Here is a 71,212-nt window from a genome sequence, read left to right on the forward strand (position 1 = left end):
GGAGGAAAGCGCAAGTGCATGCCCGCATTCGAGACGAGGACTGACTCCCCTGGGAAGACGCCAGAAGTACCCCAAGATCCATGTCATCACTGTAGAGGAATCCTCAGGTTCCGGCCCCGACTCCACACAAGGTCTTAGGCCCCGGCATCGACGGGAGAGGAATCCCGAGAGGCCCCCGAGGAACTCGCATGGGGACTGGCCTTTCCTGAGGCCACCAGAGCGGGTCCCTGAGGTCCCCGTCGTAAGTCGAGAGCACCTGCCGCAACTCAAGAAAATCCAGGAGGTTTTGCCCTCCAGGCGAGATGAGGCCCATTTCCGCTGAGGCTTCTCGAGGCCAATCACATCTAACCACGGGAACTTCCAAAGGGTCCTTCACACCCTTGCTGCAACTCAAGAAGTTCCCCGACATGCCCGTCTCCACTCGAGAGGAAGCACGTGGTGTCCCGCACACATCCAGGGGAGCCCCGTTTCCGCCTCCTATCTCGAGATGAGGGATCCTTTCCCTGTTTCGTAGGGAAAGAATTCCCGGCGTTCCCGTCGCATCTCAAGAGGAGGCGCTCTCCACAGGAAAGGCGAGAGGAACTCCAGGGTCGTGCCACCATTCCAAGAGTCCCCCAGATGTGTCAGTCCATTCCAGAGGAACCTGTTTTCCCTGCACTGCCTTGACGTTCAAGCCGAGGATCGACTCCCACCACGTGTGCACGTGGGACAGCCCTGTGGGAAAGCCTCGTGGGAAAGCCTCGTGGGACAGACTCGAGGGAAAACCATAGATCCTTTGATCCACGCGGCGGACTGCGTGACACTGCTGCTACGGCTCTGGAGGAAAGAGCAAGTGCATGCCAGCATTCGAGACGAGGAATGACTCCCCTGGGATGACTCCAGAAGTACCCCAAGATCCATGTCAGCACTGGAGAGGAATCCCCAGGTTCCGGCCCCGACTCCACACAAGGTCTTAGGCCCCGGCATCGAGGGGAGAGGAATCCCGAGAGGCCCCCGAGGAACTCGCATGGGGACTGGCCTTTCCTGAGGCCACCAGAGCGGGTCCCTGAGGTCCCCGTCGTAAGTCGAGAGCAGCTGCCGCAACTAGAGAAAATCCAGGAGGTTTTGCCCTGCAGGCGAGATGAGGCCCATTTCCGCTGAGGCTTCTCAAGGCTAATCACACCTAAGCTCTGGAACTTCCAAAGGGTCCTTGACACCCTTGCTGCAACTCAAGAAGTTCCCCTATATACCCCTCTCCACTCGAAAGGAAGCACGCATGTCCCACCCACATCCAGAAGAGCTCCGTTTCCGCCTCGTAGGTCGAGATGAGGGATCCGTTCGCTGCTTGTTCAGGAGAGATTCCTTGGCGTTCCCATCGCATCTCAAGTGTAGGGGCTCTCCACAGGAAAGGTGAGAGCAACTCCAGCGTCGTGCCACCATTCCAAGAGTCCCCCAGATGTCTCAGTCCATTCCTGAGGATACTGTTTTCCCTGCACTGCCTTGACTTTAACGAGGAGGATCGACTCCCACCACGGTCTCACGTGGGACAGCCCTGTGGGAAAGCCTCGTGGGAAAGCCTCGAGGGAAAGCCACAGATCCCTTGATCCACGCGACAGGAATCGTGACGCTGGTGCTACAGCTCGGAGGAAAGCGCACGTGCATGCCCCCATTCGAGATGAAGACTGACTCCCCTGGGGAGACTCCAAAAGTACTCCAAGATCCATGTCAGTACTGGAGAGGAATCCTCAGGTTCCGGCCCCGACTCCACACAAGGACTTAGGCCCCGGCATCGACGGAAGATGAATCCCGAGAGGACCCCGAGCAATTCGAATGGGGACGGGCCAGTATTGAGGCCACCAGAGCGGGTCCCTAAAGTCCCCGTCGTAAGTCAAGAGCACCTGCCGCAACTCGAGAAAATCAAGGAGGTTTTGCACTCCAGCTGAGTGAGGCCCATTTCCGCTGAGGCTTCTGGAAGCTAATCACACCTAACCTCTGGAACTTCTAAAAGGTCCTTCACACCCTTGCTGCAACTCAAGAAGTTCCCTAACATACCCATCTCCACTCGAGAGGAAGCACGAGGGTCCCGCCCACATCCAGGGGAGCCCCGTGTTCGCCTCGTAGCTCAAGATGAGGGATCCTTTCACAGCTTTTTCGGGAAATAATTCTGGGAGTTCCCGTTGCATCTCAAGTGGAGGCGCTCCTCACAGGAAAGGCGAGAGGAACTCCAGGGTCGTGCCACCGTTCCCAGAGTCCCCCAGATATCTCAGTCCATTCCAGAGGAACCTGTTACCCTGCACTGCCTCGAGTTTCACGCCGAGCATCGACTCACACCACGGTGACACGTGGGACAGTCCTGTGGGAAAGCCTCGTGGGAAAGCCTCGTGGGAAAGCCACAGATCCCATGATCGGCGCGCCGGGAGGCATGACAGTGTTGTTACAGCTCTGGAGGAAAGCGCACGTGCATGCCCCCATTCGAGACGGGGACTTACTCCCCTGGGGAAACACCAGAAGTACTCCACGATCCATGTCAGCACTGGAGAGGAAACCTCATGTTCCAGACACGACTCCACACAAGGTCTTAGGCTCTGGCATCGAAGGGAGCGGAATCCCGAGAGGCTCCCGAGCCATTGGAATGGGGACTGGCCAGTCCTGAGGGCACCAGAGCGCGTCCCTTAGGTCACCGTCGTAAGTCGAGAGCACCTGCCGCAACTCGAGAAAATCCAGGAGGTTTTGCACTCCAGGCGAGATGAGGCCCATTTCCGCTGAGGCTTCTCGAGGCTAATCACATCTAAACACTGGAACTTCCAAAGGGTCCTTCACACCCTTGCTGCAACTCCAGAAGTTCCCCCACATACCCGTCTCCACTCGAGAGGAAGCACGAGGGTCCCGCACACATCCAGGGGACCCCGTTTCCGCCTCCTAGCTCGAGATGAGGGATCCTTTCCCTGTTTCGTAGGGAAAGAATTCGCGGCGTTCCCGTCGCATCTCAAGAGGAGGCGCTCTCCACAGGAAAGGCGAGAGGAACTCCAGGGTCGTGCCACCATTCCAAGAGTCCCCCAGATGTGTCAGTCCATTCCACAGGAACCTGTTTTCCCTGCACTGCCTTGACGTTCAAGCCGAGGATCGACTCCCACCACGTGTGCACGTGGGACAGCCCTGTGGGAAAGCCTCGTGGGAAAGCCTCGTGGGAAAGACTCGAGGGAAAACCATAGATCCTTTGATCCATGCGGCGGACTGCGTGACACTGCTGCTACCGCTCTGCAGGAAAGCGCAAGTGCATGCCCACATTCGAGACGAGGACTGACTCCCCTGGGGAGACTCCAGAAATACCCCAAGATCCATGTCAGCACTGGAGAGTAATCCTCAGGTTCCGGCCCCGACTCCACACAAGGTCTTAGGCCCCGGCATCGACGGGAGAGGAATCCCGAGAGGCCCCCGAGGAACTCGCATGGGGACTGGCCTTTCCTGAGGCCACCAGAGCGGGTCCCTGAGGTCCCCGAGGTCCCCGTCGTAAGTCGAGAGCACCTGCCGCAACTCGAGAAAATCCAGGAGGTTTTGCCCTCCAGGCGAGACGAGGCCCATTTCCGCTGAGGCTTCTCGAGGCTAATCACATCTAACCACTGGAACTTCCAAAGGTCCTTCACACCCTTGCTGCAACTCCAGAAGTTCCCCGACATACCCGTCTCCACTCGAGAGGAAACACAAAAGTCCCGCACACATCCAGGGGAGCCCCGATTCTGCCTCCTAGCTCGAGATGAGGGATCCTTTCCCTGTTTCATAGGGAAAGAATTCCCGGCGTTCCCGTCGCATCTCAAGAGGAGGCGCTCTCCACAGGAAAGGCGAGAGGAACTCCAGGGTCGTGCCACCATTCCAAGAGTCGCCCAGATGTGTCAGTCCTTTCCAGAGGAACCTGTTTTCCCTGCACTGCCTTGATGTTCAAGCCGAGGATCGACTCCCACCAGTGTGCACGTGGGATGCCCTGTGGGAAAGCCTCGTGGGAAAGCCTCGTGGGAAAGACTCGAGGGAAAAACATAGATCCTTTGATCCAGGCGGCGGACTGCGTGACACTGCTGCTACCGCTCTGGAGTAAAGCGCACGTGCATGCCCCCTCTCGAGACGAGGACTTACTCCCCTGGAGAGACTCCAGAAGTTCCCCCAAGATCCATGTCAGCACTGGGGAGGAATCCTCATGTTCCGCCCCGACTTCACACAAGATCTCAGGCCCCGGCATCGAAGGGAGAGGAATCCCGAGAGGCACCCGAGCAACTCGCATGGGGACTGGCATTGCCTGAGGCCACCAGAGCGAGTCCCTGAGGTCCCCGTCGTAAATCGAGAGCACCTGCCGCAACTCGAAAAAATCCAGGAGGTTTTGCCCTCCAGGCGAGAAGAGCCCATTTCCGCTGAGGCTTCTCGAAGCTAATCAAACCTAACTTCTGGAACTTCCAAAAGTTCCTTCACACCCTTGCTGTAACTCAAGAAGTTGCCTGACATACCCGTCTCCACTCTAGAGGAAGCACAAGGGTCCCGGCCACATCCAGAGGAGACCCGTTTCCGCCTCGCAGCTCGAGATGAGGGACATTTCGCTGCTTTGTGGGGAAAGAATTCCCGGCGTTCCACTCTCACCTCAAGAGGAGGTGCTCTCCACAGGAAAGGCAAGAGGAACTCCAGCGTCGTGCCACCATTCCAAGAGTCCCCCAGAAGTCTCAGTCCATTCCAGAGGAACCTGTTTTCCCTGCACTGCCTCGACTTTCACACCGATGATTGACTCCCACCACAGTGGCACGTGTGACAGCCCTGTGGGACAGCCTCGTAGGAAAGCCTCGAGGGAAAGCCACAGATCCCTTGTTCCAGGTGATGGAAAGCATGACACTGCTGCTACTGCTCTGGAGGAAAGCGCACGTGCATGCCCCCATTTGAGACGAGGACTTACTCCCCTGGGGAGACTCCAGAAGTACCCCAAGATCTATGTCAGCACTGGAGAGGAATCCTCAGGTTCCGGCCCCGCCTCCACACAAGGTATTAGGCCCTGGCATCGAAGGGAGAGGTATTCCGAGAGGCCCACGTGCAACTCGCATGGGGACTGGCCTTTCCTGAGGCAACCAGAGCGGGTCCCAGAGGTCCCCGTCGTATGTCGAGAGCACCTGCCGCAACTCGAGAAAATCCATTAGGATTTGCCCTCCAGGCGAGATGAGGACCATTTCCGCTGAGGCTTCTCAAGGCTAATCACACCTAAGCTCTGGAAATTCCAAAGGGTCCTTGACACCCTTGCTGCAACTCAAGAAGTTCCCCTATATACCCCTCTCCACTCGAGAGGAAGCACTCATGTCCCACCCACATCCAGAAGAGCTCCGTTTCCGCCTCGTAGGTCGAGATGAGGGATCCGTTCGCTGCTTGTTCAGGAGAGATTCCTTGGCGTTCCCATCGCATCTCAAGTGTAGGGGCTCTCCACAGGAAAGGTGAGAGCAACTCCAGTGTCGTGCCACCATTCCAAGAGTCCCCCAGATGTCTCAGTCCATTCCTGAGGATACTGTTTTCCCTGCACTGCCTTGACTTTAACGAGGAGGATCGACTCCCACCACGGTCTCACGTGGGACAGCCCTGTGGGAAAGCCTCGTGGGAAAGCCTCGAGGGAAAGCCACAGATCCCTTGATCCACGCGACAGGAATCGTGACGCTGGTGCTACAGCTCGGAGGAAAGCGCACGTGCATGCCCCCATTCGAGACGAAGACTGACTCCCCTGGGGAGACTCCAAAAGTACTCCAAGATCCATGTCAGTACTGGAGAGGAATCCTCAGGTTCCGGCCCCGACTCCACACAAGGACTTAGGCCCCGGCATCGACGGAAGATGAATCCCGAGAGGACCCCGAGCAATTCGAATGGGGACGGGCCAGTATTGAGGCCACCAGAGCGGGTCCCTAAAGTCCCCGTCGTAAGTCAAGAGCACCTGCCGCAACTCGAGAAAATCAAGGAGGTTTTGCACTCCAGCTGAGTGAGGCCCATTTCCGCTGAGGCTTCTGGAAGCTAATCACACCTAACCTCTGGAACTTCTAAAAGGTCCTTCACACCCTTGCTGCAACTCAAGAAGTTCCCTAACATACCCGTCTCCACTCGAGAGGAAGCACGAGGGTCCCGCCCACATCCAGGGGAGCCCCGTGTCCGCCTCGTAGCTCAAGATGAGGGATCCTTTCACAGCTTTTTCGGGAAATAATTCTGGGAGTTCCCGTTGCATCTCAAGTGGAGGCGCTCCTCACAGGAAAGGCGAGAGGAACTCCAGGGTCGTGCCACCGTTCCCAGAGTCCCCCAGATATCTCAGTCCATTCCAGAGGAACCTGTTATCCCTGCACTGCCTCGAGTTTCACGCCGAGCATCGACTCACACCACGGTGACACGTGGGACAGTCCTGTGGGAAAGCCTCGTGGGAAAGCCTCGTGGGAAAGCCACAGATCCCATGATCGGCGCGCCGGGAGGCATGACAGTGTTGTTACAGCTCTGGAGGAAAGCGCACGTGCATGCCCCCATTCGAGACGGGGACTTACTCCCCTGGGGAAACACCAGAAGTACTCCACGATCCATGTCAGCACTGGAGAGGAAACCTCATGTTCCAGACACGACTCCACACAAGGTCTTAGGCTCTGGCATCGAAGGGAGCGGAATCCCGAGAGGCTCCCGAGCCACTGGAATGGGGACTGGCCAGTCCTGAGGCCACCAGAGCGCGTCCCTTAGGTCACCGTCGTAAGTCGAGAGCACCTGCCGCAACTCGAGAAAATCCAGGAGGTTTTTCCCTCCAGGCGAGATGAGGCCCATTTCCGCTGAGGCTTCTCCAGGCTAATCACGTCTAGCCTCTGGAACTTCCAAAAGGTCCTTCACACCCTTGCTGCAACTCAAGAAGTTGCCTGACATACCCGTCTCCACTCTAGAAGAAGCACGAGGATCCCATCCACATCCAGAGGAGCCCCGTTTCCGCCTCGTAGCTCGAGATGAGGGACATTTCGCTGCTTTGTCCGGAAAGAAATCCCGACGTTTCCCTCTCACCTCAAGAGGAGGCGCTCTCCACAGGAAAGGCGAGAGGAACTCCAGCATCGTGCCACCATTCCAAGAGTCCCCCAGATGTCTCAGCCCATTCAGAGGAACCTGTTTGCCCTGCACTACCTCGGCTTTCACGCCGAGGATCGACTCCCACGCCGAGGATCGACTCCCACCACGCTGGCACGTGGGACAGCCCTGTGGGACAGCCCTGTGGGAAAGCCTCGTGGGAAAGCCTCATGGGATAGACTCGAGGGAAAACCATAGATCCTTTGATCCACGCGGCGGACAGAGTGACACTGCTGCTACCGCTCTGGAGGAAAGCGCAAGTGCATGCCCGCATTCGAGACGAGGACTGACTCCCCTGGGGAGACTCCAGAAGTACCCCAAGATCCATATCAGCACTGGAGAGGAATCCTCAGGTTCCGTTCCCGACTCCACACAACGTCTTAGGCCCCGGCATGGACGGGAGAGGAATCCCGAGAGGACCCCGAGGAACTCGCATGGGGACTGGCCTTTCCTGAGGCCACCAGAGCGGGTCCTGAGGTCCCCGTCGTAAGTCGAGAGCACCTGCCGCAACTCGAGAAAATCCAGGAGGTTTTGCACTCCAGGCGAGATGAGGCCCATTTCCGCTGAGGCTTCTCGAGGCTAATCACATCTAAACACTGGAACTTCCAAAGGGTCCTTCACACCCTTGCTGCAACTCAAGAAGTTCCCCCACATACCCGTCTCCACTCGAGAGGAAGCACGAGGGTCCCGCACACATCCAGGGGACCCCGTTTCCGCCTCCTAGCTCGAGATGAGGGATCCTTTCCCTGTTTCGTAGGGAAAGAATTCGCGGCGTTCCCGTCGCATCTCAAGAGGAGGCGCTCTCCACAGGAAAGGCGAGAGGAACTCCAGGGTCGTGCCACCATTCCAAGAGTCCCCCAGATGTGTCAGTCCATTCCAGAGGAACCTGTTTTCCCTGCACTGCCTTGACGTTCAAGCCGAGGATCGACTCCCACCACGTGTGCACGTGGGACAGACCTGTGGGAAAGCCTCGTGGGAAAGACTCGAGGGAAAACCATAGATCCTTTGATCCACGCGGCGGACTGCGTGACACTGCTGCTACGGCTCTGGAGGAAAGAGCAAGTGCATGCCAGCATTCCAGACGAGGAATGACTCCCCTGGGATGACTCCAGAAGTACCCCAAGATCCATGTCAGCACTGGAGAGGAATCCCCAGGTTCCGGCCCCGACTCCACACAAGGTCTTAGGCCCCGGCATCGAGGGGAGAGGAATCCCGAGAGGCCCCCGAGGAACTCGCATGGGGACTGGCCTTTCCTGAGGCCACCAGAGCGGGTCCCTGAGGTCCCCGTCGTAAGTCGAGAGCACCTGCCGCAACTAGAGAAAATCCAGGAGGTTTTGCCCTGCAGGCGAGATGAGGCCCATTTCCGCTGAGGCTTCTCAAGGCTAATCACACCTAAGCTCTGGAACTTCCAAAGGGTCCTTGACACCCTTGCTGCAACTCAAGAAGTTCCCCTATATACCCCTCTCCACTCGAGAGGAAGCACGCATGTCCCACCCACATCCAGAAGAGCTCCGTTTCCGCCTCGTAGGTCGAGATGAGGGATCCGTTCGCTGCTTGTTCAGGAGAGATTCCTTGGCGTTCCCATCGCATCTCAAGTGTAGGGGCTCTCCACAGGAAAGGTGAGAGCAACTCCAGCGTCGTGCCACCATTCCAAGAGTCCCCCAGATGTCTCAGTCCATTCCTGAGGATACTGTTTTCCCTGCACTGCCTTGACTTTAACGAGGAGGATCGACTCCCACCACGGTCTCACGTGGGACAGCCCTGTGGGAAAGCCTCGTGGGAAAGCCTCGAGGGAAAGCCACAGATCCCTTGATCCACGCGACAGGAATCGTGACGCTGGTGCTACAGCTCGGAGGAAAGCGCACGTGCATGCCCCCATTCGAGACGAAGACTGACTCCCCTGGGGAGACTCCAAAAGTACTCCAAGATCCATGTCAGTACTGGAGAGGAATCCTCAGGTTCCGGCCCCGACTCCACACAAGGACTTAGGCCCCGGCATCGACGGAAGATGAATCCCGAGAGGACCCCGAGCAATTCGAATGGGGACGGGCCAGTATTGAGGCCACCAGAGCGGGTCCCTAAAGTCCCCGTCGTAAGTCAAGAGCACCTGCCGCAACTCGAGAAAATCAAGGAGGTTTTGCACTCCAGCTGAGTGAGGCCCATTTCCGCTGAGGCTTCTGGAAGCTAATCACACCTAACCTCTGGAACTTCTAAAAGGTCCTTCACACCCTTGCTGCAACTCAAGAAGTTCCCTAACATACCCGTCTCCACTCGAGAGGAAGCACGAGGGTCCCGCCCACATCCAGGGGAGCCCCGTGTCCGCCTCGTAGCTCAAGATGAGGGATCCTTTCACAGCTTTTTCGGGAAATAATTCTGGGAGTTCCCGTTGCATCTCAAGTGGAGGCGCTCCTCACAGGAAAGGCGAGAGGAACTCCAGGGTCGTGCCACCGTTCCCAGAGTCCCCCAGATATCTCAGTCCATTCCAGAGGAACCTGTTATCCCTGCACTGCCTCGAGTTTCACGCCGAGCATCGACTCACACCACGGTGACACGTGGGACAGTCCTGTGGGAAAGCCTCGTGGGAAAGCCTCGTGGGAAAGCCACAGATCCCATGATCGGCGCGCCGGGAGGCATGACAGTGTTGTTACAGCTCTGGAGGAAAGCGCACGTGCATGCCCCCATTCGAGACGGGGACTTACTCCCCTGGGGAAACACCAGAAGTACTCCACGATCCATGTCAGCACTGGAGAGGAAACCTCATGTTCCAGACACGACTCCACACAAGGTCTTAGGCTCTGGCATCGAAGGGAGCGGAATCCCGAGAGGCTCCCGAGCCACTGGAATGGGGACTGGCCAGTCCTGAGGCCACCAGAGCGCGTCCCTTAGGTCACCGTCGTAAGTCGAGAGCACCTGCCGCAACTCGAGAAAATCCAGGAGGTTTTTCCCTCCAGGCGAGATGAGGCCCATTTCCGCTGAGGCTTCTCCAGGCTAATCACGTCTAGCCTCTGGAACTTCCAAAAGGTCCTTCACACCCTTGCTGCAACTCAAGAAGTTGCCTGACATACCCGTCTCCACTCTAGAAGAAGCACGAGGATCCCATCCACATCCAGAGGAGCCCCGTTTCCGCCTCGTAGCTCGAGATGAGGGACATTTCGCTGCTTTGTCCGGAAAGAAATCCCGACGTTTCCCTCTCACCTCAAGAGGAGGCGCTCTCCACAGGAAAGGCGAGAGGAACTCCAGCATCGTGCCACCATTCCAAGAGTCCCCCAGATGTCTCAGCCCATTCAGAGGAACCTGTTTGCCCTGCACTACCTCGGCTTTCACGCCGAGGATCGACTCCCACGCCGAGGATCGACTCCCACCACGCTGGCACGTGGGACAGCCCTGTGGGACAGCCCTGTGGGAAAGCCTCGTGGGAAAGCCTCATGGGATAGACTCGAGGGAAAACCATAGATCCTTTGATCCACGCGGCGGACAGAGTGACACTGCTGCTACCGCTCTGGAGGAAAGCGCAAGTGCATGCCCGCATTCGAGACGAGGACTGACTCCCCTGGGGAGACTCCAGAAGTACCCCAAGATCCATATCAGCACTGGAGAGGAATCCTCAGGTTCCGTTCCCGACTCCACACAACGTCTTAGGCCCCGGCATGGACGGGAGAGGAATCCCGAGAGGACCCCGAGGAACTCGCATGGGGACTGGCCTTTCCTGAGGCCACCAGAGCGGGTCCCTGAGGTCCCCGTCGTAAGTCGAGAGCACCTGCCGCAACTCGAGAAAATCCAGGAGGTTTTGCACTCCAGGCGAGATGAGGCCCATTTCCGCTGAGGCTTCTCGAGGCTAATCACATCTAAACACTGGAACTTCCAAAGGGTCCTTCACACCCTTGCTGCAACTCAAGAAGTTCCCCCACATACCCGTCTCCACTCGAGAGGAAGCACGAGGGTCCCGCACACATCCAGGGGACCCCGTTTCCGCCTCCTAGCTCGAGATGAGGGATCCTTTCCCTGTTTCGTAGGGAAAGAATTCGCGGCGTTCCCGTCGCATCTCAAGAGGAGGCGCTCTCCACAGGAAAGGCGAGAGGAACTCCAGGGTCGTGCCACCATTCCAAGAGTCCCCCAGATGTGTCAGTCCATTCCAGAGGAACCTGTTTTCCCTGCACTGCCTTGACGTTCAAGCCGAGGATCGACTCCCACCACGTGTGCACGTGGGACAGACCTGTGGGAAAGCCTCGTGGGAAAGACTCGAGGGAAAACCATAGATCCTTTGATCCACGCGGCGGACTGCGTGACACTGCTGCTACGGCTCTGGAGGAAAGAGCAAGTGCATGCCAGCATTCCAGACGAGGAATGACTCCCCTGGGATGACTCCAGAAGTACCCCAAGATCCATGTCAGCACTGGAGAGGAATCCCCAGGTTCCGGCCCCGACTCCACACAAGGTCTTAGGCCCCGGCATCGAGGGGAGAGGAATCCCGAGAGGCCCCCGAGGAACTCGCATGGGGACTGGCCTTTCCTGAGGCCACCAGAGCGGGTCCCTGAGGTCCCCGTCGTAAGTCGAGAGCACCTGCCGCAACTAGAGAAAATCCAGGAGGTTTTGCCCTGCAGGCGAGATGAGGCCCATTTCCGCTGAGGCTTCTCAAGGCTAATCACACCTAAGCTCTGGAACTTCCAAAGGGTCCTTGACACCCTTGCTGCAACTCAAGAAGTTCCCCTATATACCCCTCTCCACTCGAGAGGAAGCACGCATGTCCCACCCACATCCAGAAGAGCTCCGTTTCCGCCTCGTAGGTCGAGATGAGGGATCCGTTCGCTGCTTGTTCAGGAGAGATTCCTTGGCGTTCCCATCGCATCTCAAGTGTAGGGGCTCTCCACAGGAAAGGTGAGAGCAACTCCAGCGTCGTGCCACCATTCCAAGAGTCCCCCAGATGTCTCAGTCCATTCCTGAGGATACTGTTTTCCCTGCACTGCCTTGACTTTAACGAGGAGGATCGACTCCCACCACGGTCTCACGTGGGACAGCCCTGTGGGAAAGCCTCGTGGGAAAGCCTCGAGGGAAAGCCACAGATCCCTTGATCCACGCGACAGGAATCGTGACGCTGGTGCTACAGCTCGGAGGAAAGCGCACGTGCATGCCCCCATTCGAGACGAAGACTGACTCCCCTGGGGAGACTCCAAAAGTACTCCAAGATCCATGTCAGTACTGGAGAGGAATCCTCAGGTTCCGGCCCCGACTCCACACAAGGACTTAGGCCCCGGCATCGACGGAAGATGAATCCCGAGAGGACCCCGAGCAATTCGAATGGGGACGGGCCAGTATTGAGGCCACCAGAGCGGGTCCCTAAAGTCCCCGTCGTAAGTCAAGAGCACCTGCCGCAACTCGAGAAAATCAAGGAGGTTTTGCACTCCAGCTGAGTGAGGCCCATTTCCGCTGAGGCTTCTGGAAGCTAATCACACCTAACCTCTGGAACTTCTAAAAGGTCCTTCACACCCTTGCTGCAACTCAAGAAGTTCCCTAACATACCCGTCTCCACTCGAGAGGAAGCACGAGGGTCCCGCCCACATCCAGGGGAGCCCCGTGTTCGCCTCGTAGCTCAAGATGAGGGATCCTTTCACAGCTTTTTCGGGAAATAATTCTGGGAGTTCCCGTTGCATCTCAAGTGGAGGCACTCCTCACAGGAAAGGCGAGAGGAACTCCAGGGTCGTGCCACCGTTCCCAGAGTCCCCCAGATATCTCAGTCCATTCCAGAGGAACCTGTTATCCCTGCACTGCCTCGAGTTTCACGCCGAGCATCGACTCACACCACGGTGACACGTGGGACAGTCCTGTGGGAAAGCCTCGTGGGAAAGCCACAGATCCCATGATCGGCGCGCCGGGAGGCATGACAGTGTTGTTACAGCTCTGGAGGAAAGCGCACGTGCATGCCCCCATTCGAGACGGGGACTTACTCCCCTGGGGAAACACCAGAAGTACTCCACGATCCATGTCAGCACTGGAGAGGAAACCTCATGTTCCAGACACGACTCCACACAAGGTCTTAGGCTCTGGCATCGAAGGGAGCGGAATCCCGAGAGGCTCCCGAGCCACTGGAATGGGGACTGGCCAGTCCTGAGGCCACCAGAGCGCGTCCCTTAGGTCACCGTCGTAAGTCGAGAGCACCTGCCGCAACTCGAGAAAATCCAGGAGGTTTTGCACTCCAGGCGAGATGAGGCCCATTTCCGCTGAGGCTTCTCGAGGCTAATCACATCTAAACACTGGAACTTCCAAAGGGTCCTTCACACCCTTGCTGCAACTCAAGAAGTTCCCCCACATACCCGTCTCCACTCGAGAGGAAGCACGAGGGTCCCGCACACATCCAGGGGACCCCGTTTCCGCCTCCTAGCTCGAGATGAGGGATCCTTTCCCTGTTTCGTAGGGAAAGAATTCGCGGCGTCCCCGTCGCATCTCAAGAGGAGGCGCTCTCCACAGGAAAGGCGAGAGGAACTCCAGCATCGTGCCACCATTCCAAGAGTCCCCCAGATGTCTCAGTCCATTCAGAGGAACCTGTTTGCCCTGCACTACCTCGGCTTTCACGCCGAGGATCGACTCCCACGCCGAGGATCGACTCCCACCACGCTGGCACGTGGGACAGCCCTGTGGGACAGCCCTGTGGGAAAGCCTCGTGGGAAAGCCTCATGGGATAGACTCGAGGGAAAACCATAGATCCTTTGATCCACGCGGCGGACAGAGTGACACTGCTGCTACCGCTCTGGAGGAAAGCGCAAGTGCATGCCCGCATTCGAGACGAGGACTGACTCCCCTGGGGAGACTCCAGAAGTACCCCAAGATCCATATCAGCACTGGAGAGGAATCCTCAGGTTCCGTTCCCGACTCCACACAACGTCTTAGGCCCCGGCATGGACGGGAGAGGAATCCCGAGAGGACCCCGAGGAACTCGCATGGGGACTGACCTTTCCTGAGGCCACCAGAGCGGGTCCCTGAGGTCCCCGTCGTAAGTCGAGAGCGCCTGCCGCAACTCGAGAAAATCCAGGAGGTTTTGCACTCCAGGCGAGATGAGGCCCATTTCCGCTGAGGCTTCTCGAGGCTAATCACATCTAACCACTGGAACTTCCAAAGGGTCCTTCACACCCTTGCTGCAACTCAAGAAGTTCCCCCACATACCCGTCTCCACTCGAGAGGAAGCACGAGGGTCCCGCACACATCCAGGGGACCCCGTTTCCGCCTCCTAGCTCGAGATGAGGGATCCGTTCCCTGTTTCGTAGGGAAAGAATTCGCGGCGTTCCCGTCGCATCTCAAGAGGAGGCGCTCTCCACAGGAAAGGCGAGAGGAACTCCAGGGTCGTGCCACCATTCCAAGAGTCCCCCAGATGTGTCAGTCCATTCCAGAGGAACCTGTTTTCCCTGCACTGCCTTGACGTTCAAGCCGAGGATCGACTCCCACCACGTGTGCACGTGGGACAGACCTGTGGGAAAGCCTCGTGGGAAAGACTCGAGGGAAAACCATAGATCCTTTGATCCACGCGGCGGACTGCGTGACACTGCTGCTACGGCTCTGGAGGAAAGAGCAAGTGCATGCCAGCATTCCAGACGAGGAATGACTCCCCTGGGATGACTCCAGAAGTACCCCAAGATCCATGTCAGCACTGGAGAGGAATCCCCAGGTTCCGGCCCCGACTCCACACAAGGTCTTAGGCCCCGGCATCGAGGGGAGAGGAATCCCGAGAGGCCCCCGAGGAACTCGCATGGGGACTGGCCTTTCCTGAGGCCACCAGAGCGGGTCCCTGAGGTCCCCGTCGTAAGTCGAGAGCAGCTGCCGCAACTAGAGAAAATCCAGGAGGTTTTGCCCTGCAGGCGAGATGAGGCCCATTTCCGCTGAGGCTTCTCAAGGCTAATCACACCTAAGCTCTGGAACTTCCAAAGGGTCCTTGACACCCTTGCTGCAACTCAAGAACTTCCCCTATATACCCCTCTCCACTCGAGAGGAAGCACGCATGTCCCACCCACATCCAGAAGAGCTCCGTTTCCGCCTCGTAGTTTGAGATGAGGGATCCGTTCGCTGCTTGTTCAGGAGAGATTCCTTGGCGTTCCCATCGCATCTCAAGTGTAGGGGCTCTCCACAGGAAAGGTGAGAGCAACTCCAGCGTCGTGCCACCATTCCAAGAGTCCCCCAGATGTCTCAGTCCATTCCTGAGGATACTGTTTTCCCTGCACTGCCTTGACTTTAACGAGGAGGATCGACTCCCACCACGGTCTCACGTGGGACAGCCCTGTGGGAAAGCCTCGTGGGAAAGCCTCGAGGGAAAGCCACAGATCCCTTGATCCACGCGACAGGAATCGTGACGCTGGTGCTACAGCTCGGAGGAAAGCGCACGTGCATGCCCCCATTCGAGACGAAGACTGACTCCCCTGGGGAGACTCCAAAAGTACTCCAAGATCCATGTCAGTACTGGAGAGGAATCCTCAGGTTCCGGCCCCGACTCCACACAAGGACTTAGGCCCCGGCATCGACGGAAGATGAATCCCGAGAGGACCCCGAGCAATTCGAATGGGGACGGGCCAGTATTGAGGCCACCAGAGCGGGTCCCTAAAGTCCCCGTCGTAAGTCAAGAGCACCTGCCGCAACTCGAGAAAATCAAGGAGGTTTTGCACTCCAGCTGAGTGAGGCCCATTTCCGCTGAGGCTTCTGGAAGCTAATCACACCTAACCTCTGGAACTTCTAAAAGGTCCTTCACACCCTTGCTGCAACTCAAGAAGTTCCCTAACATACCCGTCTCCACTCGAGAGGAAGCACGAGGGTCCCGCCCACATCCAGGGGAGCCCCGTGTCCACCTCGTAGCTCAAGATGAGGGATCCTTTCACAGCTTTTTCGGGAAATAATTCTGGGAGTTCCCGTTGCATCTCAAGTGGAGGCGCTCCTCACAGGAAAGGCGAGAGGAACTCCAGGGTCGTGCCACCGTTCCCAGAGTCCCCCAGATATCTCAGTCCATTCCAGAGGAACCTGTTATCCCTGCACTGCCTCGAGTTTCACGCCGAGCATCGACTCACACCACGGTGACACGTGGGACAGTCCTGTGGGAAAGCCTCGTGGGAAAGCCTCGTGGGAAAGCCACAGATCCCATGATCGGCGCGCCGGGAGGCATGACAGTGTTGTTACAGCTCTGGAGGAAAGCGCACGTGCATGCCCCCATTCGAGACGGGGACTTACTCCCCTGGGGAAACACCAGAAGTACTCCACGATCCATGTCAGCACTGGAGAGGAAACCTCATGTTCCAGACACGACTCCACACAAGGTCTTAGGCTCTGGCATCGAAGGGAGCGGAATCCCGAGAGGCTCCCGAGCCATTGGAATGGGGACTGGCCAGTCCTGAGGGCACCAGAGCGCGTCCCTTAGGTCACCGTCGTAAGTCGAGAGCACCTGCCGCAACTCGAGAAAATCCAGGAGGTTTTGCACTCCAGGCGAGATGAGGCCCATTTCCGCTGAGGCTTCTCGAGGCTAATCACATCTAAACACTGGAACTTCCAAAGGGTCCTTCACACCCTTGCTGCAACTCAAGAAGTTCCCCCACATACCCGTCTCCACTCGAGAGGAAGCACGAGGGTCCCGCACACATCCAGGGGACCCCGTTTCCGCCTCCTAGCTCGAGATGAGGGATCATTTCCCTGTTTCGTAGGGAAAGAATTCGCGGCGTCCCCGTCGCATCTCAAGAGGAGGCGCTCTCCACAGGAAAGGCGAGAGGAACTCCAGGGTCGTGCCACCATTCCAAGAGTCCCCCAGATGTGTCAGTCCATTCCAGAGGAACCTGTTTTCCCTGCACTGCCTTGACGTTCAAGCCGAGGATCGACTCCCACCACGTGTGCACGTGGGACAGCCCTGTGGGAAAGCCTCGTGGGAAAGCCTCGTGGGAAAGACTCGAGGGAAAACCATAGATCCTTTGATCCATGCGGCGGACTGCGTGACACTGCTGCTACCGCTCTGCAGGAAAGCGCAAGTGCATGCCCACATTCGAGACGAGGACTGACTCCCCTGGGGAGACTCCAGAAATACCCCAAGATCCATGTCAGCACTGGAGAGTAATCCTCAGGTTCCGGCCCCGACTCCACACAAGGTCTTAGGCCCCGGCATCGACGGGAGAGGAATCCCGAGAGGCCCCCGAGGAACTCGCATGGGGACTGGCCTTTCCTGAGGCCACCAGAGCGGGTCCCTGAGGTCCCCGAGGTCCCCGTCGTAAGTCGAGAGCACCTGCCGCAACTCGAGAAAATCCAGGAGGTTTTGCCCTCCAGGCGAGACGAGGCCCATTTCCGCTGAGGCTTCTCGAGGCTAATCACATCTAACCACTGGAACTTCCAAAGGGTCTTTCACACCCTTGCTGCAACTCCAGAAGTTCCCCGACATACCCGTCTCCACTCGAGAGGAAACACAAAAGTCCCGCACACATCCAGGGGAGCCCCGATTCTGCCTCCTAGCTCGAGATGAGGGATCCTTTCCCTGTTTCATAGGGAAAGAATTCCCGGCGTTCCCGTCGCATCTCAAGAGGAGGCGCTCTCCACAGGAAAGGCGAGAGGAACTCCAGGGTCGTGCCACCATTCCAAGAGTCGCCCAGATGTGTCAGTCCTTTCCAGAGGAACCTGTTTTCCCTGCACTGCCTTGATGTTCAAGCCGAGGATCGACTCCCACCAGTGTGCACGTGGGATGCCCTGTGGGAAAGCCTCGTGGGAAAGCCTCGTGGGAAAGACTCGAGGGAAAAACATAGATCCTTTGATCCAGGCGGCGGACTGCGTGACACTGCTGCTACCGCTCTGGAGTAAAGCGCACGTGCATGCCCCCTCTCGAGACGAGGACTTACTCCCCTGGAGAGACTCCAGAAGTTCCCCCAAGATCCATGTCAGCACTGGGGAGGAATCCTCATGTTCCGCCCCGACTTCACACAAGATCTCAGGCCCCGGCATCGAAGGGAGAGGAATCCCGAGAGGCACCCGAGCAACTCGCATGGGGACTGGCATTGCCTGAGGCCACCAGAGCGAGTCCCTGAGGTCCCCGTCGTAAATCGAGAGCACCTGCCGCAACTCGAAAAAATCCAGGAGGTTTTGCCCTCCAGGCGAGAAGAGCCCATTTCCGCTGAGGCTTCTCGAAGCTAATCAAACCTAACTTCTGGAACTTCCAAAAGTTCCTTCACACCCTTGCTGTAACTCAAGAAGTTGCCTGACATACCCGTCTCCACTCTAGAGGAAGCACAAGGGTCCCGGCCACATCCAGAGGAGACCCGTTTCCGCCTCGCAGCTCGAGATGAGGGACATTTCGCTGCTTTGTGGGGAAAGAATTCCCGGCGTTCCACTCTCACCTCAAGAGGAGGTGCTCTCCACAGGAAAGGCAAGAGGAACTCCAGCGTCGTGCCACCATTCCAAGAGTCCCCCAGAAGTCTCAGTCCATTCCAGAGGAACCTGTTTTCCCTGCACTGCCTCGACTTTCACGATGATTGACTCCCACCACAGTGGCACGTGTGACAGCCCTGTGGGACAGCCTCGTAGGAAAGCCTCGAGGGAAAGCCACAGATCCCTTGTTCCAGGTGATGGAAAGCATGACACTGCTGCTACTGCTCTGGAGGAAAGCGCACGTGCATGCCCCCATTTGAGACGAGGACTTACTCCCCTGGGGAGACTCCAGAATTACCCCAAGATCTATGTCAGCACTGGAGAGGAATCCTCAGGTTCCGGCCCCGCCTCCACACAAGGTATTAGGCCCTGGCATCGAAGGGAGAGGTATTCCGAGAGGCCCACGTGCAACTCGCATGGGGACTGGCCTTTCCTGAGGCAACCAGAGCGGGTCCCAGAGGTCCCCGTCGTATGTCGAGAGCACCTGCCGCAACTCGAGAAAATCCATTAGGATTTGCCCTCCAGGCGAGATGAGGCCCATTTCCGCTGAGGCTTCTCAAGGCTAATCACACCTAAGCTCTGGAACTTCCAAAGGGTCCTTGACACCCTTGCTGCAACTCAAGAAGTTCCCCTATATACCCCTCTCCACTCGAGAGGAAGCACGCATGTCCCACCCACATCCAGAAGAGCTCCGTTTCCGCCTCGTAGGTCGAGATGAGGGATCCGTTCGCTGCTTGTTCAGGAGAGATTCCTTGGCGTTCCCATCGCATCTCAAGTGTAGGGGCTCTCCACAGGAAAGGTGAGAGCAACTCCAGCGTCGTGCCACCATTCCAAGAGTCCCCCAGATGTCTCAGTCCATTCCTGAGGATACTGTTTTCCCTGCACTGCCTTGACTTTAACGAGGAGGATCGACTCCCACCACGGTCTCACGTGGGACAGCCCTGTGGGAAAGCCTCGTGGGAAAGCCTCGAGGGAAAGCCACAGATCCCTTGATCCACGCGACAGGAATCGTGACGCTGGTGCTACAGCTCGGAGGAAAGCGCACGTGCATGCCCCCATTCGAGACGAAGACTGACTCCCCTGGGGAGACTCCAAAAGTACTCCAAGATCCATGTCAGTACTGGAGAGGAATCCTCAGGTTCCGGCCCCGACTCCACACAAGGACTTAGGCCCCGGCATCGACGGAAGATGAATCCCGAGAGGACCCCGAGCAATTCGAATGGGGACGGGCCAGTATTGAGGCCACCAGAGCGGGTCCCTAAAGTCCCCGTCGTAAGTCAAGAGCACCTGCCGCAACTCGAGAAAATCAAGGAGGTTTTGCACTCCAGCTGAGTGAGGCCCATTTCCGCTGAGGCTTCTGGAAGCTAATCACACCTAACCTCTGGAACTTCTAAAAGGTCCTTCACACCCTTGCTGCAACTCAAGAAGTTCCCTAACATACCCGTCTCCACTCGAGAGGAAGCACGAGGGTCCCGCCCACATCCAGGGGAGCCCCGTGTCCGCCTCGTAGCTCAAGATGAGGGATCCTTTCACAGCTTTTTCGGGAAATAATTCTGGGAGTTCCCGTTGCATCTCAAGTGGAGGCGCTCCTCACAGGAAAGGCGAGAGGAACTCCAGGGTCGTGCCACCGTTCCCAGAGTCCCCCAGATATCTCAGTCCATTCCAGAGGAACCTGTTATCCCTGCACTGCCTCGAGTTTCACGCCGAGCATCGACTCACACCACGGTGACACGTGGGACAGTCCTGTGGGAAAGCCTCGTGGGAAAGCCTCGTGGGAAAGCCACAGATCCCATGATCGGCGCGCCGGGAGGCATGACAGTGTTGTTACAGCTCTGGAGGAAAGCGCACGTGCATGCCCCCATTCGAGACGGGGACTTACTCCCCTGGGGAAACACCAGAAGTACTCCACGATCCATGTCAGCACTGGAGAGGAAACCTCATGTTCCAGACACGACTCCACACAAGGTCTTAGGCTCTGGCATCGAAGGGAGCGGAATCCCGAGAGGCTCCCGAGCCACTGGAATGGGGACTGGCCAGTCCTGAGGCCACCAGAGCGCGTCCCTTAGGTCACCGTCGTAAGTCGAGAGCACCTGCCGCAACTCGAGAAAATCCAGGAGGTTTTTCCCTCCAGGCGAGATGAGGCCCATTTCCGCTGAGGCTTCTCCAGGCTAATCACGTCTAGCCTCTGGAACTTCCAAAAGGTCCTTCACACCCTTGCTGCAACTCAAGAAGTTGCCTGACATACCCGTCTCCACTCTAGAAGAAGCACGAGGATCCCATCCACATCCAGAGGAGCCCCGTTTCCGCCTCGTAGCTCGAGATGAGGGACATTTCGCTGCTTTGTCCGGAAAGAAATCCCGACGTTTCCCTCTCACCTCAAGAGGAGGCGCTCTCCACAGGAAAGGCGAGAGGAACTCCAGCATCGTGCCACCATTCCAAGAGTCCCCCAGATGTCTCAGCCCATTCAGAGGAACCTGTTTGCCCTGCACTACCTCGGCTTTCACGCCGAGGATCGACTCCCACGCCGAGGATCGACTCCCACCACGCTGGCACGTGGGACAGCCCTGTGGGACAGCCCTGTGGGAAAGCCTCGTGGGAAAGCCTCATGGGATAGACTCGAGGGAAAACCATAGATCCTTTGATCCACGCGGCGGACAGAGTGACACTGCTGCTACCGCTCTGGAGGAAAGCGCAAGTGCATGCCCGCATTCGAGACGAGGACTGACTCCCCTGGGGAGACTCCAGAAGTACCCCAAGATCCATATCAGCACTGGAGAGGAATCCTCAGGTTCCGTTCCCGACTCCACACAACGTCTTAGGCCCCGGCATGGACGGGAGAGGAATCCCGAGAGGACCCCGAGGAACTCGCATGGGGACTGGCCTTTCCTGAGGCCACCAGAGCGGGTCCCTGAGGTCCCCGTCGTAAGTCGAGAGCACCTGCCGCAACTCGAGAAAATCCAGGAGGTTTTGCACTCCAGGCGAGATGAGGCCCATTTCCGCTGAGGCTTCTCGAGGCTAATCACATCTAACCACTGGAACTTCCAAAGGGTCCTTCACACCCTTGCTGCAACTCAAGAAGTTCCCCGACATACCCGTCTCCACTCGAGAGGAAGCACGAGGGTCCCGCACACATCCAGGGGACCCCGTTTCCGCCTCCTAGCTCGAGATGAGGGATCCTTTCCCTGTTTCGTAGGGAAAGAATTCGCGGCGTTCCCGTCGCATCTCAAGAGGAGGCGCTCTCCACAGGAAAGGCGAGAGGAACTCCAGGGTCGTGCCACCATTCCAAGAGTCCCCCAGATGTGTCAGTCCATTCCAGAGGAACCTGTTTTCCCTGCACTGCCTTGACGTTCAAGCCGAGGATCGACTCCCACCACGTGTGCACGTGGGACAGCCCTGTTGGAAAGCCTCGTGGGAAAGCCTCGTGGGAAAGACTCGAGGGAAAACCATAGATCCTTTGATCCACGCGGCGGACTGCGTGACACTGCTGCTACGGCTCTGGAGGAAAGAGCAAGTGCATGCCAGCATTCGAGACGAGGAATGACTCCCCTGGGATGACTCCAGAAGTACCCCAAGATCCATGTCAGCACTGGAGAGGAATCCCCAGGTTCCGGCCCCGACTCCACACAAGGTCTTAGGCCCCGGCATCGAGGGGAGAGGAATCCCGAGAGGCCCCCGAGGAACTCGCATGGGGACTGGCCTTTCCTGAGGCCACCAGAGCGGGTCCCTGAGGTCCCCGTCGTAAGTCGAGAGCAGCTGCCGCAACTAGAGAAAATCCAGGAGGTTTTGCCCTGCAGGCGAGATGAGGCCCATTTCCGCTGAGGCTTCTCAAGGCTAATCACACCTAAGCTCTGGAACTTCCAAAGGGTCCTTGACACCCTTGCTGCAACTCAAGAAGTTCCCCTATATACCCCTCTCCACTCGAGAGGAAGCACGCATGTCCCACCCACATCCAGAAGAGCTCCGTTTCCGCCTCGTAGGTCGAGATGAGGGATCCGTTCGCTGCTTGTTCAGGAGAGATTCCTTGGCGTTCCCATCGCATCTCAAGTGTAGGGGCTCTCCACAGGAAAGGTGAGAGCAACTCCAGCGTCGTGCCACCATTCCAAGAGTCCCCCAGATGTCTCAGTCCATTCCTGAGGATACTGTTTTCCCTGCACTGCCTTGACTTTAACGAGGAGGATCGACTCCCACCACGGTCTCACGTGGGACAGCCCTGTGGGAAAGCCTCGTGGGAAAGCCTCGAGGGAAAGCCACAGATCCCTTGATCCACGCGACAGGAATCGTGACGCTGGTGCTACAGCTCGGAGGAAAGCGCACGTGCATGCCCCCATTCGAGACGAAGACTGACTCCCCTGGGGAGACTCCAAAAGTACTCCAAGATCCATGTCAGTACTGGAGAGGAATCCTCAGGTTCCGGCCCCGACTCCACACAAGGACTTAGGCCCCGGCATCGACGGAAGATGAATCCCGAGAGGACGCCGAGCAATTCGAATGGGGACGGGCCAGTATTGAGGCCACCAGAGCGGGTCCCTAAAGTCCCCGTCGTAAGTCAAGAGCACCTGCCGCAACTCGAGAAAATCAAGGAGGTTTTGCACTCCAGCTGAGTGAGGCCCATTTCCGCTGAGGCTTCTGGAAGCTAATCACACCTAACCTCTGGAAATTCTAAAAGGTCCTTCACACCCTTGCTGCAACTCAAGAAGTTCCCTAACATACCCGTCTCCACTCGAGAGGAAGCACGAGGGTCCCGCCCACATCCAGGGGAGCCCCGTGTTCGCCTCGTAGCTCAAGATGAGGGATCCTTTCACAGCTTTTTCGGGAAATAATTCTGGGAGTTCCCGTTGCATCTCAAGTGGAGGCGCTCCTCACAGGAAAGGCGAGAGGAACTCCAGGGTCGTGCCACCGTTCCCAGAGTCCCCCAGATATCTCAGTCCATTCCAGAGGAACCTGTTATCCCTGCACTGCCTCGAGTTTCAAGCCGAGCATCGACTTACACCACGGTGACACGTGGGACAGTCCTGTGGGAAAGCCTCGTGGGAAAGCCTCGTGGGAAAGCCACAGATCCCATGATCGGCGCGCCGGGAGGGATGACAGTGTTGTTACAGCTCTGGAGGAAAGCGCACGTGCATGCCCCCATTAGAGACGGGGACTTACTCCCCTGGGGAAACACCAGAAGTACTCCACGATCCATGTCAGCACTGGAGAGGAAACCTCATGTTCCAGACACGACCCACACAAGGTCTTAGGCTCTGGCATCGAAGGGAGCGGAATCCCGAGAGGCTCCCGAGCCATTGGAATGGGGACTGGCCAGTCCTGAGGGCACCAGAGCGCGTCCCTTAGGTCACCGTCGTAAGTCGAGAGCACCTGCCGCAACTCGAGAAAATCCAGGAGGTTTTGCCCTCCAGGCGAGATGAGGCCCATTTCCGCTGAGGCTTCTCGAGGCTAATCACATCTAAACACTGGAACTTCCAAAGGGTCCTTCACACCCTTGCTGCAACTCAAGAAGTTCCCCCACATACCCGTCTCCACTCGAGAGGAAGCACGAGGGTCCCGCACACATCCAGGGGACCCCGTTTCCGCCTCCTAGCTCGAGATGAGGGATCCTTTCCCTGTTTCGTAGGGAAAGAATTCGCGGCGTCCCCGTCGCATCTCAAGAGGAGGCGCTCTCCACAGGAAAGGCGAGAGGAACTCCAGGGTCGTGCCACCATTCCAAGAGTCCCCCAGATGTGTCAGTCCATTCCAGAGGAACCTGTTTTCCCTGCACTGCCTTGACGTTCAAGCCGAGGATCGACTCCCACCACGTGTGCACGTGGGACAGCCCTGTGGGAAATCCTCGTGGGAAAGCCTCGTGGGAAAGACTCGAGGGAAAACCATAGATCCTTTGATCCATTGGGCGGACTGCGTGACACTGCTGCTACCGCTCTGCAGGAAAGCGCAAGTGCATGCCCACATTCGAGACGAGGACTGAGTCCCCTGGGGAGACTCCAGAAATACCCCAAGATCCATGTCAGCACTGGAGAGTAATCCTCAGGTTCCGGCCCCGACTCCACACAAGGTCTTAGGCCCCGGCATCGACGGGAGAGGAATCCCGAGAGGCCCCCGAGGAACTCGCATGGGGACTGGCCTTTCCTGAGGCCACCAGAGCGGGTCCCTGAGGTCCCCGAGGTCCCCGTCGTAAGTCGAGAGCACCTGCCGCAACTCGAGAAAATCCAGGAGGTTTTGCCCTCCAGGCGAGACGAGGCCCATTTCCGCTGAGGCTTCTCGAGGCTAATCACATCTAACCACTGGAACTTCCAAAGGGTCCTTCACACCCTTGCTGCATCTCAAGAAGTTCCCCGACATACCCGTCTCCACTCGAGAGGAAGCATGAGGGTCCGGCACACTTCCAGGGGAGCCCCGTTTCCGCCTCCTAGCTCGAGATGAGGGATCCTTTCCCTGTTTCGTAGGGAAAGAATTCCCGGCGTTCCCGTCGCATCTCAAGACGAGGCGCTCTCCACAGGAAAGGCGAGAGGAACTCCAGGGTCGTGCCACCATTCCAAGAGTCCCCCAGATGTGTCAGTCGATTCCAGAGGAACCTGTTTTCCATGCACTGCCTTGACGTTCAAGCCGAGGATCGACTCCCACCACGTGTGAACATGGGACAGCCCTGTGGGAAAGCCTCGTGGGAAAGCCTCGTGGGAAAGACTCGAGGGAAAACCATAGATCCTTTGATCCATGCGGCAGACTGCTTGACACTGCTGCTACCGCTCTGGAGGAAAGCGCAAGTGCATGCCCGCATCCGAGACGAGGACTGACTCCCCTGGGGAGACTCCAGAAGTACCCCAAGATCCATGTCAGCACTGGAGAGGAATCCTCAGGTTCCGGCCCCGACTCCACACAAGGTCTTAGGTCCCAGCACCGACGGGAGAGGAATCCCGAGAGGCCCCCGGGAACTCGCATGGGGACTGGCCTTTCCTGAGGCCACCAGAGCGGATCCCCGAGGTCCCCGTCGGAAGTCGAGAGCACCTGCCGCAACTCGAGAAAATCCAGGAGGTTTTGCCCTCCAGGCGAGATGAGGCCCATTCCCGCTGAGGCTTCTCGAGGCTAATCACATCTAACAACTGGAACTTCCAAAGGGTCCTTCACACCCTTGCTGCAACTCAAGAAGTTCCCCGACATACCCGTCTCCACTCGAGAGGAAGCACGAGGGTCCCGCACACATCCAGGGGAGCCCCGTTTCCATCTCCTAGCTCGAGATGAGGGATCCTTTCCCGGTTTCGTAGGGAAAGAATTCCCGTCGTTTCCGTCGCATCTCAAGAGGAGGCGCTCTCCACAGGAAAGGCGAGAGGAACTCCAGGGTCGTGCCACCATTCCAAGAGTCCCCCAGATGTGTCAGTCCATTCCAGAGGAACCTGTTTTCCCTGCACTGCCTTGACGTTCAAGCCGAGGATCGACTCCCAAAATGTGTGCACGTGGGACATCCCTGTGGGAAAGCCTCGTGGGAAAGCCTCGTGGTAAAGACTCGAGGGAAAAACATAGATCCTTTGATCCATGCCGCGGACTGCGTGACACTGCTGCTACCGCTCTGGAGGAAAGCGCAAGTGCATGCCCGCATTCGAGACGAGGACTGACTCCCCTGGGGAGACTCCAGAAGTACCCCAAGATCCATGTCAGCACTGGAGAGGAATCCTCAGGTTCCGGCCCCGACTCCACACAAGGTCTTAGGCCCAGGCATTGACGGGAGAGGAATCCCGAGAGGCCCCCGAGGAACTCGCATGGGGACTGGCCTTTCCTGAGGCCAGCAGAGAGTGTCCCTGAGGTCCCCGTCGTAAGTCGAGAGCACTTGCCGCAACTCGAGAAAATCCAGGAGGTTTTGCCCTCCAGGCGAGATGAGGCCCATTTCCACTGAGGCTTCCCGAGGCTAATCACATCTAACCACTGGAACTTCCAAAGGGTCCTTCACAACCTTGCTGCAACTCAAGAAGTTCCCCGACGTACCCGTCTCCACTCGAGAGGAAGCACGAGTGTACCGCACAAATCAAGGGGAGCCCCGTTTCCGCCTCCTAGCTCGAGATGAGGGATCCTTTCCCTGTTTCATAGGGAAAGAATTCAAGGCGTTCCCGTCACATCTCAAGAGGAGGCGCTCTCCACAGGAAAGGCGAGAGGAACTCCAGGGTCGTGCCACCATTCCAAGAGTCCCCCAGATGTGTCAGTCCATTCCATAGGAACCTGTTTTCCCTGCACTGCCTTGACGTTCAAGACGAGGATCGACTCCCACCACGTGTGCACGTGGGACAGCCCTGTGGGAAAGCCTCGGGGGAAAGCCTCGTGGGAAAGATTCGAGGGAAAACCATAGATCCTTTGATCCACGCGGCGTACTGCGTGACACTGCTGCTACCGCTCTGGAGGAAAGCGCAAGTGCATGCCCGCATTCGAGACGAGGACTGACTCCCCTGGGGAAACTCCAGAAGTACCCCAAGATCCATGTCAGCACTGGAAAGGAATCCTCAGGTTCCGGCCCCGACTCCACACAAGGTCTTAGGCCCCGGCATCGACGGGAGAAGAATCTCGAGAGGCCCCCGAGGAACTCGCATGGGGACTGGCCTTTCCTGAGGCCACCAGAGCGGGTCCCTGAGCTCCCCGTCGTAAGTCGAGAGCACCTGACGCAACTCGAGAAAATCCAGGAGGTTTTGCCCTCCAGGCGAGATGAGGCCAATTCCCGCTGAGGCTTCTCGAGGCTAATCACATCTAACCACTGGAACTTCCAAAGGGTCCTTCACACCCTTGCTGCAACTCAAGAAGTTCCCCGACATACCCCTCTCCACTTGAGAGGAAGCACGAGTGTCCCGCACACATCCAGGGGAGCCCCGTTTCCGCCTCCTTGCTCGAGATGAGGGATCCTTTCCCTGTTTCGTAGGGAAAGAATTCCTGGCGTTCGCGTCGCATCTCAAGAGGAAGCGCTCTCCACAGGAAAGGCGAGAGGAACTCCAGGGTCGTGCCACCATTCCAAGAGTCCCCCAGATATGTCAGTCCATTCCAGAGGAACCTGTTTTCCCTGCACTGCCTTGACGTTCAAGCCGAGGATCGACTACCACCACGTGTGCACGTGGGAAAGCCCTGTGGGAAAGCCTCGTGGGAAAGCCTCGTAGGAAAGACTTGAGGGAAAACCATAGATCCTTTGATCCACGTGGCGGCCTGCGTGATACTGCTGCTACCGCTCTGGAGGAAAGCGCAAGTGCATCCCGGCATTCGAGACGAGGACTGACTCCCCTGGGAGACTCCAGAAGTACCCCAAGATCCATGTCAGCACTGGAGAGGAATCCTCAGGTTCCGGCCCCGACTCCACACAAGGTCTTAGGCCCTGGCATCGCCGGGAGAGGAATCCCGAAAGGCTCCCGAGGAACTCGCATGGGGACTGGCCTTTCCTGAGGCCACCAGAGCTGGTCCCTGAAGTCCCCGTCGTAAGTCGAGAGCACCTGCCGCAACTCGGGAAAATCCAGGAGGTTTAGCCCTCCAGGCGAGATGAGGCCCATTTCCGCTGAGGCTTCTCGAGGCTAATCACATCTAACCACTCGAACTTCCAAAGGGTCCTTCACACCCTTGCTGCAACTCAAGAAGTTCCCCGACATACCCGTCTCCACTCGAGAGGAAACACGAGGGTCCCGCACACATCCAGGGGAGCTCCGTTTCCGCCTCCTAGCTCGAGATGAGGGATCCTTTCCCTGTTTCGTAGGGAAAGAATTCCCGGGGTTCCCGTTGAATCTTAAGAGGAGGAGCTCTCCACAGGAAAGGCGAGAGGAACTCCAGGGTCGTGCCACCATTCAAAGAGTCCCCCAGATGTGTCAGTCCATTCCAGAGGAACCTGTTTTCCCTGCACTGCCTTGACGTTCAAGCCGAGGATCGACTCCAACCACGTATGCACGTGGGACAGCCCTGTGGGAAAGCCTCGTGGGAAAACCTCGTGGGAAAGACTCGAGGGAAAAGCATAGATCCTTTGATCCACGCGTCGGACTGCGTGATACTGCTGCTATCGCTCTGGAGGAAAGCGCAAGTGCATGCCCGCATTCGAGACGAGGACTGACTCCCCTGGGGAGACTCCAGAAGTACCCCAAGATCCATGCCAGCACTTGAGAGGAATCCTCAGGTTCCGGCCCCGACTCCACACAAGGTCTTAGGCCCTGGCATCGACGGGAGAGGAATCCCGAGAGGCCCCCGAGGAACTCGCAAGGGACTGGCCTTTCCTGAGGCCACCAGAGCGGGTCCCTGAGGTCCCGTCGTAAGTCGAGAGCACCTGCCGCAACTCGAGAAAATCCAGGAGGTTTTGCCCTCCAGGCGAGATGAGGCCCATTTCCGCTGAGGCTTCTCGAGGCTAATCACATCTAACCACTGGAACTTCCAAAGGGTCCTTCACACCCTTGCTGCAACTCAAGAAGTTCCCCGACATACCCGTCTCCACTCGGGAGGAAGCACGAGGGTCGCGCACACATCCAGTGGAGCCCCGATTCCGCCTCCTAGCTCGAGATGAGGGATCCTTTCCCTGTTTCGTAGGGAAAGAATTCCCGGCGTTCCCGTCGCATCTCAAGACGAGGCGCTCTCCACAGGAAAGGCGAGAGGAACTCCAGGGTCGTGCCACCATTCCAAGAGTCCCACAGATGTGTCAGTCCATTCCAGAGGAACCTGTTTTCCCTGCACTTTCTTGACGTTCAAGCCGAGGATCGACTCCCACCACGTGTGCTCGTGGGACAGCCCTGTGGGAAAGCCTCGTGGGAAAGCCTCGTGGGAAAGAGTCGAGGGAAAACCATAGATCCTTTGATCCACGCGGCGGCCTGCGTGACACTGCTGCTCTCGCTCTGGAGGAAAGCGCAAGAGCATGCCCGCATTCGAGACGAGGACTGCCTCCCCTGGGGAGACTCCAGAATTACCCCAAGATCCATGTCAGCACTGGAGAGGAATCCTCAGGTTCCGGCCCCGACTCAACACAAGGTCTTAGGCCCCGGCATCGCCGGGAGAGGAATCCCGAGAGGCCCGCGAGAAACCTGCATGGGGACTGGCCTTTCTTGAGGCCACCAGATCGTGTCCCTGAGGTCCCCGTGGTAAGTCGAAAGCACCAGCCCCAACTCGAAAAAATCCAGGAGGTTTTGCCCTCCAGGCGAGATGAGTCCCATTTCCGCTGATGCTTCTCGAGGCTAATCACACCTAACCTCTGGAACTTCCAAAAGTTCCTTCACTCCCTTGTTGCCACTGAAGAAGTTCCCCGACTTACCCGTCTCCACTCAGGAGGAAGCACGAATGTCCCACCCACATCTAGAGGGGCCCCGTTTCCGTCTCGTACCTCAAGATGAGGGAATTTTTCCCTGCTTGGTCGGAAAAAAATTCCCGGCCTTCCCTTCACATTTCAAGAGGAGGCGCTCTCCACAGGAAAGGGAGAGGATCTCCAGCGTCGTTCCACCATTCCAAGAGTCCCCCAGATGTCTCAGTGCATTCCAGAGGAACCTGGTTTCCCTGCACTGCCTCGACTTTCACGCCGAGGATCGACTGCCACCAAGGTGGCACGTGGGACAGCCCTGTGCGAAAGCCTCGTGGGACAGCCCTGTGGGAAAGCCTCGTGGGAAAGCCTAGTGGAAAATCCTGGAGGGAAAGCCACAGATCCCATGACTCACGAGATGGGAAGCGTGACACTGCTGCTACAGATCAGGAGGAAAGCGCACCTGCATGCCCCCTCTCGAGACGAGGACTGACTCCCCTGGGGAGACTCCATAATTACCCCAAGATCTATGTCCGCATTGGTGAGGAATCCTCAGGTTCCGGCCCCGACTCCACACAACGTCTTAGGCCCCGGCACCGACGGGAGAGGAATCACGAGAGGCCCCCTAGCAACACGCATGATGACTGGCCTTTCCTGAGGCCGCCAGAGAGGGTCCCTGAAGTCCCCGTGGTAACTCGAGAGCACCTGCTGAAACTGGGGAATATCCAGAAGCCTCTCCATTCCAGGCGACATGAGGCCCATTTCTGCTGAGGCATCTCGAGACTAACCACACCTAACCTCTGGAACTTCGAAAGGGTCCTTCACACCTTTGCTGCAACTCAAGAAGTTCCCCGACATACGCTTTCCTCTTCCCATTCTGCCATAATGGTGGTGACATCTGCATATCTAAGTGTATTGATATTTCTTCCGGCAATCTTGATTCCAGCTCAGGTATCTTCCATCCCAGCATTTTTCATGATGTAGTCTGCATATAAGTTAAATAAACAGGGTGACAATATACAGCCTTGACATACTCCTTTTCCTTTTTGGAACCAGTATGTTGTTCCATGTCCTGCTCTAACTGTTGCTTCCTGACCTTCATACAGATTTCTCAAGAGGCAGGTTAGGTGGTCTAGTATTCCCTTCTCTTTCAGAATTGTGGCTAAAACAACAGTATAAGGACCTTTGCGATGTCAGGCCAAGGAATTGTGTTTCCAGTCATTGAGCCACACCTGATCACTGAGCACAAATTCATGAATCTGTTCCTCAAGGGGGAATGATATTTTTTTTTACACAAACTTAGTTACCTGATTTATTACCTTACCTAATTGTTCCAGCTGCTGTGAAATCCCACCTCCTTACTTGTGGCAAATCTGCTAACACCTGCCTCATTTGGGGTGGGGGGTTCTCCCATAGAAAATTTCATAAGGACAACAACAATGGGAACGTGCAGTTACCCGTAATATGAGTAAGTCTGCCAGAAGTAAGCCCATCCATGTACAGTCAGTCTCTATGATCCATTTTGAAAGAGTCTCTTCAAGAGTTTGGTTGTTTCTTTCCACCATTCCAGAACACTGGGGCCTATATGCTGTATGTAATTTCCACTGATATTTAGAGCTTCACATACCTGTTAATTAACGCGGCTACAAAGACAGGGCCATTGTCGGATTCTATCCTGGTTGGAAACCCAAGTCTGGGAATTATTTCTCAAATCAGCGAGCTACTTCATTTTCTTTTTCAGATCAGGTAGGGAAGGCCTCTGCCCAACCAGAGAAGGTACCTACTATTCTAGTAAGTAATGATAACAGGTGACTGCCTTTGCTTCCCCGAAGGGACACTCGCTTTCCCTGCATCCTGAGAACTCCACGTCTCAGCCAGTTGGAAAAGCGCTTCTTGGAGGTCATTATTCAGGGGCAATTTCCCCTGGAGCCCGGGGCCATAGGGAGTGGCTCCACACTCCCAGGGAAAGGCAGAGCCACAGCCACACATCTGTCCCATCCCCTTTGCTCTGTAGGAGAGCTCTAGTGAGCCTAGGTCTGTCAGGAAAATTCTTGGCTCCTATGGGGACACATTCTATGTGTGAAACTGCATACAGGACCGAGGGGCCACAGGGCGCCTGTTTCTCTCGGGGCCGGAGGGGTGGGGGGCCTGAAGCAGTGCGGCCCAGCAACAGCTTCCACATCCATCCAATTGCTCTTTTCTTACCTCTGATAGAACTAGCTTTGTTCCAGCCTTTGGCAATTTGGAGGCAAGCGGGCCCCACTTCCTCCCCAAGGAGGCATGGGACCTACTTTGAGTGGAAAGGCCCCTCACGGAGCTGAACCCAGGAAGGCACCCAGTCATGTCTGACACATTCCTGCATCCTGCTTCTTCATGAGCAATACCACTATAAGCTAGGAATGTCTTTCCAAGGCTCAGAAAGGACAGGGGAGATGCATGGTGCTGCCTCTGGAATTTCGGTCCTCTGAGCAGACCTGGAGGTCTCCCCTTGAAGAAGCAAACCAGTTTCTTCCAAATACAGGCTTGCAAACACACACTGGGTGGCTGCCTCTTCTTCCCTGAAGGACGATCACTTTCCCCACATCCTGTGAACTCTGCATCCCAGCCTGCTGGAAAAGCGCTTCTTGGAGGTCATTTTTCAGGGACAATTTTCCCTGGAGCCCGGGGCCGTAGGGAGGGCCCCATGCTCGCTGGGAAAGGCAGAGTCACATCCACAGTCTGTTCTATCCCTTTTGCCCTGTAGGAGAGCTCTAGTGAGCCTAGGTCTGTCAGGAAAATTCTTGGCTCCTATGGGGACACATCCTGTGTGTTAACCTGCATATGGGACCTAGGGGCCACAGGGCGCCTGCTCCTCTCGGGGGGAAACCTGAAGTGGTGCGGCCCAGCAACAGCCTGAACATCCATCTAATTGCTCTTTTCTTCCTTCTGATAGAGCTAGCTTTGCTTCTCGCTTTGGCATTTCGGAAGCCAGGGGGAGCCCCACCGCTGTTGTCCTGGGGTCTATTGGAGGTACCAGGTCTATTGGACCCCAGCATGGCACCCGACCCCCTCAGACACACTCCCGCAGCCTCCTTCCCCATGGGCAGGACTGTTCTGACCTAGGAATGTGTTCCCAAGGCTCAGAAAATGCAGGGAGACACACGGCCCTGACTCTGGAACTGAGGCCGTTGGAGCAGGCCTGGAGGTCTGACGTCTGAGACGGCAAACGCTTGCTGCGAGATACAGGTGTGAAAACACACTCTCTGGGGCTGCCTTTCCTTCCTCCAAGGAAGATAGCTTTTCCAGTCTCCTCCGTGCTGAGTCATACAAGGCTGGAAAGGTCTGGCTTAGAGGGCATTTCTCAGCGGCAATGGCCCCTGAGGCCCTGCACCCAGGGAGGGGTCCTACCCTCCCAGGGGAAGTCAAAGCAACCTCCAAACAGCTGTTCTATCATGTTTCCTCTGCAGGAGGGAGCTAGTGAGCCCAGGTCTGTCTGGAACGTTCTTGGATCCTGCGGGGAAATCATCCTGGGAGCCCACCTGGATACCAGTCGTAGGGGCTAACATCTGCATTTTTCTTCCTTGGAGCCCTAACGCAGTACAGCCTAGCAACTGCTTGAAAATCCATCCTGTTGCTGTTTTCTTCCCTCTGACAGAGCGAGCTTTGCTCCCCACTTTGGGATTTCAGAAGCAAGGTGGTGGCCTGCAACTCCTTGCCTGGGGTCCATTGGAGGTGCAAGGTGCCCTCGACCAGGTGACCCCAGCATGGCACCTGGCCCCCTTAGACACACTCCCGCAGCCTGCTTCCCCATGGGCAGGACTGCTCTCACCTAGGAATGTGTTTGCGAGGCCAGGAAACTGCAGGGAGACACAAGGCCCTGATTCTGGAATGGAGTCTGTTGGAGCAGGCCTGCAGGTCTTATGTCTAACAAGCCAAACACTTGCTGCAAGATACAGGCCTGAAAACACACTCTTGGGCTGCCTTTCCTTCCTCCAAGGAAGAGAGTTTTCTCAGCCTCCTGTGGGCTGAGAGTCACACAGGGCTGAAAAGCACTTACTGGGAGATTAGTTTTCATTGGCCATGGCCCCTGAGGCCCTGTGCTCAGGGAGGGCTCCCTCCCTCCCAGGGAAAGTCAAAGGAAGCTCCAAACGGCTGTTCAATCATGTTTCGGAGAGAGTCATTGCCAAGGCAGGTTTATAAGAAGTTCAAGGGTCCCCAAGGAGAGAGGGGTCTAGAATTCTCAAGGAGGAAGAAAGGGCACACTTTTTTTCCCTCTACATTCCTTAGGATTATATAACAATCATGCATCCTTCTTGAGGACGGTCTCTGGAAAAACCTTCTGGCTAATCCTGTTATCTTAAAATGTAAATGATGGGAGTAGGTCTAGTGAGTCTTTACAACCTCCAGACATTCTTTTGTTCATTGTAATAACTTATTGGAGAGTATATAACTCCATTACTAACACTAGCAAGGGGGTACGCTTTCTGCCCCTTGTGATGTCTCTGTCAGAAGCTTTCTCTATCTCCTTTCTACTTGAATAAAACTCGATTGCACAAAAGCTCTGAGCAATCAAGCCTCATCTTGGGCCCTGGATTGAATTCTTCTCCTCCATAAGCCAAGAATCCCAGCATCTTTTCGTGGTTCAGCAACAATATTTCATTTCCTCTGCAGGAGAGATCTAGTGAGCTTAGGTCTGTCTGGAACATTCTTGGATCCTGTGGGGAAAATATCCTGTGCACACATCTGGATACTGGGCCTAGAGGCCAAAATTCGCATTTCTTTCCCGCAGAGCCCTCACGTGGTGTGACTTAGCAACTGCTTGAAAATCCATCCCATTGCTGTTTTCCTCCTCCTGACAGAGCTAGCTTTGTTCCCTGCTTTGGGATATCTCAACCGAGGGGCCGGTCCATAGCTACTCGCCTGGGGCCCATTGGATGTGCAAGGTGCCCTCGACTAGGTGACCCTAGCATGGCACTCAGCCCGCTCAGACACACTCCCGAGGCTTCTTTCTCATGGGAAGCACTGCTCCAACCTAGGAATGTGTCTGCAATGCTTGGAAAGTGCAGTGAGACACACAGCCCTGACTCTGGAATTGAGGCCCTCAGAGCAAGCCTGCAGCTCTGATGTCTGAGAAGCAAAACACTTGCTGCAAAGAGAGGCCTGAAAACACACTCTCTGTGGATGACTTTCCTTCCTCTAAGGAAGACAGTTTTCCCAGTCTCCTGCTTCCTGCATGTCACACAGCTGGAATGCGCTTGCTTGGATGTCATGATTCAGTGGCAATGACCCCTGAGGCCCTTTGCCCAGGGAGGGCTCCCACACTCATAGGCAAATCAAAGCAACTTCCAAGTGAGTCAGCTCTTCACATCAAGTGGCCAAAGTATTGGAGTTTCAGGTTCAGTATTAGTCCTTCCAATGGATATTCAGACCTGATTTCCTTTAGGATGGAGTGGTTGCGTCTCCTTGTAGTCTAAGCGACCTACAAGCATCTTCTCCAACACCACTGTTCAAAAGCATCAAATTTTCAGCTGTCACTTTCTTTATAGTACATCTTTCATATCCATCCATGACATATGGAAAAACCATAGCCTTGACCGGATGGGTCTTTGTTGGCAAAGCAACGTCTCGGCTTTTTAATATGCTGTCTAGTTTGGTCATCACTTTTCTTCCAAGTCATAAATATGTTTTAAGTTCATGGAGGCAGCCATCACCTGCAGTGATTTCCAAGCCCCCCAAAATAGTCTGCTGCTGTTTCCAATGTTTTCCCATCTATTTGCCATGAAGTGATGAGACTGGATGCAATGATTGTAGTTTTCTGAATGCTGAGCTTTAAGCTAACTTTTTCACTCTCCTCTTTCACTTTCATCAGGAGACTCTTTAGCTCTTCTTCACTTTCTGCCATAAGGGTGGTGTCATCTGAATATCTGAGATTATTGATATTTCTCCCAGCAACCTTGATTCCAGCGTGTGCTTCCTCCAGCCCAGTGTTTCTCATGCTGTACTCTGCATATAAGTTAAATAAGCAGGGTGACAATATACAGCCTTGACATGTTCCTTTTCCTATGTAGAACCAGTCTGTTGTTCCATGTCCAGTTCGAACTGTTTCTTCCTGACCTGCATACAGGTTTCTCAAGAGACAGGTCAGGTGGTCTGGTATTCCCATCTCTTTCAGAATTTTTCCCAGTTTCTTGTGATCCACACAGTCAAAGGCTTTGGCATTGTCAATAAAGCAGAAATAGATGGTTTTTTTTTTCCGGAACTCTCTTGCTTTTTCAATGATCCAGTGGATGTTGGCAATTTGATCTCTGGTTTCTCTGCATTTTTTAAATCCCTCTTGAACATCTGGAAGTTCACAGTTCATGTGAACTTGGAGAATTTTGAGCATTACTTTACTAGTGTGTGAGATGAGTGCAATTGTGCAGCAGCTTGAATAGTGTTTGTCATTGCCTTTCTTTGGGATTGGAATGAAAACTGACCTAATGACTAGATGTTTTCAATTGCATATGCTGAAAGAACTGGGTGTGCAGTTTTGAAGGAAAAAAAAATCATTTTAACCCATTTTCTCTGAAGTGCAAGGCATATCATGGCCATCCCTGAATCATAAAGTCACCTTTTCTTTATGTAGTCATAGTTTCATGCCTAAATTATAGGCCAACTCGTGCTCAACTTGACTCTGATGTCAGGGGCAGATCAACTGATAAAAAGCTTGGATTGTCCCTCTGGAGGAAAGTGAGATCTTGGTCCCACGAGAAGAATCTGAAGGGTTAAGGGAACTTGCAAGGGTGGGGAAAGCTTAGTCCATCCTACATGTACCAAAATCTTAAATAAGGCTTATTTACTTTACCGAAGTAAAAAAACAGATGATGAAAACAATTATAAATCAATGAAAGGTAGAGAAACTCATAGTCTGTGATCAAAAATTGCATTCTAAGAAAACTTAGTTCTCTTAACCTAGAGAGGAGACTAAATTCCATCTGGTAGCAGCTTACCAGAAGACAAGCAAACAAACAAACAAATTATCAGTAAGCTTAAAAAAAGTATTTTCCATGTATCTTGAAGTAGCAGTATTTCTGCAAAGGCATCAGTGTGAAACCACAGAGGACATGGTTAAAACCTGATGAAATAGAAATTGACAATGTCATCTGGTCACTGCTGCGACTTGAAATGCTTTAATATGATAACTAGAATGATAACTGACAGCATTTGACCAGGACATATCAGATTTTCACGGATGTCATATCATTTCTAGGATATCTATATTAGGAACTGAAGGAATCTTTGAACCTAGGAAAGAAAACAACAGTCTCAAAGGCCCTTGCTGAGTCATCTAGCAGCAAGGAATGTCTTTGCAAGGATCGCAAAGTGAAGGGAAGATACACCGACCTGCCTCTGCAACTTCGGTCCTCTGAGCAGATCTGGAGGTCTCCCTTTGTATAAGCTAACCTGTTCCTTCCAAATAGAGGTTTGCAACACAAAACAAGTGGCCGCCTATTCTTCCCCGAAGGAGGCTCTCTTTCCCCACATCCTGCAAACTCCCTTTCCCAGCCTCCTGGAAAAGTGCTTCTTGCAGTTCCTTTCAGAAAATCCTATGGACAGAGAAGCCTGGTAGGCTGCAGTCCATGGGGTCGCTGAGGGTCGGACACGACTGAGCGACTGCACTTTCATTTTCACTTTCATGCATTGGAGAAGGCAATGGCAACCCACTTACTGTTCTTGCCTGGAGAATCCCAGGGACGGGGGAGCCTAGTGGGCTACCGTCTATGGCGTCGCACAGAGTCGAACACGACTGAACCAACTTAGCAGCAGCAGCAGCAGCAGCAGCAGCAGCAGCAGCAGCAGCAGCAGCAGCAGCAGCAGCAGCAGCAGTTCCTTTCTTAGGGGCAGTTATCCCTGAGATTGGGACCTGGAAAGGCAGAGCCACCTCCACACACACATCTTTTCTGTCCCCTTTCCTCTGGAGGAGAGCTCTAGTGAGCCTAGGTCTGTCAGGAAAATTCTTGGCTTTGACGGGATCACACCCGGTGTGTGAACCTGCATACCCGACCTAGGGGCCACAGGGCACCTGTTTTGCTCGAGTGGGTCCTGGAGGGGTGCAGCATAGCAAGAGCTTAAAGATCCATCCAATTTGTCTTTCTTTTACCTCGGAGAGAACGAGTTTGCTCCACCTCCACCCTTTGGCAGTGTGGAGGGAAGAGGGCACAACCCTCTCCCAAAGGGGACATAGGGCCTACCAGGAGAGAAAGGCCCCTTGAGGAGCTGAGCCCAGGTAGGCAGCCAGTGATGTCAAGCACACTCCCGCTGCTTGCTTCTTCATGGGCACTCCGACAATCTGCTAGGAATGTCTTGGCAAGGATCTCAAAGGGAAGGGGAGATACATGGCCCTGTCTCTGGAACTTCAGTCCTCTGAGCAGATCTGGAGGTCTTGAGTTGTATAAGCAAACGTGTTCCTTCCAAATAGAGGCTTGCGAACACACCCCCGGTGGTTGCCTCTTCTTCCCCGAAGAAGTCTTTCTTTCCCCACATGCTGCGAACTCCCTGTCCCAACCTCCAAGATTAGCGCTTCTTGCCATTCCTTTCTTAGAGGCAGTTATCCCTGAGCTTGGGGCCGTAGGGAGTAGCCCCACACTCACAGGGAAAGGCAAAGACTCCTCCATACATCTCCTCTATCCCCTTTGCTCTGGAGGAGAGCTTTAGTGAGCCTAGGTCTTTCAGGAAAATTGTTGGCTTGGACAGGATCTCACCCTGTTTGTGAACCTGCATACCCAACCGGGGGCCACAGAGCACCTGTTTCAGTAAAGTGGGCCCTGAAAGGGTGCAGCCTAGCAAGAGCTTGAAAATCCATTCAATTGCTGTTTTTGTACCTCTGACAGAGCGAGCTTTGCTCCACCCTTTGGCAGTGTGGAGAAAAGAGGCATGACACCCTCCCCAAGGGGACATGGGGCCTACTTCGAGAGGAAAGGCCCCTTGTGGAGTTGAGGCACACAGTCGTGTCAAACACACTCCCACTGCTTGCTTCTTCATGGGCACTCCCGCTATCAGCTAGGAATGTCTTTGCAATGATCACAAAGGGAAGGGGAGATACACAGCCCTGCCTCTGGACCTCCGGTGCTCTGAGCAAATCTGGACTGCCGTTGTTGGTCAAGTTCAAGTTCAAGGTCAAGGTCAAGTTCAAGTTCAAGGTCAAGGTCAAGGTCAAGTTCAAGGTTAAGGTCAAGGTCAAGTTCAAGTTCAAGGTCAAGGTCAAGTTCAAGTTCAAGGTCAAAGTCAAGGTCAAGTTTAAGTTTAAGGGCAAGGAAAAGGGAAGGGCAAGGACAAGGTAAGGCCAAGGACAAGGCCTAGGGAAGGCCAAGCCGAAGGCCAAGGGCAAGGGCAAGGGCAACGCCAAGGGTAAGGCCAAGGCTCAGGCCAGGGCCAAGGCCAAGGCCGCCAAAGTGAAGCCCAAACCCCGTAACGCCTGACAGAAGGCAGAAGGCACTAGGCCCCTGTGCAGAGGAAGCCACTGAAGGCGGCAAGGCCACAGAGCTCCCCGACTCCCGTTCCCACAGGAAGATGTGAGGATAAAGGGCCTCATCCCAGCACAGCACCCGCTCCCACCGGCCCCCGACCCCCGCAGCGCACCCCCTAAAACAACACTGTCTTCCCAGAAAAGAGAACGGAGAAGCCATGTGTGTGCCAAAGGAGCAAGATGAACGAACGATGCCACACCCTCCAACTTTGGGCACACCTGACGCCTGGGAACCCCAGGCCCGGCCGATGGGTCCCCGCCGTTCTCGGGCGGGAAGGGGGGTCGACACGTGGGCCGAGAGCCCTTGCCCGGGCCACCCGCAAATCCCCTGAGACGTGATCCGACCCCAGGGACCGAGGGCAAACGTACCGCTTGAGGTGCTGGAGGAGCCGGACGGAGACATGGTGGGAGAGGCACACGGGAGCACTGCAGACTGCTGGCCGAGTGGGCGGGGACCCAGCAGCCCAGGACTCTGGAGAGCGGGAGGCGTCTCCGCCCCCATTGACGTCAATAGGGTTTGGGTGCGTAGATGGAGGGGGCCGCCCCTGGCCTCTTTCCAAGCAGAGACCCTGGACGGAGTCCCGTGGAGTGAGTGGGCTTTTCCCGGGCACAGCTGTGCCCCGGACCGCCAAGATCCCCGTTGGGGTGGGTGGGCAGTTCGGGGGCTTTGGTTTGTGGCCATCCCTCGCAGCGGATGGTGGGATCAACCCCGGGTGGATCAATCAGGGGCCCTCAGCAGTGCCAAGGGAGCTCACCGCCCAGGAAACGCCCCCTAGGTCCCTTTGAATTGGCCGCCCACGCCCCCTTTCCCAGCCTGCCTTGTTCTGGGGTTTCCCACCTTTTCACATACCACAGGTCCCTGGGCCTGGACTGTCCCCCGCTGGCTCCTCCGAGGCATTCCGGGACAACGAACGCTCTCTCCAGCGCCTCCACCTAGATCCCACGCTGTCCTCGCCTCCATATGCCCCCTGCGCCTCCCCAACTCCTCCGTGGGCTCCTGGCGCCCTTTCCCTACAGCAGTCCCAGAGCGCCAGCCCCGAGGGCTTTGAGTTGCCTGGAGCCCAAGGCTGCGGCCAGAGACCTGAGGGGCCAGCATCTGGACCGGCAGCTAATGCCATTAGGAGCTTTTCTCATGTGGAGCCTGAGGCCAACATCCGTGGGCAACCCCCAAGCGCGAATGCCCTGGAGATACACGCCCAAGGGGACAGTGTACCCCCTATGTGGGAAGGAGGTTCCTGTTTTCCCAGCACTGCATGGTGGCACGTGGAATAGCCCTGTGGGAAAGCCCCATGGAAAAGCCTCGAGGGAAAGACACAGATCCCTTGATCCACGAGACGGGAAGCGAGAAACTGCTGCTACTGCTCAGGAGGAAAGCACACGTGCATGACCCCACTCGAGACGAGGTCTGACGCCCCTTGGGAGACTCCAGAAGTACGCCAAGATCCATGTCAGCCCGGGAGAGGAATCCTCAGGTTCTGGTCCGACTCCATACAAGGTCTTAGGCGCCTGCATTGACGGGCGAGGAATCCTCAGAGGCCACCGAGCAACTCGCATGGGGAATGACCTATCCTGAGGCCAACAGAGCGGGTCCATGAGGTCCCCGTCGTAAGTCGAGAGCACAAGCCGCAACTCGAGAAAACAAGGAGGTTCAACCCTCCAGGCGAGATGTGGCCCATTTTGGCTGAGGCGTCTCGAGGCTAATCATATCTAACCTCTGGAACTTCCAAAGGGTCCTTGACACCCTTACTGCAACTCAAGAAGATCCCCGACATACCCATCTCCAGTCGAAAGAAAGCACGAGGTTCGGTCCACATCCAGAGGAGCCCCGTTTCCACCTCGTAGCTCGAGATGAGGGATCCTTTCCCTGCTTGGTCGGGAAAGAATTCCCGGCGTTCCCGTCGCATCTCAAGAGCAGGCGCTCTCCACAGGAAAGGCGAGAGGAACTCCAGGGTCGTGCCACCATTCCAAGAGTCCCCCAGATGTCCCAGTCCATTCCAGAGGAACCTCTTTTCCCTGCACTGCCTCGACTTTCACGCCGAGGATCGACTCACACCACGGTGGCACGTGAGACAGCCCTGTGGGAAAGCCTCGTAGGAAAGCCTCCTGGGAAAGCCTCGAGGGAAAGCCACAGATCCCATGATCGACACGACGGGAAGCGTGACACTGCTACTACAGCTCGGGAGGAAAGCCCACGTGAATGCCCCCTCTCGAGACGAGGACTGACTCTCCTGGGCAGACTCCAGAAGTACCGCAAGATCCATGTCAGCACTGGAGAGGAATCCTCAGGTTCCGCCTCCGACCCCACACAAGGTCTTAGGCCCCGGATCGAAGGGAGAGGAATCCCGAGCGGCCCCCGAGCAACTCGAATGGGGACTGGCCAGTCCTGAGGCCACCAGAGCGGGTGCCTTAAGTCACCGTCGTAAGACGAGAGCACCTGCCGCAACTCGAGAAAATCCAGGAGGTACTCCCCTCCAGGGGAAATGAGGCCCATTTCCGCCGATGCTTCTCGACACTAATCACAACTAACCTCTGGAACTTCCAAAAGGTCCTTCACACCCTTGCTGCAACTCAAGAAGTTCCCCGACTACCCCTGTCCACTCTAGAGGAAGCACAATGGTCCCGCCCACATCAAGAGGAGCCCCGTTTCCGCATTGTAGTTCCAGATGAGGGATCCTTTCCCTGCTTGGTCGGGAAAGAATTCTGGGCGTTCCTGTCGCATCTCAAGAGGAGGCGCTCTCCACAGGAAAGGCGAGAGGAACTCCAGGGTCGTGCCACCATTCTCAGAGTCCCCCAGATGTCCCAGTCCATTCCAGAGGAAGGTGTTTTCCCTCTACTGCCTCGACTTTAACGCTGCAGATCGACTCACACCACGGTGGCACATGGGACAGCCCTGTGGGAAAGCCTCATGGGAAAGCCTTGTGGGAAAACCTCGAGGGAAACCCACAGATCCCATGAACGACGTGACGGGAAGCGTGAAACTGCTGCTACTGCTCTGGAGGAAAGCGCACGTGCATGCCCCCATTCGAGACAAGGACTGACTCCACTGGGGAGAGTCCAGAAGTACCCCAAGAACCATGTCAGCACTGGAGAGGAATCCTCAGTTTCCGTGGCCAACGCCACACGGGGTCTTAGGCCCCGGCATCGACGGGAGAGGAATCCCAAGAGGTCCCCGAGAAGCTCGAATGGGGTCTGGCCAGGCCTGAGGCCACCAGAGCGGGTCCCTTAGGTCTCCGTCGTAACACTAGAGCACCTGCCGCAACTCGGGAAAATCCAGGAGGATCTCCCCTCCAGGCTAGATGAGGCACATGTGCGCTGCGGCTTCTCGAGGCTAATCACACCTAACCTCTGGAACTTCCAAAAGGTCCTTCACATCCTTGCTGCAACTCAAGAAGTTCCCCGACATACCCCTCTCCACTCTAGAGGAAGCACGAGGGTCCCGCACACATCCAGTGGAGCGCCATTTCCGCCTCGTAGCTCCATATGAGGGATCCTTTCCCGGTTTGGTCGGGAAAAATTCTGGGCGTTCCCGTCGCATCTCAAGAGAAGGCTCTCTCCACAGGAAAGGCGAGAGGAACTCCAGGATAGTGCCACCATTCCCAGAGTCCCCCAGATGTGTCAGGCCATTCCAGAGGAACCTGTTTTCCCTGCACTGCCATGACGTTCAAGCCGAGGATCGACTCCCACCACTTGTGCACGTGGGACAGCCCTGTGGGAAAGCCTCGTGGGAAAGCCTCGTGGGAAAGAATCGAGGGAAAACCATAGATCCTTTGATCCACGCGGCGGACTACGTGAAACTGCTGCTACCGCTCTGGAGGAAAGCGCAAGTGCATGCCCGCACTCGAGACGAGGACTGACTCCCCTGGGGAGACTCCAGAAGTACCCCAAGATCCATGTCAGCACTGGAGAGGAATCCTCAGGTTCCGGCCCGACTCCACACAAGGTCTTCGGCCCCGGCATCGACGGTACAGGAATCCCGAGAGGCCCCCGAGGAACTCGCATGGGGACTGGCCTTTCCTGAGGCCACCAGAGTGGGTCCCTGAGGTCCCCGTCGTAAGTCGAGAGCACATGCTGCAACTCGAGAAAATCCAGGAGGTTTTGCCCTCCAGGCGAGATGAGGCCTATTTCCGCTGAGGCTTCTCGAGGCTAATCACATCTAACCACTGGAACTTCCGAAGGGTCCTTCACACCCTTGCTGCAACTCAAGAAGTTCCCCGACATACCCCTCTCCACTCGAGAGGAAGAACGAGGGTCCCGCACACATCCAGGGGAGCCCCGTTTCCGCCTCCTTGCTCGAGATGAGGGATCCTTTCCCTGTTTCGTAGGGAAAGAATTCCCGGCGTTCCCGTCGCATCTCAAGAGGAGGCGCTCTCCACAGGAAAGGCGAGAGGAACTCCAGGGTCGTGCCACCGTTCCAAGACTCCCCCAGATGTGTCAGTCCATTCCAGAGGAACCTGTTTTCCCTGCACTGCCTTGACGTTCAAGCCGAGGATCGACTCCCACCACGTGTGCACGTGGGACAGCCCTGTGGGAAAGCCTCGTGGGAAAGCCTCAAGGAAAAGCCATAGATCCCTTGATCCACGCGGCGGAATGCGTGACACAGCTGCTACCGCTCTAGAGGAAAGCTCAAGTGCATGCCCGCATTTGAGACGAGGACTAACTCCCCTGGGGAGACTCCAGAAGGACCCCAAGATCCATGTCAGCACTGGAGAGGAATCCTCAGGTTCCGGCCCCGACTCCACACAAGGTCTTAGGCCCCAGCATCGACGGGAGAGGAATCCCCAGAGGCCCCCGAGGAACTCGCATGGGGTCTGGCCTTTCCTGAGGCCACCAGAGCGTGTCCCTGAGGTCCCCGTCGTAAGTCGAGAGCACCTGCCGCAAATCGAGAAAATCCAGGAAGTTTTGCCCTCCAGGCGAGATGAGGCCCATTTCCGCTGAGGCTTCTCGAGGCTAATCACATCTAACCACTGGAACTTCCAAAGGGTCCTTCACACCCTTGCTGCAACTCAAGAAGTTCCCCGACATAGCCGTTTCCACTCGAGAGGAAGCACGAGGGTCCCGCACACATCCAGGGGAGCCCAGTTTCCGCCTCCTAGCTCGAGATGAGGGATCCTTTCCCTGTTTCGTAGGGAAAGAATTCCCGGCGTTCCCGTCGCATCTCAAGAGGAGGCGCTCTCCACAGGAAAGGCGAGAGGAAGTCCAGGGTCGTGCCACCATTCCAAGAGTCCCCCAGATGTGTCAGTCCATTCCAGAAGAACCTGTTTTCCCTGCACTGCCTTGACGTTCAAGCCGAGGATCGGCTCCCACCACGTGTGCACGTGGGACAGCCCTGTGGGACAGCCTCGTGGGAAAGCCTCGTGGGAAAGACTCGAGGGAAAACGTTAGATCCTTTGATCCACGCGGCGGACTGCGTGACACTGCTGCCACCGCTCTTGACTAAAGCGCAAGAGCATGCCCGCATTCGAGACGAGGACTGACTCCCCTGGGGAGACTCCAGAAGTACCCCAAGATCCATGTCAGCACTGGAGAGGAATCCTCAGGTTCCGGCCCCGACTCCACACAAGGTCTTAGGCCCCGGCATCGACGGGAGAAGAATCCCGAGAGGCCTCCGAGGAACTCGCATGGGGACTGGCCTTTCCTGAGGCCACCAGAGCGGGTCCCTGAGGTCCCCGTCGTAAGTCGAGAGCACCTGCCGCAACTCGAGAAACTCCAGGAGGTTTTGCGCTCCAGGCGAGATGAGGCCCATTACCGCTGAGGCTTCTCGAGCCTATTCACATCTAACCACTGGAACTTCCAAAGGGTCCTTCACACCCTTGATGCAAGTCCAGAATTTCCCCGACATAGCCGTCTCTACTGAAGAGGAAGCAGGAGCGTCCCGCACACATCCAGGGGAACCCCGTTTCTGCCTCCTAGCTCGAGATGAGGGATCCTTTTCCTGTTTCGTAGGGAAAGAATTCCCGGCGTTCCCGTCGCATCTCAAGTGGAGGCGCTCTCAACAGGAAAAGCGAGAGGAACTCCAGGGTCGTGCCACCAATCCAAGAGTCCCCCAGATGTGTCAGTACATTCCAGAGGAACCTGTTTTCCCTGCACTGCCTGTACGTTCAAGCCGAGGATCGACTCCCGCCATGTTTGCACGTTGACAGCCCTGTGGGAAAGCCTCGTGGGAAAGCCTCGTGGGAAAGACTCGAGGAAAAACCATAGATCCTTTGATCCACGCGGCGGACTGCGTGACACTGCTGCTCCCACTCTGGAGGAAAGCGCAAGTGCATGCCCCCATTCGAGACGAGGACTGACTCCCCTGGGGAGCCTCCAGAAGTACCCCAAGATCCATGTCAGCACTGGAGAGGAATCCTCAGGTTCCGGCCCCGACTCCACACAAGGTCTTAGGCCCCGGCATCGACGGGAGAGGAATCCCGAGAGGCCCCCGAGGAACTCGCATGGGGACTGGCCTTTCCTGAGGCCACCAGAGCGGGTCCCTGATGTCCCCGTCGTTAGTCGAGAGCACCTGCCGCAACTCGAGAAACTCCAGGAGGTTTTGCCCTCCAGGCGAGATGAGGCCCATTTCCCCTGAGGCTTCTCGAGGCTAATCACATCTAACCACTGGAACTTCCAAAGGGTCCTTCACACCCTTGTTGCAACTCAAAAAGTTCCCCGACATAGCCGTCTCCACTGGAGAGTAAGCACGAGGGTCCCGCACACATCCAGGGGAACCCCGTTTCCGCCTCCGAGCTCGAGATGAGGGATCCTTTCCCTGTTTCGTAGAGAAAGAATTCCCGGCGTTCCCTTCGCATCTCAAGAGGAGGCGCTCTCCACAGGAAAAGCGAGAGGAACTCCAGGGTCATGCCACCAATCCAAGAGTCCCCCAGATGTGTCAGTCCATTCCAGAGGAACCTGTTTTCCCTTCACTGCCTTGACGTTCAAGCCGAGGATCGACTCCCAACACGTGTGCACGTGGGACAGTCCTCTGGGAATGCCTCGTGGGAAAGCCTCGTGGGAAAGACTCGAGGGAAAACCATAGATCCTTTGATCCACGCGGCGGACTGCGTGACACTGCTGCTACATCTCTTGACTAAAGCGCAAGTGCATGCCCGCATTCGAGACGAGGACTGACTCCCCTGGGGAGACTCCAGAAATACCCCAAGATCCATGTCAGCACTGGAGAGGAATCCTCAGGTTCCGGCCCCGACTCCACACAAGGTCTTAGGCCCCGGCATCGACGGGAGAGGAATCCCGAGAGGCCCCCGAGGAACTCGCATGGGGACTGGCCTTTCCTGAGGCCACCAGAGCGGGTCCCTGAGGTCCCCGAGGTCCCCGTCGTAAGTCGAGAGCACCTGCCGCAACTCGAGAAAATCCAGGAGGTTTTGCCCTCCAGGCGAGACGAGGCCCATTTCCGCTGAGGCTTCTCGAGGCTAATCACATCTAACCACTGGAACTTCCGAAGGGTCCTTCACACCCTTGCTGCATCTCAAGAAGTTCCCCGACATACCCGTCTCCACTCGAGAGGAAGCATGAGGGTCCGGCACACTTCCAGGGGAGCCCCGTTTCCGCCTCCTAGCTCGAGATGAGGGATCCTTTCCCTGTTTCGTAGGGAAAGAATTGCCGGCGTTCCCGTCGCATCTCAAGGCGAGGCGCTCTCCACAGGAAAGGCGAGAGGAACTCCAGCATCGTGCCACCATTCCAAGAGTCCCCCAGATGTGTCAGTCCATTCCAGAGGAACCAGTTTTCCCTGCACTGCCTTGACGTTCAAGCCGAGGATCGACTCCCACCACGTGTGCACGTGGGGCAGCCCTGTGGGAAAGCCTCGTGGGAAAGCCTCGTGGGAAAGACTCGAGGGAAAACCATAGATCCTTTGATCCATGCGGCGGACTGCGTGACACTGCTGCTACCGCTCTGGAGGAAAGCGCAAGTGCATGCCCGCATTCGAGACGAGGACCGTCTCCCCTGGGGAGACTCCAGAAGTACCCGAAGATCCATGTCAGCACTGGAGAGGAATCCTCAGGTTCCGGCCCCGACTCCACACAAGGTCTTAGGCCCCGGCATCAACGGGAGAGGAATCCCGAGAAGCCCCCGAGGAACTTGCATGAGGACTGGCCTTTCCTGAGGCCACCAGAGCGGGTCCCTGAGGTCCCCGTCGTAAGTCGAGAGCACCTGCCGCAACTCGAGAAAATCCAGGAGGTTTTGCCCTCCAGGCGAGATGAGGCCCATTTCCGCTGAGGCTTCTCGAGGCTAATCACATCTAACCCCTGGAACTTCCAAAGGGTCCTTCACACCCTTGCTGCAATTCCAGAAGTTCCCCGACATACCCGTCTCCACTCGAGAGGAAGCACGAGGGTCCCGCACACATCCAGGGGAGCCCCGTTTCCGCCTCCTAGCTCGAGATGAGGGATCCTTTCCCTGTTTCGTAGGGAAAGAATTCCCGGCGTTCCCGTCGCATCTCAAGAGGAGGCGCTCTCCACAGGAAAGGCGAAAGGAACTCCAGGGTCGTGCCACCATTCCAAGAGTCCCCCAGATGTGTCAGTCCATTCCAGAGGAACCTGTTTTCCATGCACTGCCTTGACGTTCAAGCCGAGGATCGACTCCCACCACGTGTGAACATGGGACAGCCCTGTGGGAAAGCCTCGTGGGAAAGCCTCGTGGGAAAGACTCGAGGGAAAACCATAGATCCTTTGATCCATGCGGCAGACTGCGTGACACTGCTGCTACCGCTCTGGAGGAAAGCGCAAGTGCATGCCCGCATCCGAGACGAAGACTGACTCCCCTGGGGAGACTCCAGAAATACCCCAAGATCCATGTCAGCACTGGAGAGGAATCCTCAGGTTCCGGCCCCGACTCCACACAAGGTCTTAGGTCCCAGCATCGACGGGAGAGGAATCCCGAGAGGCCCCCGAGGAACTCGCATGGGGACTGGCCTTTCCTGAGGCCACCAGAGCGGATCCCCGAGGTCCCCGTCGGAAGTCGAGAGCACCTGCCGCAACTCGAGAAAATCCAGGAGGTTTTGCCCTCCAGGCGAGATGAGGCCCATTCCCGCTGAGGCTTCTCGAGGCTAATCACATCTAACCACTGGAACTTCCAAAGGGTCCTTCACACCCTTGCTGCAACTCAAGAAGTTCCCCGACATACCCGTCTCCACTCGAGAGGAAGCACGAGGGTCCCGCACACATCCAGGGGAGCCCCGTTTCCATCTCCTAGCTCGAGATGAGGGATCCTTTCCCGGTTTCGTAGGGAAAGAATTCCCGTCGTTTCCGTCGCATCTCAAGAGGAGGCGCTCTCCACAGGAAAGGCGAGAGGAACTCCAGGGTCGTGCCACCATTCCAAGAGTCCCCCAGATGTGTCAGTCCATTCCAGAGGAACCTGTTTTCCCTGCACTGCCTTGACGTTCAAGCCGAGGATCGACTCCCAAAATGTGTGCACGTGGGACATCCCTGTGGGAAAGCCTCGTGGGAAAGCCTCGTGGTAAAGACTCGAGGGAAAAACATAGATCCTTTGATCCATGCCGCGGACTGCGTGACACTGCTGCTACCGCTCTGGAGGAAAGCGCAAGTGCATGCCCGCATTCGAGACGAGGACTGACTCCCCTGGGGAGACTCCAGAAGTACCCCAAGATCCATGTCAGCACTGGAGAGGAATCCTCAGGTTCCGGCCCCGACTCCACACAAGGTCTTAGGCCCAGGCATTGACGGGAGAGGAATCCCGAGAGGCCCCCGAGGAACTCGCATGGGGACTGGCCTTTCCTGAGGCCAGCAGAGAGTGTCCCTGAGGTCCCCGTCGTAAGTCGAGAGCACTTGCCGCAACTCGAGAAAATCCAGGAGGTTTTGCCCTCCAGGCGAGATGAGGCCCATTTCCACTGAGGCTTCCCGAGGCTAATCACATGTAACCACTGGAACTTCCAAAGGGTCCTTCACAACCTTGCTGCAACTCAAGAAGTTCCCCGACGTACCCGTCTCCACTCGAGAGGAAGCACGAGTGTACCGCACAAATCAAGGGGAGCCCCGTTTCCGCCTCCTAGCTCGGGATGAGGGATCCTTTCCCTGTTTCATAGGGAAAGAATTCAAGGCGTTCCTGTCACATCTCAAGAGGAGGCGCTCTCCACAGGAAAGGCGAGAGGAACTCCAGGGTCGTGCCACCATTCCAAGAGTCCCCCAGATGTGTCAGTCCATTCCAGAGGAACCTGTTTTCCCTGCACTGCCTTGACGTTCAAGACGAGGATCGAATCCCACCACGTGTGCACGTGGGACAGCCCTGTGGGAAAGCCTCGGGGGAAAGCCTCGTGGGAAAGATTCGAGGGAAAACCATAGATCCTTTGATCCACGCGGCGTACTGCGTGACACTGCTGCTACCGCTCTGGAGGAAAGCGCAAGGGCATGCCCGCATTCGAGACGAGGACTGACTCCCCTGGGGAAACTCCAGAAGTACCCCAAGATCCATGTCAGCACTGGAAAGGAATCCTCAGGTTCCGGCCCCGACTCCACACAAGGTCTTAGGCCCCGGCATCGACGGGAGAAGAATCTCGAGAGGCCCCCGAGGAACTCGCATGGGGACTGGCCTTTCCTGAGGCCACCAGAGCGGGTCCCTGAGCTCCCCGTCGTAAGTCGAGAGCACCTGCCGCAACTCGGGAAAATCCAGGAGGTTTAGCCCTCCAGGCGAGATGAGGCCCATTTCCGCTGAGGCTTCTCGAGGCTAATCACATCTAACCACTCGAACTTCCAAAGGGTCCTTCACACCCTTGCTGCAACTCAAGAAGTTCCCCGACATACCCGTCTCCACTCGAGAGGAAACACGAGGGTCCCGCACACATCCAGGGGAGCTCCGTTTCCGCCTCCTAGCTCGAGATGAGGGATCCTTTCCCTGTTTCGTAGGGAAAGAATTCCCGGGGTTCCCGTCGAATCTTAAGAGGAGGAGCTCTCCACAGGAAAGGCGAGAGGAACTCCAGGGTCGTGCCACCATTCAAAGAGTCCCCCAGATGTGTCAGTCCATTCCAGAGGAACCTGTTTTCCCTGCACTGCCTTGACGTTCAAGCCGAGGATCGACTCCAACCACGTATGCACGTGGGACAGCCCTGTGGGAAAGCCTCGTGGGAAAACCTCGTGGGAAAGACTCGAGGGAAAAGCATAGATCCTTTGATCCACGCGTCGGACTGCGTGATACTGCTGCTACCGCTCTGGAGGAAAGCGCAAGTGCATGCCCGCATTCGAGACGAGGACTGACTCCCCTGGGGAGACTCCAGAATTACCCCAAGATCCATGTCAGCACTGGAGAGGAATCCTCAGGTTCCGGCCCCGACTCAACACAAGGTCTTAGGCCCCGGCATCGCCGGGAGAGGAATCCCGAGAGGCCCCCGAGGACCTCGCATGGGGACTGGCCTTTCCTGAGGCCACCAGAGCGGGTCCCCGAGGTCCCCGTCGTAAGTCGAGAGCACCTGCCGCAACTCGAGAAAATCCAGGAGGTTTTGCCCTCCAGGCGAGATGAGGCCCATTTCCGCTGAGGCTTCTCGAGGCTAATCACATCTAACCACTGGAACTTCCAAAGGGTCCTTCACACCCTTGCTGCAACTCAAGAAGTTCCCCGACATACCCGTCTCCACTCGAGAGGAAGCACGAGGGTCCCGCACACATCCAGGGGAGCCCTGTTTCCGCCTCCTAGCTCGAGATGAGGGATCCTTTCCCTGTTTCGTAGGGAAAGAATTCCCGGCGTTCCCGTCGCATCTCAAGAGGAGGCGCTCTCCACAGGAAAGGCGAGAGGAACTCCAGGGTCGTGCCACCATTCCAAGAGTCCCCCAGATGTGTCAGTCCATTCCAGAGGAATGTATTTTCCCTGCACTGCCTCGACATTCATGCCGAGGATCGACTCCCACCACGGTGGCAATTGGGACAGCCCTGTGGGAAAGCCTCGTGGGAAAGCCTCGAGGGAAAGCCATAGATCCCTTGATCCACGCGGCGGAATGCCTGACACTGCTGCTACCGCTCTGGAGGAAAGCGCACGTGCATGCCCGCATTCGAGACGAGGACTGACTCCCCTGGGGAGTCTCCAGAACTACCCCAAGATCCGTGTCAGCACTGGAGAGGAATACTCAGGTTCCGTCCCCGACTCCACACAAGGTCTTAGGCCCTGGCATTGACGGGAGATGAACCCCGAGAGGCCCCCGTGGAACTCGCATGGGGACTGGCCTTTCCTGAGGCCACCAGAGCGGGTCCCTGAGGTCCCCGTCGTAAGTCGAGAGCACCTGCCGCAACTCGAGAAAATCCAGGAGGTTTTGCCCTCCAGGCGAGATGAGGCCCATTTCCGCTGAGGCTTCTCGAGGCTAATCACATCTAACCACTGGAACTTCCAAAGGGTCTTTCACACCCTTGGTGCAACTCAAGAAGTTCCCTGACACACCCGTCTCCACTCGAGAGGAAGCACGAGGGTCCCGCACACATCCAGGGGAGCCCCGTTTCCGCCTCCTAGCTCGAGATGAGGGATCCTTTCCCTGTTTCGTAGGGAAGGAATTCCAGGCGTTCCCGTCGCATCTCAAGAGGAGGCGCTCTCCACAGGAAAGGCGAGAGGAACTCCAGGGTCGTGCCACCATTCCAAGAGTCCCCCAGATGTGTCAGTCCATTCCAGAGGAACCTCTTTTCCCTGCACTGCCTTGACGTTCAAGCCGAGGATCGACTCCCACCACGTGTGCACGTGGGACAGCCCTGTGGGAAAGCCTCGTGGGAAAGCCTCGTGGGAAAGCCTCGTGGGAAAGACTCGAGGGAAAACCATAGATCCCTTGATCCACGCAGCGGAATGCGTGACACTGCTGCTACCGCTCTGGAGGAAAGCGCAGGTGCATGCCCGCATTCGAGACGAGGACTGACTCCTCTGGGGAGACTCCAGAAGTACCCCAAGATCCATGTCAGCACTGGAGAGGAATCCTCAGGTTCCGGCCCCGACTCCACACGAGGTCTTAGGCCCCGGCATCAAAGGCAGAGGAATCCCAAGATGCCCGCGAGAAACCTGCATGGGGACTGGCCTTTCTTGAGGCCACCAGATCGTGTCCCTGAGGTCCCCGTGGTAAGTCGAAAGCACCAGCCCCAACTCGAAAAAATCCAGGAGGTTTTGCCCTCCAGGCGAGATGAGTCCCATTTCCGCTGATGCTTCTCGAGGCTAATCACACCTAACCTCTGGAACTTCCAAAAGTTCCTTCACTCCCTTGTTGCCACTGAAGAAGTTCCCCGACTTACCCGTCTCCACTCAGGAGGAAGCACGAATGTCCCACCCACATCTAGAGGGGCCCCGTTTCCGTCTCGTACCTCAAGATGAGGGAATTTTTCCCTGCTTGGTCGGAAAAAAATTCCCGGCCTTCCCTTCACATTTCAAGAGGAGGCGCTCTCCACAGGAAAGGGAGAGGATCTCCAGCGTCGTTCCACCATTCCAAGAGTCCCCCAGATGTCTCAGTGCATTCCAGAGGAACCTGGTTTCCCTGCACTGCCTCGACTTTCACGCCGAGGATCGACTGCCACCAAGGTGGCACGTGGGACAGCCCTGTGCGAAAGCCTCGTGGGACAGCCCTGTGGGAAAGCCTCGTGGGAAAGCCTAGTGGAAAATCCTGGAGGGAAAGCCACAGATCCCATGACTCACGAGATGGGAAGTGTGACACTGCTGCTACAGATCAGGAGGAAAGCGCACCTGCATGCCCCCTCTCGAGACGAGGACTGACTCCCCTGGGGAGACTCCATAATTACCCCAAGATCTATGTCCGCATTGGTGAGGAATCCTCAGGTTCCGGCCCCGACTCCACACAACGTCTTAGGCCCCGGCACCGACGGGAGAGGAATCACGAGAGGCCCCCTAGCAACACGCATGATGACTGGCCTTTCCTGAGGCCGCCAGAGAGGGTCCCTGAAGTCCCCGTGGTAACTCGAGAGCACCTGCTGAAACTGGGGAATATCCAGAAGCCTCTCCATTCCAGGCGACATGAGGCCCATTTCTGCTGAGGCATCTCGAGACTAACCACACCTAACCTCTGGAACTTCGAAAGGGTCCTTCACACCTTTGCTGCAACTCAAGAAGTTCCCCGACATACGCTTTCCTCTTCCCATTCTGCCATAATGGTGGTGACATCTGCATATCTAAGTGTATTGATATTTCTTCCGGCAATCTTGATTCCAGCTCAGGTATCTTCCATCCCAGCATTTTTCATGATGTAGTCTGCATATAAGTTAAATAAACAGGGTGACAATATACAGCCTTGACATACTCCTTTTCCTTTTTGGAACCAGTATGTTGTTCCATGTCCTGCTCTAACTGTTGCTTCCTGACCTTCATACAGATTTCTCAAGAGGCAGGTTAGGTGGTCTAGTATTCCCTTCTCTTTCAGAATTGTGGCTAAAACAACAGTATAAGGACCTTTGCGATGTCAGGCCAAGGAATTGTGTTTCCAGTCATTGAGCCACACCTGATCACTGAGCACAAATTCATGAATCTGTTCCTCAAGGGGGAATGATATTTTTTTTTACACAAACTTAGTTACCTGATTTATTACCTTACCTAATTGTTCCAGCTGCTGTGAAATCCCACCTCCTTACTTGTGGCAAATCTGCTAACACCTGCCTCATTTGGGGTGGGGGGTTCTCCCATAGAAAATTTCATAAGGACAACAACAATGGGAACGTGCAGTTACCCGTAATATGAGTAAGTCTGCCAGAAGTAAGCCCATCCATGTACAGTCAGTCTCTATGATCCATTTTGAAAGAGTCTCTTCAAGAGTTTGGTTGTTTCTTTCCACCATTCCAGAACACTGGGGCCTATATGCTGTATGTAATTTCCACTGATATTTAGAGCTTCACATACCTGTTAATTAACGCGGCTACAAAGACAGGGCCATTGTCGGATTCTATCCTGGTTGGAAACCCAAGTCTGGGAATTATTTCTCAAATCAGCGAGCTACTTCATTTTCTTTTTCAGATCAGGTAGGGAAGGCCTCTGCCCAACCAGAGAAGGTACCTACTATTCTAGTAAGTAATGATAACAGGTGACTGCCTTTGCTTCCCCGAAGGGACACTCGCTTTCCCTGCATCCTGAGAACTCCACGTCTCAGCCAGTTGGAAAAGCGCTTCTTGGAGGTCATTATTCAGGGGCAATTTCCCCTGGAGCCCGGGGCCATAGGGAGTGGCTCCACACTCCCAGGGAAAGGCAGAGCCACAGCCACACATCTGTCCCATCCCCTTTGCTCTGTAGGAGAGCTCTAGTGAGCCTAGGTCTGTCAGGAAAATTCTTGGCTCCTATGGGGACACATTCTATGTGTGAAACTGCATACAGGACCGAGGGGCCACAGGGCGCCTGTTTCTCTCGGGGCCGGAGGGGTGGGGGGCCTGAAGCAGTGCGGCCCAGCAACAGCTTCCACATCCATCCAATTGCTCTTTTCTTACCTCTGATAGAACTAGCTTTGTTCCAGCCTTTGGCAATTTGGAGGCAAGCGGGCCCCACTTCCTCCCCAAGGAGGCATGGGACCTACTTTGAGTGGAAAGGCCCCTCACGGAGCTGAACCCAGGAAGGCACCCAGTCATGTCTGACACATTCCTGCATCCTGCTTCTTCATGAGCAATACCGCTATAAGCTAGGAATGTCTTTCCAAGGCTCAGAAAGGACAGGGGAGATGCATGGTGCTGCCTCTGGAATTTCGGTCCTCTGAGCAGACCTGGAGGTCTCCCCTTGAAGAAGCAAACCAGTTTCTTCCAAATACAGGCTTGCAAACACACACTGGGTGGCTGCCTCTTCTTCCCTGAAGGACGATCACTTTCCCCACATCCTGTGAACTCTGCATCCCAGCCTGCTGGAAAAGCGCTTCTTGGAGGTCATTTTTCAGGGACAATTTTCCCTGGAGCCCGGGGCCGTAGGGAGGGCCCCATGCTCGCTGGGAAAGGCAGAGTCACATCCACAGTCTGTTCTATCCCTTTTGCCCTGTAGGAGAGCTCTAGTGAGCCTAGGTCTGTCAGGAAAATTCTTGGCTCCTATGGGGACACATCCTGTGTGTTAACCTGCATATGGGACCTAGGGGCCACAGGGCGCCTGCTCCTCTCGGGGGGAAACCTGAAGTGGTGCGGCCCAGCAACAGCCTGAACATCCATCTAATTGCTCTTTTCTTCCTTCTGATAGAGCTAGCTTTGCTTCTCGCTTTGGCATTTCGGAAGCCAGGGGGAGCCCCACCGCTGTTGTCCTGGGGTCTATTGGAGGTACCAGGTCTATTGGACCCCAGCATGGCACCCGACCCCCTCAGACACACTCCCGCAGCCTCCTTCCCCATGGGCAGGACTGTTCTGACCTAGGAATGTGTTCCCAAGGCTCAGAAAATGCAGGGAGACACACGGCCCTGACTCTGGAACTGAGGCCGTTGGAGCAGGCCTGGAGGTCTGACGTCTGAGACGGCAAACGCTTGCTGCGAGATACAGGTGTGAAAACACACTCTCTGGGGCTGCCTTTCCTTCCTCCAAGGAAGATAGCTTTTCCAGTCTCCTCCGTGCTGAGTCATACAAGGCTGGAAAGGTCTGGCTTAGAGGGCATTTCTCAGCGGCAATGGCCCCTGAGGCCCTGCACCCAGGGAGGGGTCCTACCCTCCCAGGGGAAGTCAAAGCAACCTCCAAACAGCTGTTCTATCATGTTTCCTCTGCAGGAGGGAGCTAGTGAGCCCAGGTCTGTCTGGAACGTTCTTGGATCCTGCGGGGAAATCATCCTGGGAGCCCACCTGGATACCAGTCGTAGGGGCTAACATCTGCATTTTTCTTCCTTGGAGCCCTAACGCAGTACAGCCTAGCAACTGCTTGAAAATCCATCCTGTTGCTGTTTTCTTCCCTCTGACAGAGCGAGCTTTGCTCCCCACTTTGGGATTTCAGAAGCAAGGTGGTGGCCTGCAACTCCTTGCCTGGGGTCCATTGGAGGTGCAAGGTGCCCTCGACCAGGTGACCCCAGCATGGCACCTGGCCCCCTTAGACACACTCCCGCAGCCTGCTTCCCCATGGGCAGGACTGCTCTCACCTAGGAATGTGTTTGCGAGGCCAGGAAACTGCAGGGAGACACAAGGCCCTGATTCTGGAATGGAGTCTGTTGGAGCAGGCCTGCAGGTCTTATGTCTAACAAGCCAAACACTTGCTGCAAGATACAGGCCTGAAAACACACTCTTGGGCTGCCTTTCCTTCCTCCAAGGAAGAGAGTTTTCTCAGCCTCCTGTGGGCTGAGAGTCACACAGGGCTGAAAAGCACTTACTGGGAGATTAGTTTTCATTGGCCATGGCCCCTGAGGCCCTGTGCTCAGGGAGGGCTCCCTCCCTCCCAGGGAAAGTCAAAGGAAGCTCCAAACGGCTGTTCAATCATGTTTCGGAGAGAGTCATTGCCAAGGCAGGTTTATAAGAAGTTCAAGGGTCCCCAAGGAGAGAGGGGTCTAGAATTCTCAAGGAGGAAGAAAGGGCACACTTTTTTTCCCTCTACATTCCTTAGGATTATATAACAATCATGCATCCTTCTTGAGGACGGTCTCTGGAAAAACCTTCTGGCTAATCCTGTTATCTTAAAATGTAAATGATGGGAGTAGGTCTAGTGAGTCTTTACAACCTCCAGACATTCTTTTGTTCGTTGTAATAACTTATTGGAGAGTATATAACTCCATTACTAACACTAGCAAGGGGGTACGCTTTCTGCCCCTTGTGATGTCTCTGTCAGAAGCTTTCTCTATCTCCTTTCTACTTGAATAAAACTCGATTGCACAAAAGCTCTGAGCAATCAAGCCTCATCTTGGGCCCTGGATTGAATTCTTCTCCTCCATAAGCCAAGAATCCCAGCATCTTTTCGTGGTTCAGCAACAATATTTCATTTCCTCTGCAGGAGAGATCTAGTGAGCTTAGGTCTGTCTGGAACATTCTTGGATCCTGTGGGGAAAATATCCTGTGCACACATCTGGATACTGGGCCTAGAGGCCAAAATTCGCATTTCTTTCCCGCGGAGCCCTCACGTGGTGTGACTTAGCAACTGCTTGAAAATCCATCCCATTGCTGTTTTCCTCCTCCTGACAGAGCTAGCTTTGTTCCCTGCTTTGGGATATCTCAACCGAGGGGCCGGTCCATAGCTACTCGCCTGGGGCCCATTGGATGTGCAAGGTGCCCTCGACTAGGTGACCCTAGCATGGCACTCAGCCCGCTCAGACACACTCCCGAGGCTTCTTTCTCATGGGAAGCACTGCTCCAACCTAGGAATGTGTCTGCAATGCTTGGAAAGTGCAGTGAGACACACAGCCCTGACTCTGGAATTGAGGCCCTCAGAGCAAGCCTGCAGCTCTGATGTCTGAGAAGCAAAACACTTGCTGCAAAGAGAGGCCTGAAAACACACTCTCTGTGGATGACTTTCCTTCCTCTAAGGAAGACAGTTTTCCCAGTCTCCTGCTTCCTGCATGTCACACAGCTGGAATGCGCTTGCTTGGATGTCATGATTCAGTGGCAATGACCCCTGAGGCCCTTTGCCCAGGGAGGGCTCCCACACTCATAGGCAAATCAAAGCAACTTCCAAGTGAGTCAGCTCTTCACATCAAGTGGCCAAAGTATTGGAGTTTCAGGTTCAGTATTAGTCCTTCCAATGGATATTCAGACCTGATTTCCTTTAGGATGGAGTGGTTGCGTCTCCTTGTAGTCTAAGCGACCTACAAGCATCTTCTCCAACACCACTGTACAAAAGCATCAAATTTTCAGCTGTCACTTTCTTTATAGTACATCTTTCATATCCATCCATGACATATGGAAAAACCATAGCCTTGACCGGATGGATCTTTGTTGGCAAAGCAACGTCTCGGCTTTTTAATATGCTGTCTAGTTTGGTCATCACTTTTCTTCCAAGTCATAAATATGTTTTAAGTTCATGGAGGCAGCCATCACCTGCAGTGATTTCCAAGCCCCCCAAAATAGTCTGCTGCTGTTTCCAATGTTTTCCCATCTATTTGCCATGAAGTGATGAGACTGGATGCAATGATTGTAGTTTTCTGAATGCTGAGCTTTAAGCTAACTTTTTCACTCTCCTCTTTCACTTTCATCAGGAGACTCTTTAGCTCTTCTTCACTTTCTGCCATAAGGGTGGTGTCATCTGAATATCTGAGATTATTGATATTTCTCCCAGCAACCTTGATTCCAGCGTGTGCTTCCTCCAGCCCAGTGTTTCTCATGCTGTACTCTGCATATAAGTTAAATAAGCAGGGTGACAATATACAGCCTTGACATGTTCCTTTTCCTATGTAGAACCAGTCTGTTGTTCCATGTCCAGTTCGAACTGTTTCTTCCTGACCTGCATACAGGTTTCTCAAGAGACAGGTCAGGTGGTCTGGTATTCCCATCTCTTTCAGAATTTTTCCCAGTTTCTTGTGATCCACACAGTCAAAGGCTTTGGCATTGTCAATAAAGCAGAAATAGATGGTTTTTTTTTTCCGGAACTCTCTTGCTTTTTCAATGATCCAGTGGATGTTGGCAATTTGATCTCTGGTTTCTCTGCATTTTTTAAATCCCTCTTGAACATCTGGAAGTTCACAGTTCATGTGAACTTGGAGAATTTTGAGCATTACTTTACTAGTGTGTGAGATGAGTGCAATTGTGCAGCAGCTTGAATAGTGTTTGTCATTGCCTTTCTTTGGGATTGGAATGAAAACTGACCTAATGACTAGATGTTTTCAATTGCATATGCTGAAAGAACTGGGTGTGCAGTTTTGAAGGAAAAAAAAATCATTTTAACCCATTTTCTCTGAAGTGCAAGGCATATCATGGCCATCCCTGAATCATAAAGTCACCTTTTCTTTATGTAGTCATAGTTTCATGCCTAAATTATAGGCCAACTCGTGCTCAACTTGACTCTGATGTCAGGGGCAGATCAACTGATAAAAAGCTTGGATTGTCCCTCTGGAGGAAAGTGAGATCTTGGTCCCACGAGAAGAATCTGAAGGGTTAAGGGAACTTGCAAGGGTGGGGAAAGCTTAGTCCATCCTACATGTACCAAAATCTTAAATAAGGCTTATTTACTTTACCGAAGTAAAAAAACAGATGATGAAAACAATTATAAATCAATGAAAGGTAGAGAAACTCATAGTCTGTGATCAAAAATTGCATTCTAAGAAAACTTAGTTCTCTTAACCTAGAGAGGAGACTAAATTCCATCTGGTAGCAGCTTACCAGAAGACAAGCAAACAAACAAACAAATTATCAGTAAGCTTAAAAAAAGTATTTTCCATGTATCTTGAAGTAGCAGTATTTCTGCAAAGGCATCAGTGTGAAACCACAGAGGACATGGTTAAAACCTGATGAAATAGAAATTGACAATGTCATCTGGTCACTGCTGCGACTTGAAATGCTTTAATATGATAACTAGAATGATAACTGACAGCATTTGACCAGGACATATCAGATTTTCACGGATGTCATATCATTTCTAGGATATCTATATTAGGAACTGAAGGAATCTTTGAACCTAGGAAAGAAAACAACAGTCTCAAAGGCCCTTGCTGAGTCATCTAGCAGCAAGGAATGTCTTTGCAAGGATCGCAAAGTGAAGGGAAGATACACCGACCTGCCTCTGCAACTTCGGTCCTCTGAGCAGACCTGGAGGTCTCCCCTTGAAGAAGCAAACCAGTTTCTTCCAAATACAGGCTTGCAAACACACACTGGGTGGCTGCCTCTTCTTCCCTGAAGGACGATCACTTTCCCCACATCCTGTGAACTCTGCATCCCAGCCTGCTGGAAAAGCGCTTCTTGGAGGTCATTTTTCAGGGACAATTTTCCCTGGAGCCCGGGGCCGTAGGGAGGGCCCCATGCTCGCTGGGAAAGGCAGAGTCACATCCACAGTCTGTTCTATCCCTTTTGCCCTGTAGGAGAGCTCTAGTGAGCCTAGGTCTGTCAGGAAAATTCTTGGCTCCTATGGGGACACATCCTGTGTGTTAACCTGCATATGGGACCTAGGGGCCACAGGGCGCCTGCTCCTCTCGGGGGGAAACCTGAAGTGGTGCGGCCCAGCAACAGCCTGAACATCCATCTAATTGCTCTTTTCTTCCTTCTGATAGAGCTAGCTTTGCTTCTCGCTTTGGCATTTCGGAAGCCAGGGGGAGCCCCACCGCTGTTGTCCTGGGGTCTATTGGAGGTACCAGGTCTATTGGACCCCAGCATGGCACCCGACCCCCTCAGACACACTCCCGCAGCCTCCTTCCCCATGGGCAGGACTGTTCTGACCTAGGAATGTGTTCCCAAGGCTCAGAAAATGCAGGGAGACACACGGCCCTGACTCTGGAACTGAGGCCGTTGGAGCAGGCCTGGAGGTCTGACGTCTGAGACGGCAAACGCTTGCTGCGAGATACAGGTGTGAAAACACACTCTCTGGGGCTGCCTTTCCTTCCTCCAAGGAAGATAGCTTTTCCAGTCTCCTCCGTGCTGAGTCATACAAGGCTGGAAAGGTCTGGCTTAGAGGGCATTTCTCAGCGGCAATGGCCCCTGAGGCCCTGCACCCAGGGAGGGGTCCTACCCTCCCAGGGGAAGTCAAAGCAACCTCCAAACAGCTGTTCTATCATGTTTCCTCTGCAGGAGGGAGCTAGTGAGCCCAGGTCTGTCTGGAACGTTCTTGGATCCTGCGGGGAAATCATCCTGGGAGCCCACCTGGATACCAGTCGTAGGGGCTAACATCTGCATTTTTCTTCCTTGGAGCCCTAACGCAGTACAGCCTAGCAACTGCTTGAAAATCCATCCTGTTGCTGTTTTCTTCCCTCTGACAGAGCGAGCTTTGCTCCCCACTTTGGGATTTCAGAAGCAAGGTGGTGGCCTGCAACTCCTTGCCTGGGGTCCATTGGAGGTGCAAGGTGCCCTCGACCAGGTGACCCCAGCATGGCACCTGGCCCCCTCAGACACACTCCCGCAGCCTGCTTCCCCATGGGCAGGACTGCTCTCACCTAGGAATGTGTTTGCGAGGCCAGGAAACTGCAGGGAGACACAAGGCCCTGATTCTGGAATGGAGTCTGTTGGAGCAGGCCTGCAGGTCTTATGTCTAACAAGCCAAACACTTGCTGCAAGATACAGGCCTGAAAACACACTCTTGGGCTGCCTTTCCTTCCTCCAAGGAAGAGAGTTTTCTCAGCCTCCTGTGGGCTGAGAGTCACACAGGGCTGAAAAGCACTTACTGGGAGATTAGTTTTCATTGGCCATGGCCCCTGAGGCCCTGTGCTCAGGGAGGGCTCCCTCCCTCCCAGGGAAAGTCAAAGGAAGCTCCAAACGGCTGTTCAACCATGTTTCGGAGAGAGTCATTGCCAAGGCAGGTTTATAAGAAGTTCAAGGGTCCCCAAGGAGAGAGGGGTCTAGAATTCTCAAGGAGGAAGAAAGGGCACACTTTTTTTCCCTCTACATTCCTTAGGATTATATAACAATCATGCATCCTTCTTGAGGACGGTCTCTGGAAAAACCTTCTGGCTAATCCTGTTATCTTAAAATGTAAATGATGGGAGTAGGTCTAGTGAGTCTTTACAACCTCCAGACATTCTTTTGTTCGTTGTAATAACTTATTGGAGAGTATATAACTCCATTACTAACACTAGCAAGGGGGTACGCTTTCTGCCCCTTGTGATGTCTCTGTCAGAAGCTTTCTCTATCTCCTTTCTACTTGAATAAAACTCGATTGCACAAAAGCTCTGAGCAATCAAGCCTCATCTTGGGCCCTGGATTGAATTCTTCTCCTCCATAAGCCAAGAATCCCAGCATCTTTTCGTGGTTCAGCAACAATATTTCATTTCCTCTGCAGGAGAGATCTAGTGAGCTTAGGTCTGTCTGGAACATTCTTGGATCCTGTGGGGAAAATATCCTGTGCACACATCTGGATACTGGGCCTAGAGGCCAAAATTCGCATTTCTTTCCCGCGGAGCCCTCACGTGGTGTGACTTAGCAACTGCTTGAAAATCCATCCCATTGCTGTTTTCCTCCTCCTGACAGAGCTAGCTTTGTTCCCTGCTTTGGGATATCTCAACCGAGGGGCCGGTCCATAGCTACTCGCCTGGGGCCCATTGGATGTGCAAGGTGCCCTCGACTAGGTGACCCTAGCATGGCACTCAGCCCGCTCAGACACACTCCCGAGGCTTCTTTCTCATGGGAAGCACTGCTCCAACCTAGGAATGTGTCTGCAATGCTTGGAAAGTGCAGTGAGACACACAGCCCTGACTCTGGAATTGAGGCCCTCAGAGCAAGCCTGCAGCTCTGATGTCTGAGAAGCAAAACACTTGCTGCAAAGAGAGGCCTGAAAACACACTCTCTGTGGATGACTTTCCTTCCTCTAAGGAAGACAGTTTTCCCAGTCTCCTGCTTCCTGCATGTCACACAGCTGGAATGCGCTTGCTTGGATGTCATGATTCAGTGGCAATGACCCCTGAGGCCCTTTGCCCAGGGAGGGCTCCCACACTCATAGGCAAATCAAAGCAACTTCCAAGTGAGTCAGCTCTTCACATCAAGTGGCCAAAGTATTGGAGTTTCAGGTTCAGTATTAGTCCTTCCAATGGATATTCAGACCTGATTTCCTTTAGGATGGAGTGGTTGCGTCTCCTTGTAGTCTAAGCGACCTACAAGCATCTTCTCCAACACCACTGTACAAAAGCATCAAATTTTCAGCTGTCACTTTCTTTATAGTACATCTTTCATATCCATCCATGACATATGGAAAAACCATAGCCTTGACCGGATGGATCTTTGTTGGCAAAGCAACGTCTCGGCTTTTTAATATGCTGTCTAGTTTGGTCATCACTTTTCTTCCAAGTCATAAATATGTTTTAAGTTCATGGAGGCAGCCATCACCTGCAGTGATTTCCAAGCCCCCCAAAATAGTCTGCTGCTGTTTCCAATGTTTTCCCATCTATTTGCCATGAAGTGATGAGACTGGATGCAATGATTGTAGTTTTCTGAATGCTGAGCTTTAAGCTAACTTTTTCACTCTCCTCTTTCACTTTCATCAGGAGACTCTTTAGCTCTTCTTCACTTTCTGCCATAAGGGTGGTGTCATCTGAATATCTGAGATTATTGATATTTCTCCCAGCAACCTTGATTCCAGCGTGTGCTTCCTCCAGCCCAGTGTTTCTCATGCTGTACTCTGCATATAAGTTAAATAAGCAGGGTGACAATATACAGCCTTGACATGTTCCTTTTCCTATGTAGAACCAGTCTGTTGTTCCATGTCCAGTTCGAACTGTTTCTTCCTGACCTGCATACAGGTTTCTCAAGAGACAGGTCAGGTGGTCTGGTATTCCCATCTCTTTCAGAATTTTTCCCAGTTTCTTGTGATCCACACAGTCAAAGGCTTTGGCATTGTCAATAAAGCAGAAATAGATGGTTTTTTTTTTCCGGAACTCTCTTGCTTTTTCAATGATCCAGTGGATGTTGGCAATTTGATCTCTGGTTTCTCTGCATTTTTTAAATCCCTCTTGAACATCTGGAAGTTCACAGTTCATGTGAACTTGGAGAATTTTGAGCATTACTTTACTAGTGTGTGAGATGAGTGCAATTGTGCAGCAGCTTGAATAGTGTTTGTCATTGCCTTTCTTTGGGATTGGAATGAAAACTGACCTAATGACTAGATGTTTTCAATTGCATATGCTGAAAGAACTGGGTGTGCAGTTTTGAAGGAAAAAAAAATCATTTTAACCCATTTTCTCTGAAGTGCAAGGCATATCATGGCCATCCCTGAATCATAAAGTCACCTTTTCTTTATGTAGTCATAGTTTCATGCCTAAATTATAGGCCAACTCGTGCTCAACTTGACTCTGATGTCAGGGGCAGATCAACTGATAAAAAGCTTGGATTGTCCCTCTGGAGGAAAGTGAGATCTTGGTCCCACGAGAAGAATCTGAAGGGTTAAGGGAACTTGCAAGGGTGGGGAAAGCTTAGTCCATCCTACATGTACCAAAATCTTAAATAAGGCTTATTTACTTTACCGAAGTAAAAAAACAGATGATGAAAACAATTATAAATCAATGAAAGGTAGAGAAACTCATAGTCTGTGATCAAAAATTGCATTCTAAGAAAACTTAGTTCTCTTAACCTAGAGAGGAGACTAAATTCCATCTGGTAGCAGCTTACCAGAAGACAAGCAAACAAACAAACAAATTATCAGTAAGCTTAAAAAAAGTATTTTCCATGTATCTTGAAGTAGCAGTATTTCTGCAAAGGCATCAGTGTGAAACCACAGAGGACATGGTTAAAACCTGATGAAATAGAAATTGACAATGTCATCTGGTCACTGCTGCGACTTGAAATGCTTTAATATGATAACTAGAATGATAACTGACAGCATTTGACCAGGACATATCAGATTTTCACGGATGTCATATCATTTCTAGGATATCTATATTAGGAACTGAAGGAATCTTTGAACCTAGGAAAGAAAACAACAGTCTCAAAGGCCCTTGCTGAGTCATCTAGCAGCAAGGAATGTCTTTGCAAGGATCGCAAAGTGAAGGGAAGATACACCGACCTGCCTCTGCAACTTCGGTCCTCTGAGCAGATCTGGAGGTCTCCCTTTGTATAAGCTAACCTGTTCCTTCCAAATAGAGGTTTGCAACACAAAACAAGTGGCCGCCTATTCTTCCCCGAAGGAGGCTCTCTTTCCCCACATCCTGCAAACTCCCTTTCCCAGCCTCCTGGAAAAGTGCTTCTTGCAGTTCCTTTCAGAAAATCCTATGGACAGAGAAGCCTGGTAGGCTGCAGTCCATGGGGTCGCTGAGGGTCGGACACGACTGAGCGACTGCACTTTCATTTTCACTTTCATGCATTGGAGAAGGCAATGGCAACCCACTTACTGTTCTTGCCTGGAGAATCCCAGGGACGGGGGAGCCTAGTGGGCTACCGTCTATGGCGTCGCACAGAGTCGAACACGACTGAACCAACTTAGCAGCAGCAGCAGCAGCAGCAGCAGCAGCAGCAGCAGCAGCAGCAGCAGCAGCAGCAGCAGCAGCAGCAGTTCCTTTCTTAGGGGCAGTTATCCCTGAGATTGGGACCTGGAAAGGCAGAGCCACCTCCACACACACATCTTTTCTGTCCCCTTTCCTCTGGAGGAGAGCTCTAGTGAGCCTAGGTCTGTCAGGAAAATTCTTGGCTTTGACGGGATCACACCCGGTGTGTGAACCTGCATACCCGACCTAGGGGCCACAGGGCACCTGTTTTGCTCGAGTGGGTCCTGGAGGGGTGCAGCATAGCAAGAGCTTAAAGATCCATCCAATTTGTCTTTCTTTTACCTCGGAGAGAACGAGTTTGCTCCACCTCCACCCTTTGGCAGTGTGGAGGGAAGAGGGCACAACCCTCTCCCAAAGGGGACATAGGGCCTACCAGGAGAGAAAGGCCCCTTGAGGAGCTGAGCCCAGGTAGGCAGCCAGTGATGTCAAGCACACTCCCGCTGCTTGCTTCTTCATGGGCACTCCGACAATCTGCTAGGAATGTCTTGGCAAGGATCTCAAAGGGAAGGGGAGATACATGGCCCTGTCTCTGGAACTTCAGTCCTCTGAGCAGATCTGGAGGTCTTGAGTTGTATAAGCAAACGTGTTCCTTCCAAATAGAGGCTTGCGAACACACCCCCGGTGGTTGCCTCTTCTTCCCCGAAGAAGTCTTTCTTTCCCCACATGCTGCGAACTCCCTGTCCCAACCTCCAAGATTAGCGCTTCTTGCCATTCCTTTCTTAGAGGCAGTTATCCCTGAGCTTGGGGCCGTAGGGAGTAGCCCCACACTCACAGGGAAAGGCAAAGACTCCTCCATACATCTCCTCTATCCCCTTTGCTCTGGAGGAGAGCTTTAGTGAGCCTAGGTCTTTCAGGAAAATTGTTGGCTTGGACAGGATCTCACCCTGTTTGTGAACCTGCATACCCAACCGGGGGCCACAGAGCACCTGTTTCAGTAAAGTGGGCCCTGAAAGGGTGCAGCCTAGCAAGAGCTTGAAAATCCATTCAATTGCTGTTTTTGTACCTCTGACAGAGCGAGCTTTGCTCCACCCTTTGGCAGTGTGGAGAAAAGAGGCATGACACCCTCCCCAAGGGGACATGGGGCCTACTTCGAGAGGAAAGGCCCCTTGTGGAGTTGAGGCACACAGTCGTGTCAAACACACTCCCACTGCTTGCTTCTTCATGGGCACTCCCGCTATCAGCTAGGAATGTCTTTGCAATGATCACAAAGGGAAGGGGAGATACACAGCCCTGCCTCTGGACCTCCGGTGCTCTGAGCAAATCTGGACTGCCGTTGTTGGTCAAGTTCAAGTTCAAGGTCAAGGTCAAGTTCAAGTTCAAGGTCAAAGTCAAGGTCAAGGTCAAGTTCAAGGTTAAGGTCAAGGTCAAGTTCAAGTTCAAGGTCAAGTTCAAGTTCAAGGTCAAAGTCAAGGTCAAGTTTAAGTTTAAGGGCAAGGAAAAGGGAAGGGCAAGGACAAGGTAAGGCCAAGGACAAGGCCTAGGGAAGGCCAAGCCGAAGGCCAAGGGCAAGGGCAAGGGCAACGCCAAGGGTAAGGCCAAGGCTCAGGCCAGGGCCAAGGCCAAGGCCGCCAAAGTGAAGCCCAAACCCCGTAACGCCTGACAGAAGGCAGAAGGCACTAGGCCCCTGTGCAGAGGAAGCCACTGAAGGCGGCAAGGCCACAGAGCTCCCCGACTCCCGTTCCCACAGGAAGATGTGAGGATAAAGGGCCTCATCCCAGCACAGCACCCGCTCCCACCGGCCCCCGACCCCCGCAGCGCACCCCCTAAAACAACACTGTCTTCCCAGAAAAGAGAACGGAGAAGCCATGTGTGTGCCAAAGGAGCAAGATGAACGAACGATGCCACGCCCTCCAACTTTGGGCACACCTGACGCCTGGGAACCCCAGGCCCGGCCGATGGGTCCCCGCCGTTCTCGGGCGGGAAGGGGGGTCGACACGTGGGCCGAGAGCCCTTGCCCGGGCCACCCGCAAATCCCCTGAGACGTGATCCGACCCCAGGGACCGAGGGCAAACGTACCGCTTGAGGTGCTGGAGGAGCCGGACGGAGACATGGTGGGAGAGGCACACGGGAGCACTGCAGACTGCTGGCCGAGTGGGCGGGGACCCAGCAGCCCAGGACTCTGGAGAGCGGGAGGCGTCTCCGCCCCCATTGACGTCAATAGGGTTTGGGTGCGTAGATGGAGGGGGCCGCCCCTGGCCTCTTTCCAAGCAGAGACCCTGGACGGAGTCCCGTGGAGTGAGTGGGCTTTTCCCGGGCACAGCTGTGCCCCGGACCGCCAAGATCCCCGTTGGGGTGGGTGGGCAGTTCGGGGGCTTTGGTTTGTGGCCATCCCTCGCAGCGGATGGTGGGATCAACCCCGGGTGGATCAATCAGGGGCCCTCAGCAGTGCCAAGGGAGCTCACCGCCCAGGAAACGCCCCCTAGGTCCCTTTGAATTGGCCGCCCACGCCCCCTTTCCCAGCCTGCCTTGTTCTGGGGTTTCCCACCTTTTCACATACCACAGGTCCCTGGGCCTGGACTGTCCCCCGCTGGCTCCTCCGAGGCATTCCGGGACAACGAACGCTCTCTCCAGCGCCTCCACCTAGATCCCACGCTGTCCTCGCCTCCATATGCCCCCTGCGCCTCCCCAACTCCTCCGTGGGCTCCTGGCGCCCTTTCCCTACAGCAGTCCCAGAGCGCCAGCCCCGAGGGCTTTGAGTTGCCTGGAGCCCAAGGCTGCGGCCAGAGACCTGAGGGGCCAGCATCTGGACCGGCAGCTAATGCCATTAGGAGCTTTTCTCATGTGGAGCCTGAGGCCAACATCCGTGGGCAACCCCCAAGCGCGAATGCCCTGGAGATACACGCCCAAGGGGACAGTGTACCCCCTATGTGGGAAGGAGGTTCCTGTTTTCCCAGCACTGCATGGTGGCACGTGGAATAGCCCTGTGGGAAAGCCCCATGGAAAAGCCTCGAGGGAAAGACACAGATCCCTTGATCCACGAGACGGGAAGCGAGAAACTGCTGCTACTGCTCAGGAGGAAAGCACACGTGCATGACCCCACTCGAGACGAGGTCTGACGCCCCTTGGGAGACTCCAGAAGTACGCCAAGATCCATGTCAGCCCGGGAGAGGAATCCTCAGGTTCTGGTCCGACTCCATACAAGGTCTTAGGCGCCTGCATTGACGGGCGAGGAATCCTCAGAGGCCACCGAGCAACTCGCATGGGGAATGACCTATCCTGAGGCCAACAGAGCGGGTCCATGAGGTCCCCGTCGTAAGTCGAGAGCACAAGCCGCAACTCGAGAAAACAAGGAGGTTCAACCCTCCAGGCGAGATGTGGCCCATTTTGGCTGAGGCGTCTCGAGGCTAATCATATCTAACCTCTGGAACTTCCAAAGGGTCCTTGACACCCTTACTGCAACTCAAGAAGATCCCCGACATACCCATCTCCAGTCGAAAGAAAGCACGAGGTTCGGTCCACATCCAGAGGAGCCCCGTTTCCACCTCGTAGCTCGAGATGAGGGATCCTTTCCCTGCTTGGTCGGGAAAGAATTCCCGGCGTTCCCGTCGCATCTCAAGAGCAGGCGCTCTCCACAGGAAAGGCGAGAGGAACTCCAGGGTCGTGCCACCATTCCAAGAGTCCCCCAGATGTCCCAGTCCATTCCAGAGGAACCTCTTTTCCCTGCACTGCCTCGACTTTCACGCCGAGGATCGACTCACACCACGGTGGCACGTGAGACAGCCCTGTGGGAAAGCCTCGTAGGAAAGCCTCCTGGGAAAGCCTCGAGGGAAAGCCACAGATCCCATGATCGACACGACGGGAAGCGTGACACTGCTACTACAGCTCGGGAGGAAAGCCCACGTGAATGCCCCCTCTCGAGACGAGGACTGACTCTCCTGGGCAGACTCCAGAAGTACCGCAAGATCCATGTCAGCACTGGAGAGGAATCCTCAGGTTCCGCCTCCGACCCCACACAAGGTCTTAGGCCCCGGATCGAAGGGAGAGGAATCCCGAGCGGCCCCCGAGCAACTCGAATGGGGACTGGCCAGTCCTGAGGCCACCAGAGCGGGTGCCTTAAGTCACCGTCGTAAGACGAGAGCACCTGCCGCAACTCGAGAAAATCCAGGAGGTACTCCCCTCCAGGGGAAATGAGGCCCATTTCCGCCGATGCTTCTCGACACTAATCACAACTAACCTCTGGAACTTCCAAAAGGTCCTTCACACCCTTGCTGCAACTCAAGAAGTTCCCCGACTACCCCTGTCCACTCTAGAGGAAGCACAATGGTCCCGCCCACATCAAGAGGAGCCCCGTTTCCGCATTGTAGTTCCAGATGAGGGATCCTTTCCCTGCTTGGTCGGGAAAGAATTCTGGGCGTTCCTGTCGCATCTCAAGAGGAGGCGCTCTCCACAGGAAAGGCGAGAGGAACTCCAGGGTCGTGCCACCATTCTCAGAGTCCCCCAGATGTCCCAGTCCATTCCAGAGGAAGGTGTTTTCCCTCTACTGCCTCGACTTTAACGCTGCAGATCGACTCACACCACGGTGGCACATGGGACAGCCCTGTGGGAAAGCCTCATGGGAAAGCCTTGTGGGAAAACCTCGAGGGAAACCCACAGATCCCATGAACGACGTGACGGGAAGCGTGAAACTGCTGCTACTGCTCTGGAGGAAAGCGCACGTGCATGCCCCCATTCGAGACAAGGACTGACTCCACTGGGGAGAGTCCAGAAGTACCCCAAGAACCATGTCAGCACTGGAGAGGAATCCTCAGTTTCCGTGGCCAACGCCACACGGGGTCTTAGGCCCCGGCATCGACGGGAGAGGAATCCCAAGAGGTCCCCGAGAAGCTCGAATGGGGTCTGGCCAGGCCTGAGGCCACCAGAGCGGGTCCCTTAGGTCTCCGTCGTAACACTAGAGCACCTGCCGCAACTCGGGAAAATCCAGGAGGATCTCCCCTCCAGGCTAGATGAGGCACATGTGCGCTGCGGCTTCTCGAGGCTAATCACACCTAACCTCTGGAACTTCCAAAAGGTCCTTCACATCCTTGCTGCAACTCAAGAAGTTCCCCGACATACCCCTCTCCACTCTAGAGGAAGCACGAGGGTCCCGCACACATCCAGTGGAGCGCCATTTCCGCCTCGTAGCTCCATATGAGGGATCCTTTCCCGGTTTGGTCGGGAAAAATTCTGGGCGTTCCCGTCGCATCTCAAGAGAAGGCTCTCTCCACAGGAAAGGCGAGAGGAACTCCAGGATAGTGCCACCATTCCCAGAGTCCCCCAGATGTGTCAGGCCATTCCAGAGGAACCTGTTTTCCCTGCACTGCCATGACGTTCAAGCCGAGGATCGACTCCCACCACTTGTGCACGTGGGACAGCCCTGTGGGAAAGCCTCGTGGGAAAGCCTCGTGGGAAAGAATCGAGGGAAAACCATAGATCCTTTGATCCACGCGGCGGACTACGTGAAACTGCTGCTACCGCTCTGGAGGAAAGCGCAAGTGCATGCCCGCACTCGAGACGAGGACTGACTCCCCTGGGGAGACTCCAGAAGTACCCCAAGATCCATGTCAGCACTGGAGAGGAATCCTCAGGTTCCGGCCCGACTCCACACAAGGTCTTCGGCCCCGGCATCGACGGTACAGGAATCCCGAGAGGCCCCCGAGGAACTCGCATGGGGACTGGCCTTTCCTGAGGCCACCAGAGCGGGTCCCTGAGGTCCCCGTCGTAAGTCGAGAGCACCTGCCGCAACTCGGGAAAATCCAGGAGGTTTTGCCCTCCAGGCGAGATGAGGCCCATTTCCGCTGAGGCTTCTCGAGGCTAATCACGTCTAACCACTGGAACTTCCAAAGGGTCCTTCACAGCCTTGCTGCAACTCAAGAAGTTCCCCGACATACCCGTCTCCACTCGAGAGGAAGCACGTGGGGTCCCGCACACATCCAGGGGAGCCCCGTTTCCGCCTCCTAGCTCGAGATGAGGGATCCTTTCCCTGTTTCGTAGGGAAAGAATTCCCGGCGTTCCCGTCGCATCTCAAGAGGAGGCGCTCTCCACAGGAAAGGCGAGAGGAACTCCAGGGTCGTGCCACCGTTCCAAGACTCCCCCAGATGTGTCAGTCCATTCCAGAGGAACCTGTTTTCCCTGCACTGCCTTGACGTTCAAGC

The sequence above is a fragment of the Ovis canadensis genome, chromosome 7 (genome assembly GCF_042477335.2).
Source record: "Ovis canadensis isolate MfBH-ARS-UI-01 breed Bighorn chromosome 7, ARS-UI_OviCan_v2, whole genome shotgun sequence".
NCBI classification, from domain to species: domain Eukaryota; kingdom Metazoa; phylum Chordata; class Mammalia; order Artiodactyla; family Bovidae; genus Ovis; species Ovis canadensis.